General features: G+C 45.4%; 1 protein-coding gene and 1 pseudogene across 2 annotated transcripts; one reads left to right on the forward strand and one right to left on the reverse strand.

The window, feature by feature from the left end:
* Nucleotides 1-20957: 20957 nt before the first annotated feature.
* On the forward strand, nt 20958-45697 carry LOC140594298 (small G protein signaling modulator 1-like). Of its 2 annotated transcripts, XM_072725235.1 has the most exons (5): nt 20958-21061; nt 21166-21209; nt 42415-42490; nt 43073-43132; nt 45531-45697. In XM_072725235.1, the coding sequence occupies exons 1-5, from the start codon at nt 21043-21045 to the stop codon at nt 45695-45697; spliced, it is 366 nt and encodes a 121-aa protein (XP_072581336.1). In that variant the 5' UTR covers nt 20958-21042. The 2 variants fall into 2 exon arrangements, 1 of the variants encoding a protein (XP_072581336.1); XR_011995039.1 differs by lacking the exons at nt 20958-21061; nt 42415-42490; nt 43073-43132 and having other exon boundaries at nt 21068-21209.
* A 10099-nt stretch (nt 45698-55796) lies between these two features.
* LOC140594291 (phosphoglycerate kinase 1-like) lies at nt 55797-57482 on the reverse strand (annotated as a pseudogene).
* Between the last annotated feature and the right edge of the window lie 14607 nt (nt 57483-72089).

A 72089-nucleotide genomic window follows, 5' to 3' on the forward strand; every position in this document is an offset into this window, starting at 1 on the left:
GAACATGGAATCGGGTGGCTGTCCAGAAGAGAACAGCAGGTTGCTGCATCTGCCGTACTATTTAGATTTTTTTTTTTCTGCAAGAGAGTGGTTCAAGAATACATACCACTTTCGCTGGTTTCTGAGACGTCTGCACTTACACAAAAGAGTAAACCATGAGGGTCAGGTCATGTGTGTCCTTTGTCATTGGTTCTCCTAGTGAGTATTCAACACCACATGAGCAACAGTAGTAAAACGATAGGCCTCCAAAGGAAGCACAGGTTGCACCCATGAAAAAGCAGGAGCTATTCCTGGGGGATGGATCTCTCGTTTACTGAAGGAGCCACACGAAATTCTTGAGGAAAAACTGCATGTGAGAGAAAGGTCCCTTACTACACTGTTTAAAACATCCCCTCCAAAACCCACAAAAATGGTCCTTACTCCTAAAAAATACACTGTTCCTTGTCATATCTGAATTCGCTCCAAAAAGAGGAAAAAAGGACCATTTCTAATTCAGGAAAATGGGTGAGCATTCCATAGAAGTTGGAAACTCATTCACTGACTTTTTTGTGGAAAAACTCCTGCACCACACACTTGGCAAGATTTAGGAGGACACAAAATAACTGTCAATGCATTCATTGGATGTGGTGCTCAGGAATTACTGAGCGATCACTGTTTATATGGGTACAGGGCAAGACTATTGTAGAGAGTGATTAATAAGTATCATATGAGGGTCTGGGGTCCATCCTCCTTGGTGGATGAGGAAAACCTTCAGCTCAGGCCAAGGCCCCAGTGTCCTGCAATCCATCCCCTCCTTGGGGCCTTGTTCAGCCCAGAATGTGCTTCTCCCTTTCCCTCTGCCTTTCTCCCTTGCTTATGCTCGCACTCTCTCTCTCTCTCTGAAATAAATAAAATCTTCCCCAAAAAGTCAATGGCAACTTCAAGTAGCCTGACATAATCAGTGCACAAATAGAACTGATCTGCACATCGATTCCAATGATGACTTCCCATCACTCATGCAGCTTGTTGTGAAACCCAACTAAAAACTCCCACCTTCTGGACATCTGGCAAAATCATTTCTGTCTCTGTAGGTCCACATATGCTGTCCTCTCTTTTGTAAGTTTTTCAACCTGATTTTACCCCTTTTCTTGGTAGGTTTGATTCAATGCTAGACAGTTATTCTCTTTTGTTCTATTTAGTCTAGTGCTCTATTGTATTTATTCACTCACAGGTTTTTTTTTTTTAAAGGTTTATGTATTCATGAGAGATACCGAGGCAGAGACATAGGCAGAGGGTGAATCAGGCTCCATGTGGGGAACCCGATGCAGAACTCGATCCCAGGCCCACGGGACCATAACCTGAGCCAAAGGCAGACGCTCAACCACTGAGCCACCCAGGTGTACCAGTAATCAGTTTGGTGAAAATATTCCATCCGGGAGAGGTTTAAATACTCAAAGTATACCATTTACCAATAGCCATAGCTGTGAAGCAGAGTAGGAGGGACAGGCTTCCCGTTATGCATTAAAAAAGATCACGGAGATCAAACGTACAGCATAGGGAATATGATCAGTGGAATTGTAATAGTGCTCTATGGGGACACATGGTATCTACACTTGTGAGCACAGTATTACCCTATACAAGTATCGAATCCATATGTGGTACACCTGAGACTAATGTAACCTTGTGTACCATCTTGATTTCAATTAAAAAAAAAACAGTAGTAATGTGGGCACCAGGCTCATTCCTTTAGTTGGGCATCTACTTTGGGCTCATATCATGATCCCAGGGTCCTTGGATACATAATATTATGTATTTGTCAAAACAGTCAGATGCATAACACAGAGCAGTCCTTAATATATGTGGTCAACTTCAATGATAATAATATCTCTACACTGGTTTGTTCTTTGTGATAAAAATTCCACACTAATGCAGGCATGTATGATTGTGGAAAATATGTGCCAAGGGATAGGGCGATACGGAAATTTTTATATTATATGCTGCTTTATGACACCAGTCTAATCCTAATCTCAATAATAAGGTCTCCTTATTAAAACATAATCAGTGATTTTATGTTGTTAATACTGTACACAGACTAGTGTCCAAATGTTTGCTTCACAACCCCTACCTTTTAATTTGACCAAATTTGAGTGGTAAAAGCAGTTTTACTATTTTGACATAAACTACTGACTGACCATTTAAATTATGAATTTCACATATAAAATGTAAATAATATAGGTTTGTATTTTTGTCTTTAGTGTGGTGTCCTGAGCACAGTAAAAGAATGATTCTTTTTTTTTTTTTTTAAAGAGAGCAAAAGAGAAAGTGTAAGGGGGAGAGCAGTAGAGGAAAAGGGAGAGAGAATACTAAGCAGGCTCCATCCTAAGCATGGAGTCCAACCTAGGATAATCTGATGACCTGAGGTCATGAACTCAGATGAAACCAGGAGGCAGTCACATACCTGAATGAACCAAACCTGTGCCCCTGGAATAAGTTTTCTTGAATCAACTAAAGGAATGAATTTCCTGGTTGCTTTCAATCGACTCCTTTGCTGGTTGTATTTTGATTTTTCCTCAAGCGTGAAGTAGTTTGGTCCAGTTTTGTATCCACAGAGATCCATAAACATTTTTCACCTAAGGTTTTTGATTGTAGACACTGGGAAACTCATAACCATAGAAAGAGCTGTGGACATCTTGCTCTCAGAAGACCAAGTGGAAATTTTAAAACTTGACACGCACTATCCAGGATGAAAATTCACTGGATAGGCTCAGCAATCCGATGAAGAAACAAAGCAGACAGTGGATGTGTAAACAGAACAAGAGAAAAAAAAAAACAGAACAAGAGAAATCGTACTATCATGAGAGGAGTGCGAAAAGACTGAACAAAAATTGATAGGAACTTAAACATGCATGCCTAGGATACATCAAAAGTGCTAAGTTCCACAGCATGGAGTTTCTGTAGGAAAGCAGCTGGTGTAGAAGGTATGGGGACAAAATGGCTAAAAATTTCACAAATCTGTGACTCAGATCTACAAAGCTCTGAAAACCCTCCTCCGGACACATTGTAACCAATCTGCTGGCAAAGAGGAAGAAAAACCTTGAAAGCAGAGGAAAAGGACACATTCAACCTAACAGAATACAAATTCCAAGGCCCGTGACTTCTCAGAAAACAGGTCAGAAGACACTGCAATGGTGACACAAGTATAGAAGGAAAACACCTCTGAGCCTAGGACGTTATGTTCAGGAAAGATAGCTTTAAAGAATGAAGGCAAAAGGTGAATGAAAGTGAAAACAAGACAAAGTCGGCAGACAAGCAGGTGGTAAACAACTGGAAGAATCAGTCATTGAGCCAATATTTATTTATTTTCATTAAAAAAATTTTATTGCAGTTCATGTTTATTATTTTTAATATAGTTTTTGATTGAGGGAAGGCCAATTTGGATATGAATGGGCTGGGGGAGAGGGAGGCAGAGAATCCTAGGAAGGTTTCATGACCAGTGAGGAATCCCAAGAGGGGCCGGATCTCAGGCTCCTGAGAGAATGTGCTGAGCTGAAATCAAGAGTCAGATGCTTCCCTGAATGAGCCACCCAGTTCCCCTCAGTAGGTAACTTGGACATTAAATGATGAGCAAGAACCTTCTACCAAATGGAGTGAAATGACACAGGGAGATGCTTGGAACCTCAGGAACATAAGAACCTCAAAAGGGGTGTTTTCCTGGGTAAATGAGGTCTCCTGTTTTTCTGTCCTTCCAAATTCTGTATGGCTTTTGAGGGCAACAAGGAGACCACAGTCTCAGAGCCTGGGGCTCCCCTCCTTAATCAGTTGATCAAAGAGCCAATCCAGGCAATGCTGGAGTAGGTGCAATGGGCCTGGGGGCCTACGGGTTGGGGTTGCATGTGGCCCTGAGAGTGATATCCCACTGGGCTTATAATGTGACTGCTTTGTGCGTGGGGTGATCTTAGGTACTTGAGACAAACTTAACCTTTATTCTTTTTAAAAAATTTTTATTTATGTTTAGGTAAATTCAGTTTGCCAACATATAGTTTAACACCCAGTGCTCATGCCATCAAGTGCTCTCCTCCTGGAATATAAGAAATAGGAACAAGATAATGAGGGAAAGGAGGGGATTGAGTGGGAAAAATTAGAGAGGGAGACAAACCATGAGACTCCTAAATCTGGGACACACTGAATCTCTGGAACAGCCCATACATGTCGTAGCCCATAGAGGAGATGAATGTGATGCTAGAGGTAAACGATGTTGCCCAGTTTCCCTTAGTTTAAAAGTGGGCTGATGGGGTTTGTACAGCAGGTGAGGCCTCCTCAATACCAGCTCGAGCCAGCATCTGCCCTGATCCCTGGAAGGACTGGGCCATGGGCTCCAGGCAGGCATGAGGGAATGTCCTAGACTGGGCCAACCCTTGACGTGGGGAGCAGGCCCAGCACTGTGTGGCTATAGCAGTGAGATCAGACAGGAGCAGAAATCCTGGCCTCCCTGCCTAGGGCCTGTGTCCTGGGCCTGGTCAGACCAGGAGACTAGTTCTGCAGGACCTTGAGCGCAAGCGTGTGCCGCCAGCCCAGCAGCTTTCACAGATTCCTCTAGATTCCCTGCACCCAGTGAAGGCCTCGATGGCCTTGGCTGGCTGCACTCGATCCCTTCTCACACAGAGGCAAGTGCAGATTTTATTCTTGTCCCAGGACTGAGGATTGTGCAAGGAGGAGAGGAGGGAACTGTGCTCCCGGCACCCCTCCCACCTCACTTCTGCTGGATCCGGGAGGAGGTGCTGAGAGGGACCATTTCAGGGATGCCCATCCCTAGAGTGCACTTCCACCCTTTGGGCAGAACTGGGGGTAGCCCAGCATTGCTACTGTGTGACCTGTAGGTGCAGAGGGAGTGGGGCCCCGGCTGTACCAGCACCTGGCTCCCACGGAAGCAGTCTGTGTGCAAGTTCAGATGGGCGTGGCACAGCTGTGTATCAAGAGATTGGCTCCATCCAAGACCAAAGGCAATAACCCGAACCAAAAGGTCTCCTGCTCTATTCCCAAGAGATGCCAACCAAACATCAACAAGGGCTTTGATGCTTGCCAGTGACAAAGGGAGTCAGAGCTGGTCTGCAGAGAATGACCATCAAATAAAAAGAAGAATATGACCAACTGCACAATCCGATCCCAGGGCAGAATTCTTATTTTATCCAAATACCCTACTGTTTATGATGGAATAGACCAGAGAAGAGCACCTTCGTGGCTCAGTAGGTTAAGTGTCTGACTGCAGCTTGGATCATTACCCAGGACCCTGGGATCAGGCCTGTATCAGGCTCCCTGTTCGGTGCAGGGTCTGAATATCCCTCTCCCTCTGCCCTTCCCATTCTCCTCTCTCAAATAAGTAAACAAATGAAAAACAAAACAATTGCATTCCTATACATCATCTTCTTTATTTCATCCCGCCCACTCTCAGTCTACAAAGTAGCAGGTATACTCCAACTGCACCAGGGACTCCCTCCTGTTGATTCCCGCCTCATTGTGCTTCCGGACCTGAGGTTTCTTCCTCTTCAGGAATTTCATCCTCAATATTTTCCACCGCCCAATCTTTAGAGATACAAACACGAGGATGAGGTGATTAGACAGTGAGGCCCCGTGTTCCTGCTACTCCAACTGAGGCCACTTTGGAACACCTGTCGACACCTGCTCTTCCTTGGGATCCTCAGACCTTCCCTGGGCTCTTGGGAGTTAGAGCCCTTCACCAAGACATTGACCACACTGGCAAACCTTCCTTGAGAGAGAGAGAGAGGATGCCCCTTCACCTGGCATTTCCCCATTTCCACAAGATCATGATAGCTCTCACGTGGACATGGATCCACCTGGATCCACCTGTGATGGGTGGTGGACACCTGCTAGGTTAGATGGGGTCCATGTGCAGCCACTATGCCAGACTCAGAGCAGCTGCCCAGGAGAGCCATTCATGATGATGGAAATGATCCGTGTTTTCAACATGCTCTACTGGGCTCTGGCACTGTGGTTGGTATGATGAGGGATGAAATGTGTAACTTCATTGACTGTAAGGAATTTCCACATATGCAGGCATGTCTGGCTATCGGCTGCCTCCTTGGATAGCTCAGGTCTAGGATCCAAAAATGAGGAAGCTGTGACCTCCCTGCCCTAGGCCTAGGGGTTCCTGCAGTGGAATTTGCTGGCCTGACCTGACTTCATTTCTGTTGGTCTCTGGGCTCCTATCCATGAGGCAGGCACTACAGGAGGTCCTGGCATCACTCAGACAGGAAGGTCTGCACTCAGGTCCTAGAGGAATCCTAGCAGGGGCTGCTTCTAAGCAGAGGAGAGGACCCCATACACATGGGCTGGTAATGAGGCAGAGGGGGCACACCTCATCCTCTTCAGAAGCTCACACTTTTCCTTCCTGATGCAGGCTAGAGCCTAGGTAGGTACTGGTTTAGTGTGGGGCCCCACACCCCAGACATGCTGAGCAGGGACCTTGCCAACCCAGAAGTGGATCCCAGTTTTTGAGTTGCTGAACTCACTGAGCCCTGGCGTCCACGTATCTCTACTTCCCGCTATCTCTATGGACACAAACTCCTTACCTGAATTCTACCCCTTTGCTTGTGAAAACATGTCCATGGGTCTCCACCTGGAAGACCCGTTTTCTGGTTTTGGTTTTTGTTTATTTCACTACACCTGTGATTTTCATTCCAGTGAGGACCCAGAATCAGATTGGCGCTCCTGACTAAAGACAGGAAGAGACTGCTTCAGGGTACGTACCGCTGTCACTAGTTCTGAGGCCACCTGCAGGTACAGAAGAGAGAACACCATGAGGCTCAGCTCCCTCTTACTCTGCACTGATTTTACTGCTCTCAAAAACTTAAGGAAGCCAGATGGGAGGGACATCATGTTTGACACACTGGTGCCCAAATAAATGACAGGACACCTGGAGGAAGCTGCTTTTCCTGAAGGATGTGTCTCTCCAGCTCATTCAGATGCTGACTACAGGATCACTCAACCAAGCAGGAGAAACCACTGCTGAGGGAATGTACCCCATCTCGCTGTTTATTTCCAGCTTTGGTGTTGCCAATGGTAAACATCCTCTGAAATAAGGTAACGGTTGGCAAGGGGCAACCACTCAGCCCTTTTCTCAAGAGGAAGATTATGTATTTCACCTCAGAGAGCCACTGTCTGATTTTCATCATCACAATTTGTGTGGAAAGAAACCAAGAAAGCAACATTCATTCCTCCGTTAATGATACTGAAGCTCACCTTGACGATACTGATTTGTTCTTCCTCACTGATGTTTTCCATGAATTTTGTTATGAGGAATGAATCCAAGGATGAAACTAGAAGGACACAGAGAATCCATCAGTACATTCGTCATGCTGCTCAAGAATACCTCAGGTAGAGATTCCTGAGTTGCTCGGTCATTTAGGAGTCTGCCTTCAGCTCAGGTCAGGCTGTCTAGGACCTGGAATTGAGGCTAGTTTGGGGCTCCCTTCTCAGCAAATGGTCTGTTTCTCTCACCCTCCCTCTGCCCCTCTCACCTCTTCTGCTCCCTTTCTCTCAAATAAATAAGTAAAAGCACAGAAGAAAATAAGAGAGTAATTTTGGGACTGTTGCTCATTACGAATGGAGGGCTAGAGAACATGGAGGCACTAGGTTAGCAAGCATGGGCCGATCTGCACTGTTGGGCCACCCACGGTCTGAGGACTCTAAGATGTACTGTGTGAGGAGGTTCTGTTTTTTGTTATTTTTTAAGAATGTCGACTGAGTCCATCTTGTGGTGTCGGTGGGACATATCTGCTGGGGAGTCTACCTCACTCATTCTCCTCCTCACTTTCTCTGTATTTCTCTGTGTCACTGTCTCTATCCTCTCTCTCTCACTATCGGTCTGTCTCTCTCTCACACACTGCATAGAGTCAACAAGTCACCTCCCCCAAGCCTGTTGCACTCACAGCCACTCCACGCACAGAGAATACATTGGCTTCCTAGGAATGTAGAAACACGGACCTCTTTTCTCACCTGGGAAAGCTGCCTATCTCACACACTCCCAAGCCTTAGGAACATGGAATCTGGGTGCCTGGACAGCAAGGGTGTCTGGGTGTGAGGACAGCAAGGTTGCCCCATCTGCCTTACTATTTAGAGTTTTTCCTAAGCAAGAGACTGATGATTCCAGAATACACACCAGTTTCGCTGCTTTCTGAGGTGACCTGCAGTTACACAAAAGAGGAGAAGATGGGGGTCAGTTCATGTGTATACTTTGTCATTGATTCTCTGGTGAGTACTGAACACCAAATGAACAAGTGTCGTAAAGTCAAAGGCCCCCAAAGGAAGCACAGATTGCACCCACGGAGAAAGCATGAGCTTTTCCTGGGAGATAGATCTCCCAGGTTGACTGAAGCAGCAATTCCAAATTCAGAATTCAAGGCGGAAAAGTGCTTCTGAGCAAATGTCCCCTACTGCACAGTTTACATCCTCCCCTCCCAACACCCCACCAAGATGGTACTTACACCAAAAAAATACACTGTTCCTTACCATATGTGCATTCCCTTCAAAAAGAGGAAAACCAAGAGAGCAACATTTCTAATACAGGTAAAATGGGGCAGGCTTCCCATAGAAGTGGGTGGAGAGTCTTTCAAGGATTCTTCAAACTCAGACGCCACAGCCTTGGCAAGATCTAGGAGGACACAGAGTATCAGTGCATTGGTTGTGGTGCTCAGGGATTAGTGAGATCAGTGTTTACATCCATACAGGGGAAGCCTGCATGGTAACGAGGCTACTGCTAGGCCGTCATTGGTGGATGAGGAAAAACCTTCAGCTCAGGCCAAGGTCCCAGGGTCTGGGATCCATCTCCTCTTTGGGCACCCTGCTCAGCGGGGTTGTGCTTCTCCCCTTCCCTCTGCCCTTCTCCCTTGCATATGCTCTCTCCTGCTGTCTCTCTGTCTCTCTCAAATAAAAACTTTAAAAAAGGCAATGGCAACTTTAAGTATCATGAAATAATCAGTGTAAAAGAGAACTGATGGGCATATCGATTCCAATGATGGGTTCCCTTCTCTCATAGAGCTCGTTGTGAAACCCAGCCCCATGTTCCTACCTTCTTGACCTCTTCCAAAACCATTTCTGCCTCTGTAGATCCACATATGCTGTCATGTCTCTTGAATGGTTTTGCACTTGATTTCAACCGTCAAAAGACGGTGGGCTTGTGCAATGTTGGGCAATCCTTCATCTGTTCTTTTTTAGTCTATTACTCTGTTGTTTTTATTCATTAATCTGTCGTTATCAAAATCAACCATTATGGGAGAGATTTAAATACCGAATGTGTACCATTTACAAATAACCATAGTTGTGAAAAAGAGCGGAGAGGGCAGGCTTCCACATGTACATCAAAGCAGTCACAGGGTGAAAGGTCCAGCATAGGGAATATGATCAATGGAATGGTATTAGTGCTCTATGGGGACCCAAAGAATCTATGCTTGGGGTGAGTGCAGTTTCAATGAACGTAAGTGCCAATCATAGGTGGTACACCTGAAACAGATGTAACCTTGTGGGTCATCTTCACCCGAATTTAAAAGCCGTAATAATGTGGTCAGCGGGGTGGTTCCTTCGGTTGAGCATCTCTCTTTGGCTCGTGTCATGATCCCAGGGTCCTGGGTTACAAAATATTATGCATATGTCAAAACACACCCAAATGCAGCGCAGTTCTTAATAGAAGTGGTCGACGTCAATGATAATAATATCGCTACGCCGTTTTCTTGTAATAAATGTTCCACACTGATGTTGGTGAGAATAACTGTGGACGTTTTGTGCCAAACGATAGGGTGACGGGTTTTTATAGTATATGCTGCATTATGATATCAACCTAACCTTAACGTCAAGAATATGCTCTATTTCTTAAAACACAATAAGAGTTTTATTTGCTAATATTAAACACGGACAAATATGTCCAAATGTTAACTTACAACACTTCCCATTAAATCTGACCAAATTAGAGTTCTCAATGCGATTTCACTATTTTGGACACAAACTAATGACTGACCTTTTAAATTAAGATGTGGACACATGAAACATAAACAATACGGCTTAGGAGGTCTGTCTTTACTACGGCACCCTGAGCAAAACTGAGTAAGGATTCCTTTGTGTGTGTGTGTGGAGAGAGCAAAAGAGCAAGTGTAAGGAGGAGAGGGGCAGAGGGAAGGGAAGAGAGAATACGAAGCAGGCTTCATGCTGAATATGGGTGAATCTGATGACCCTGAGGTCACGAACAGAGCTGAAAACCAGGAGGCAGAAACTTAGCTGACAGAAACACTCAGGTGCCCCCTGGATAAGATTTCTTGAGGCTATTTAACGAATGAATTTTCATGTCACCTTCTAATGATGCCACGGACGGTTCCAACTTCTGTGTGTGCCACAGGGGATGTTAAATTAAGTATTTTCACCCACGTTCCAGGGCGGGTGTCCCCAGGTTGTCTACACGGTTCTCGTTCTGGCGTTTCCACAGTAGATCCTGGGAAATAAGTGGATATAGAAAGAGCTGTTGACAGGTTGCTGTTAGAAGAGCCTCGAAAATTAAGGAGTCAATCCCATTTACAATTGCACCCAAAAGCATAAGATACCTAGGAAGAAACCTAACCAAAGAGGTGAAGGATCTATACCCTAAACACTACAGAACGCTCCTGAAGGAAATGGAGGAAGGCACAAAGAGACGTAAAAATACTCCGTGCTCATGAGGGCTGGAAGAACGAATATTGTGAAAATGTCCACGCGACCCAGGGCAATTTACACATGTCATGCAATCCCTATCAAGATACCATGGACTTTCCTCAGGGAGTTGGAACAAACCATCTTAAGATTTGTGTGGAACCGGAAAAGACCCCGAATAGCAGGGGACTGACTATTCAAAACGAAGACCACAGCTGGGGGCATCACAATGCCAGATTTCAGGTTGTACTGCAAAGCCGTGGCCATCCAGACAGTGTAGTAGTGGCACAAAAACAGACCCATAGATCAATGGAACCGAATAGCGATACCAGAAGTGGACCCTCAAGTTTACGGTCAACTGATATGCGACAAAGGAGGAAAGACTACGCACTGGAGAAAAGACTGTCTCTTCAATAAATGGTGCTGGGGAAATTGGACATCCACATGCAGAAGAAGGAAACTGGACCATTCTCTGACACCACAAACAAAGATAAACTCAAAATGGATGAAAGATCTAAATGTGAGACAAGAATCCATCCCAGTCCTCAAGGAGAACACGAGTAACACCCATTGTCAACTTGGCCAGAGCAACGTCTCACAAGATACATCCGCATGGGCAAGAGAAACAAAAGCAACAATGAAGTATTGGGACTTCACCCAGATTGAAAGCTCCTGCACAGGAAAAGAAACAGTCCACAAAAGTAAAAGACAACCTACAGAACAGGAGAAGATACTTGCAAAGGACCTCTCAGACAAAGGGCTGGTGTCCAAGATCTATAAGGAACGCATTCAACTCAAGAGCAAAGAAACAAACAATCCAATCGTGAAACGGGCAAAAGACACAAACAGAAATCTCACAGAGGAAGACATGGACACGGCCAACAAGCACAGGAGAACATGCCCCGCATCGCTGGCCATCAGGGAACTACCAATCCAAACCCAAATGATGAGATACCACCTCACACCAGTGGGAATGGGGAAAAGTCACAAGACAGGAAACCACAAATTTGGAGAGGATGCGGACAAAGGGGAACCCTCTTGCACTGTAGGTGGGAATGTGTACAGCCACTCTAGAAAACTGTGTGGATGGAGGTTCCTCAAAGAGTTAAAAATAGATCTTCCCTACAGCCCAACAATTGCACTGCTGGGGATTTACCCCAAAGGTGCAGATGTGGTGGAATGCGGGGATACCTACACCCCACTGTTTATGGCAGCAATGTCCACAGTAGGCAAACTGTGGGAGGAGCCTCGGGGTCCATCAAGAGATGAATGGATAAAGAATATGTGGTCCACGGCTACAATGGAATTGTTACCGAGCCACAAGAGATGACAAATACCCCCCGTTTGCTCCGACGTGGACGGACCTGCAGGGACTTATGCTGAGTGAAGTAAGTCCATCGGAAGAGGTCACACTTGATATGGTCTCATTCATTTAGGGAGTATAAAACCTAGGGAAAGGGAATAAAGGGAATGGAGAAAATGAGTGAAAGTATTAGTGAGGGTGACAAAACAGAAGACAGACCGAACTCTGGGAACTGAACAAGGGGTAGTGGAAGGGGAGGTGTGTGGGCAGTTGGGGCGACCAGGTGATGGGCAGTGATGCAGCGGAGGGGCGGGGCGGGGGGGCGGGGTCACATGGTGGGATGAGCACTGGGTGTGATGCTATAAGCGTTCAATTTGCCGGCAAATTGAACTGCAGTGAAAATGTTTAAAGAAAGAAAACATTTTGCTAATATTTAACACAAACTAGTATGTCCAAATGTTGTCAGCCTCACAAGCCCTCCCACTAAATCTGACCAAATTAGAGTTCTCAATGCGATTTTACTATTTTGGCCAAAGACTAATGACTGACCTTTTAAATTAATATTTGGACACGTGAAACAAAGAATACGGCTGAGGAGGTCTGTCTTTACTACGACACCCTGAGCAAAACTGAGTAAGGATTCCTTTGTGTGTGTGTGTGTGTGTGTGGAGAGAGCAAAAGAGCAAGTGTAAGGAGGAGAGGGGCAGAGGCAAAGGAAGAGAGAGTACGAAGCAGCCTCCATGCTGAATATGGGTGAATCTGACAACCTTGAGGTCATGACCAGAGCTGAAACCCAGGAGGCAGAGACTTAGCTGACAGAAACACCCAGGTGCCCCTAGGACAAGATTTCTTGAGGCTATTATTTAATGAATCAATTTTCATGTTACCCTCTGGGCTTTCATCCGTTGGCTGAACTTTTCTGTTGTGGAAGATGGCAAATAGCTTTGGCCGTGCTCCTGGGCAGGTGTACCCAGGTTGTCTGCTAGATTCTGGTTGGGTTGTATTCACAGCAGCTCCTGGGAAATAAATGGACATAGAAAGAGCTGTTGACTGACAGGTTGTTGTTAGAAGAGGCTCGAAAATTAAGGAGTCAATCCCATTTACAATTGCACCCAAAAGCATAAGCTACCCAGGAATAAACCTAACCAAAGAGGTAAAGGATCTGTACCCTAAACACCACAGAACGTTCCTGAAAGAAATCGAGGAAGGCATCAAGAGAAGGAAAAATGTTCCATGCTCATGGAGAGGAAGAATTAATATTGTGAAAATGTCCATACTACCCAGGGCAATTTACACATTTCACGCAATCCCTATCAAAATACCGGGGACTTTCTTCAGAGAGTTGGAACAGACCATCTTAAGATTCTAGTGTGGAACCGGAAAAGACCCCAAAGAGCCAGGGGACTATTCAAAACGAAGGCCACAGCTGGGGGCATCACAAGGCCCGATTTCAGGTTGTACTACAAAGCCGTGGCCATCAAGACAGTGTGGTAGTGGCACAAAAACAGACCCATAGCTCAATGGAACCGAATAGCGAATCCAGAAGTGGACCCTCAACTTTATGGTCAACTAATATTCGAGAAAGCAGGAAAGACTATCCCTGGAAAAAGACAGTCTCTTCAAAAAAGGGTGCTGGGAACATTGGACATCCACATGCAGAAGAAGGAAGCTAGACCATTCTCTGACACCACACACAAAGAAAAACTCAAAAAGGATGAAAGATCTAAATGTGAGACAAGAATCCATCCAAATCCGAGAGGCGAACAGAGGCAACACCGTTTTTCAACTTGGCCACAGCAACATCTCGCAAGATACGTCCGCCAAGGCAAGAGAAACAAAAGCAACAAGGAATTATTGGGACTTCAGCCAGATCGAAAGCTCCTGCGCAGCAAAAGAAACAGTCCACAAAAGTAAAAGACAACCTACAGAACGGGAGAAGATACTTGCAAACGACCGCTCAGTCAAAGGGCTAGTGTCCAAGATCTATAAAGAACATACTCAACTCAAGAGCAGAGAAACAAACAATCCGATCGTGAAACGGGCAAAAGACCCGAACAGAAATCTCACAGGGGAAGAGAGAGACACGGCCAACAAGCACATGAGAACATGCCCCACATCGCTGGCCATCAGGAAACTACAGATCCAAACCCCCAGGAGATACCACCTCACACCGGTGGGAATGGGGAAAAGTCACAAGACAGGAAACAACAAATGTTGGAGAGGACGCGGACAAAGGGGAACCCTCTTGCACTGTAGGTGGGAATGTGAACTGGTGCAGCCACTCCGGAAAACTGTGTGGAGGTTCCTCAAAGAGTTAAGAACAGATCTTTCCTCCGGCCCAGCAATGGCACTGCTGGGGATATACCCCAAAGCTGCAGATGCGGTGAAATGCGGGGACACCTGCCTCCCGATGTTTATGGCAGCAATGTCCACAATAGCCAAACTGTGGAAGGAGCCTCGGGGTCCATCGAGAGATGAATGGATAAAGAAGATGTGGTCCACGGCTACAAGGGAATATTACTCAGCCATGAGAAACCACAAACACCTACCATTTGCTCTGACGTGGACGCACCTGGAGGGATTATGCTGAGTGAAGTAAGTCCATCGGAAAAGGACAAACTTGATATGGTCTCATTCATTTGGGTGATATAAAAACTAGTGAAAGGGAATAAAGGGAATGGAGACAATGAGGGAAAATATCAGTGAGGGTGACAAAACAGGAGACATACCCAACTCCGGTAACTGAACAAGAGGTAGTGGAAGGGGAAGTTGGGCTGGAGGTTAGGGCGACCCAGTGATGGGTACTGATGTGGCCCGGGGGGGGGGGGTGGTGTGCGGGGGCGCGTGGCGCACTTGGCGGGATGAGCACTGGGTGTTATGCTATAGCGTTCAATTTGCCGGCAAATTGAACTGCAGTAAAAATGTTTAAAAAGAGTACATTTTGGGGGATCCCTGGGAGGCGCAGCGGTTTGGCACCTGCCTTTGGCCCAGGGCGCGATCCTGGAGACCCGGGATTGAGTCCCACATCGGGCTCCCGGTGCATGGAGCCTGCTTCTCGTCTGCCTGTGTCTCTGCCTCTCTCTCCCTCTCTCTGTGACTATCATAAAAAAAAAAAAAGAAAAAAAAAAAAGAAAAAAAAAAAAAAGAAAAAAGAGTACATTTTGCAAATATTTAACACGGACTTGTATGTCCAAATGTTAGCCCCACAAGCCCTCTCACTAAATCTGACCAATTTAGAGTTCTCAATGCGATTTTACTACTTTGGCCACAGACTAATGACTGACCTTTTAAATTAAGATGTGGACACATGAAACATAAACAATACGGCTTAGGAGGTCTGTCTTAACAATGGCCCCCAAGCAAAACTGAATAATGATTCTGTTTTGTGTGTGTGGAGAGAGCAAAAGAGCAAGTGTAAGGAGGAGAGGGGCAGAGGCAAAGGAAGAGGGAATACGAAGCAGGCTCCATGCTGAATATGGGTGAATCTGATGACCCTGAGGTCACGAACAGAGCTAAAAACCAGGAGGCAGAGACTTAGCTGACAGAAACACTCAGGTGCCCCCTGGACAAGATTTCTTGAGGCTATTTAACGAATGAATTTCCATGTCACCTTCTAATGATGCCACGGACCGTTCCAACTTCTGTGTGTGCCACAGGGGATGTTAAATTAAGCATTTTCACCCACATTCCAGGGCGGGTGTCCCCAGGTTGTCTACACGGTTCTCATTCCGGCGTTTCCACAGTAGAACCTGGGAAATAAGTGGACATAGAAAGAGCTGTTGACAGGTTGCTGTTAGAAGACCCTCGAATACTAAGGAGTCAATCAATCCCTTTTACAATTGCACCCAAAAGCGTAAGATACCTAAGGAAGAAACCTAACCAAAGAGGTGAAGGATCTATACCCTAAACACTACAGAACGCTCCTGAAGGAAATGGAGGAAGGCACAAAGAGATGGAAAAATACTCCGTGCTCATGAGGGCTGGAGGAACGAATACTGTGAAAATGTCCCTGCGACCCAGGGCAATTTACACATTTCATGCAATCCCTATCAAGATACCATGGACTTCCCTCAGGGAGTTGGAACAAACCATCTTAAGATTAGTGTGGAACCGGAAAAGACCCCAAATAGCCAGGGGACTATTCAAAACCAAGACCACAGCTGGGGGCATCACAATGCCAGATTTCAGGTTGTACTACAAAGCCGTGGCCGTCCAGACAGTGTGGTACTGGCACAAATGTGATCCTGGGAAATAAGTGGAAATACAGATCATGACTTCTAGAATTGTCCTGTTGTATGTAACCTCATTCCTTCAAAAACCCAGGAACCCAGAGAGGATGTACATTTCCAAAGTAAAGTTTTTAAAGGATTATTTTGAGTGCACTCAGCTGTGCACCCAAATACTCTAGGGATAGTGTCCTGAAGAGGCAGAAAATCAATTATGTAAAACCAACAACTTTTTAACAGCAGCTTACTTAAGAAAAACATTTGGTGCCATTACAGAGCAATTACTTTTTATCATATCTGATATAAAGTGATTTAAATTGGCAGAAGTAATGATTACAGAAATGTCTCTAAAATATTCTTGGCCCTAAAGGGAGGGAAAAACAAAACAAGACAAAACCAGAGAGGGAGACAAACCAGAAGAGAGTCTCAACTTAGGAAGTAAACTGAGGGTTGCTGCAGGGGAAGTGGGCTGGGGGATGGGGTGACTGGGTGGTGGGCACTAAGGAGGGCACATGATGTACTACTGAGTCCTTGTTATAGACAACTGAGTCCGTAAACTCTGCCTCTCAAGCAAGTAATACGCTACATGTGTATTGGATTTTAATTAAAAATAAGTAAAATACACTTGGCCCTAGATGCCCTAAAATTTACATCCAAATATCCTAGTCTAACACCTGAAAATCACGTCCTCTAGGTATTCTAAGACATCGGCAAGCGTAACTGTTTTGTAGTTTAAGTGACACGTTTGCTTAATTAAAAGAAGATGTCTACCTAAGAGAGAAAGGGGATTTTTAAAATCCTGGATGGAGGTTTCATTAAATAGCCTAAGTACTTGTCACTTAACATTCAGATGACTAATCCTTACAGATTCCTTAGAAGGCTGAGAAATTATTAACCATCCCTGTTAATACAACATTTTTCATGGCTCTTAGGTCATTAATAGGAGTTTTAAGTTCTTGGGGTACCTGGGTGACTCAGTCTGGCTAAGCCTCTGCTTCAGCTGGGGTGACCTCGGGGTCCAGGGGTCAAGCCCCTTCCAGCAGGCGGCGCGCAGGGCAGGGGGTGGAGGCTGCCCCGTCGGAGACTGCGGGGGCTGCGGGGGCTGCCGGGGCCGGGGCTGCCGGGCCGGGGCTGCGGGGCCGAGGGGCGGGGCCTCGGAGGGGCGGGTCCCGTGGGCGGGGCCTCGGAGGGGCGGGGCCGCGGGAGGAGCCCGGAGCAGCGGGTGGCCCAGCCCAGGCAGCCTCCCAGGAGCGCTGAGTCAAGGCAGGAGGTCGCCCCACCGGGCCAGTGCGGACGAGGAGCGGGAAGAGCGAGGCGCTGGCGACCCCACCACGGGAGTCGCTCCCTTCCACGCACGGGGCCCGCTTCTGAGATGAGCTCTGCGTGTTATGCCGTATGTTGGCAAATTGAGCTCCAATAAAAGTAAAAGAAATTAGATTCTTTGTACCTGAACCTAGAATATAATATTTCAACCTGTAGCTTCTTTGTTTATTCTTCTTTCCAATCTTCTAGAATTCTCATAAAAAGAACATGGGTCTAGAACACAATGAAGAAAAATGAAACTCGTGTGTGTGTGTGTGTGTGGAGGGGGTTAATAATTCTGGGGAGTTCTTAAAGTAAGGTAATATTACTCATTTAATATATGTTGATAGCATCAGTCTACACCCTGGTCACTGGTGGACATGTTCCTTAACAAGTGTTGAAATTCCCAAAATGTTTTAACTAGAGTAACCAGTTATTACGTAGCACTTTATAAGTTTTTTTTTTTTACTTTATAAGTATTAATACAAATGAATCATTGAGTTTTAGGGAAAATCAGTAATACCTGAAAATCATCTATATTTACTTTGAATTTCTTTAAAGAAATAGAGTGTGGACTCTACATACTGATTTATTGAAGATGACACTAGTAGGTAAGGAACTAAAAAACATCAGTGGCCAGCACCCTTGAGTTTATTGTTGCTTTGCATTTCTGTGTCAGAGGTAATGCAATCACAGTTGGACTAGGGACTTCAGGGACTCCTGGCTTTCTGAGAGCGATGATCCCATGGTAGTCTCCGGCTTCACTCAAAAGGCAGCCAAAATTAACTAAAGAAAATCTCTTTAGAAAGAAATGTGAAACAGTGTATGTTTTAATCAGTATCTGTTCTAGGGACATTTCAGTGGAGATTTTCTTCCATGTGACTGGAATTTCCAAAGAACAAGACCAATCAAAGCCTCTAGCTCTAGTAACACAGTATATTTTAATGACCTAGAATTTCTAACATATTTATCTAATTCAGCATCTTTACTGATCCAAATTTTCTATTTTTCTTTTTTCTTTCTTTCTTCTTCTTTTTTTTTCCTCCCAGCTAAATATCTTTTCCATTCCCCTTCTTCTTCTGCATTTTGATCAGGTCCTAAGAATTACATCCACAAAATATGGAAATCCTTCCATATAAAACAGATAACTTAGTAACTGGATAACCAATTGATTGAGAACTAAGAAGGAAGATCTTATTGAAAACTTTGGAACTTTTGTTTTGATTCCAGAGATGCTGGCATGAGTACAGAAAGGGAGTCATCTCAGATAAAAATGATTTATAGATTTTTCTTAACAGAAGTTTTTTGAGGTCCTTTCATATGCAAATTTATTCAAATAGCACTTACATTTAGCCATCTACCTCTCTATATTTGACCATTTAATTCTCAGAGAGCATCTATTTTCTTTTCTTTTTTAAGATTTTATTTATTTATTCCTGAGAATACCCAGAGAGGAGAGGGAGAGAGAGAGAGAGAGAGAGAGAGAGAGAGGCAGAGACAAAGGCAGAGGGAGAAGCAGGCTCCGTGCAGGGATCCTGACGTCCTCCGGGATCACGCCCTGGGCTGTAGGCGGCGCTAAACCGCTGAGCCACCGGGGCTGCGCGAGAGCATCTATCTTCTGTGAAAGGACCCGGGTGTTGGAACGCAGGAACAGAAGACTAAGTGAGCTATCATTCCAATATTGTGATTATACGATTTGTTAGAAAATAAGAATTTATTTATTTATTAAAGATGTATTTATTTATTTATGATAGACAGAGAGAGAGAGAGAGAGGCAGAGACACAGGAGGAGGGAGAAGCAGGCTCCATGCTGGGAGCCCGACGTGGGACTCAATCCCGGGACTCCAGGATGGGGCCCTGGGCCAAAGGCAGGCGCTAAATCCCTGAGCCACCCAGGGATCCCCAAGAAGAATAATTTAAATATGTAGTATTGCCTTCTCTGTATATCTGTACTAAGCATGTGGTAGGAGTAAGCCTATGCAGCTATCTCTGCATTTACTTGTAGAACCAATTATAGAAATAATTATGAAAGCGAATGCAAATAGGTATTCACTTGGCATAGAAAATTATTTTAGCAATGAAATTCTTGAGTTTCCATAATACCACTGAAATATATACGCGCATATATAATACATACATACCATGTATGTATATGGTATGTATATGGTATGTATACCAAGCACACACACACACACACACACATATACATATATACAAATATATGTTTAAGTGGTCAGAGGGATTCTCCTCTTTTCTAATTTTATCAGCTTTCTTTCTTTTGGCATTTCCTTTTCTTTATTCAAAAACTCCAGCTTTCATTTCAGTCATGAGCAAGTCTAGGAGTTGAGCTAAAGTGGCAGGAGATGAGTGATAGTAATAGGGAGAGAAATCAAGAATGAAAGGGAATTGGTATGACTAAGCCTCACCCATAAACGGCCCCTGCACCAAAGTCCAGAATAGTCTCGTGAGTGTGTGTATGTGTAAAGAAAGAAAGAAAGGATAAACATTAGGTCCAACATTATTAGTACAAACGTGAGATAAACATAAATCAGAGAAATACATTAAGCAAATCTTCAGTGGCCAAAATGAGGGGAAAAAGTGGAGTCACTCATCTTTTGGGTACTCTGGGACACGTAAGAATCTCTGCCAAAAGACTCGGTATTTCAAGGACAAGAGATTGAAGAGCCTAACGTGAAAATCTCTTACGTAGGTCTGGGGGTTGAAGTTAAACTATTGATAAGAACAGAGAAATTCCACAGAAAGAATTTAACCAAACAACCGATTTCTGGTTTCGTACCTTCACATTCAGGGTCCAGAGTTCTCTAGAAAGGCACACCCCCAACAAAAGATTTAGAGAGTCTGAATATAAAGCCTTGCTAAGCAGTTATTCAAATCATACTTATCAAACAAATGAATAAATCTCGAGTGAGAGTCAACAGAAAGCCAAAGAACAAGATTCTCAATAATAACAATAATACTAATGATTAATAATAATAGAGCAGCTATCTCGTAATATCGCAGGGTCACGCCCCCAGCGGAAGGCAGGTGCCAAACCGCCGAGCAACCCGGGCGTCCCATATTCTGTCCATTTTAGAGATGAGAACACTGAGGCCCAGAGAGCGTCAGGAACAGTCCCACCGGCTCCCGCGGCCGCCTCCAGCCTGGCACCGAGCGGACGTCCAGGAAGGGACGCAGCCCCGCCCCGCCCCGCCCCGCCCCGCCCCGCCCCGCCCCGCAGGGGGTGGGACTGCGGCGCCGCGCGTGGTGGGCGGGGCTGCCCGCGGGGGCGGGGCGGGGCCGGGCGAGGCCTGGGGCGTGCGCGCGGCCCGGAGGACCCTCCCGCTGGGCGCCCGGCCGCGCGGCGGCGGCTCGGGAGGGGCGGGGCGGGGCGGGGCGGGGCGGGGCGGGGCGGCCGCGCGGGGGGCCCTGACGTCACCGGGCCCTCGGCCCCGCCCCGCCGCGGCTGCTGCAGCCGAGCCCGCGAGCGAGCACCGCCGCCGCCGCCGCCGCCGCCGCCCGGTCGGGAACGCAGCGCGCGCGGCCATGGCCTCGGGCCCCGCGGGTAAGCGGGTGAGCGGGCGCGGGGCGCGGGGGCGGCGGGAGGGCGGCCCGTGCCCCCGCCCCCAGCGCTCGGCTGACCCGCCGTCCCCCCGTCTCGTCCCACAGAGGCGGACACGCGGCAGAGGCTGCTGCGCACTGTCAAGAAGGAGGTAGGTGCCGGGGGTGGGGTGGCCGGGGGCGCGACCCTGCGGAGGGAGCCGCCGGAGCTCCCCCGGGGGAAGGGTCTCCAAAGGGGTGGGGGCCCGTGGCAGCGGGGCGGCCACCTGAGCTGTGGGGCTCACCTGGTAGGACTGGAGGCGGGTGAGTTGGGGGTGGGGGCCTCAGGTACGGGGTCGATGCTTGGCTGCTGTGTGTAGGGGCGGACGCAGCGGGAGGGCCGCCCCCGATGGGGCACACCCGGGCGTGTCTGGGTAGGACCCCCTCTTGTGGAGGAGCAGGTGGGTGGGTCTCATTAAGGGGAGGCAAGCACCTGGGGGCTGACTGGACTTACTGGGAGGTGAGGGGCTGGGTAGGGCTGCAGAAGGAGGACCAGACTTCGGGAAAAGGGAACGGTTCACTTTGGGTAACACCCCCCATCTCCCCTTCCCCACAAGTCTCAGTCCTTAGAGCCGCCCCCAGGAGCTTGGGGACTCCCTCCCCGAAAGTCCCTGGTCATTGGGTTGCACCATCTGTGGGCCTGTGCCAGGGCGTCTTGGCAGGCGAGTTCCCCTCGCCCACCCCTGCCCACCCCTGCCCACCCCCCCACCCCCGACACGCAGTAGGGTGCGAATCAGGCAGGGTTCACCTGCCCCTCCGCCCCCTTCACTCTCCTTGGGGCCAGCTGGGAGCCCAGTCTAGCCTTTAGCGAATAGCCCTCGACTTCCCGGAGAGGGGCGAACCTGCAGTGGTGGGTTCCTGGGGAGCATGTAGATGCCCGGACTGTGTGTGGAGCACGCTCACTCCTGTGTGGGCGCCGACATGTGCTGTGAGTGTGTGTCTGAGGCTGTCTGTGCATCTGCCTGGAGGTAACCAAGTGTGTCTCCGTATTGCGTGTACATGTGTCTGTGTGTGGATCTGTTTTTGTGAGTATGGTGTGTGACCGTGTGATGCGTAAGTCTCTGCGTGCGTGAGTGAGGCTGCGACCAGGTATGTGTGACTGTATGTGTGTGTGCTGCCCTCCTTATGCTGCCTCACATCCCTCACCTGGGACCCGATCGCTGTTGAGCGGCATCACCTCTGTACCTTGAGTCCTCAGCCCGAGATCACAGATGGCTGTAGACCTTGGGGCTGGCCTGATTGCGTGTGTGTGTGTGTGTGTGTGTGTACGCATGCGTGTGCACACACGAGGAGGGTGTCAGCCTGGTGTCAGCACTGAGCACCCAGAAGCCCCTCCCTGCATGGTGGCAGTCAGCCATCAAAGACAGCCTGGAAGAGGGGACCTGTGGCTGCCCCTCCCTCCTCAGAAAGCATGGGCGCATGTTGTGCGTTGGTCTCTGTGTGGCATGTCTCGTGTTGTTCAAAGAATCAGCTCTAGAGCTAGTTGTATATTCTGGCATTTCTGAATAAGGATCCGTAATGAGGGATGTGGAGTTCCTCAGAAAGGCCCAGAACTTTTCAGTTTGGCCCTCTTAGAGGCATTGTGGGACCTGAAGAAAGCTCTATCTAGATAGACCATCTTTCCAACAAAACCTGCACACCTGCAATTTTCTGATGACTGAGTTGGTGGAGGGTGTCTTATAGAAACTCTCTCAAAAGCCTTCAGGTTAAAAGCCTGTAGTCTCTTTGTTCATTGTTTAAACCTAGATGTAATTTGTACTCCCCGGAGATTGTCACATGGAATGGCTGTGTTTTCTTTTCTTTTGAAGCGTTTAGTTATTATTCATGAGAGACACACAGAGAGAAGCAGAGGCACAGGCAGAGGGAGAAGCAGGCTCCCTGTGCAGAGCCTGACGCAGGACTCGATCCCAGGACCCCGGGATCAAGCCCTGAGCCAAAGGCAGACACTCAGCCACTGAGCCACCCAGGCATCCCTGGAATGGCTGTTTCTCAGGAAATGGCTTGCTGGTTCAATGGAAGGGGTCTACAGGTAGAAGAGCCTGGGAGCAAGGCGTCAGGGAGGGCAGTGCCTCTCGGTATCTGCTTCTGGGCAGGGCTTCAGCTGGGCCTCTGGCCTGGTTCTGCCAGGAGCTCCCTTGGTGCCCTGGACAAGTCCTTTCCTCTCTCAAGGACTCAGTTTCCACAGCTGGAGAAAGAGGCATTGGTGCAATGCTCCTGGAGGTCCTACCCATGTCAGTCTAGTTTGGAATATCGGCAAGCTGTGGAGGACACGTTGCCTCCAGTGACCAGAGTTGTCAGCTTGCATCCTCTGTCCTGGGAGCAGCCGAGTTTGGGGCTTAGAATGAGCTTTCTGCCTGGCCTAAGGCTGAGGCCATCACTTGATCAGAGGGACCCCTTGGCATCCTGCTTGGTGCCTGAAGGGGTCAGGGACAGAACCTCGCAAGTTTGGGCAAAGGTCCTTGACCCTGGATCTGCAGTCAGAAGGCAGGTTTATAGCCACAAGTTGGTGGCTGATTCTAAATTCTGCATTTCTCAGGGCACATCATTTCAGTAATCAGAGTTTCCATAGAGTGGGTACTATTCTGTGCCATATCCTGTGTACACGGTGACTTTATGAGGTGACTGAGGCTGCCCCCATTTCATGGACAAGGAAACCAAGCCTGGAGACGAGGTGTGGATTGCTCAAGAGAACACAGCCAAGAAGGTGCAAAGCCGGGGACTTAACCCCCCAGATCTGTCTGACATCAGAGCCAGGCTCTTACCTCTATATCCTAAACGTGCTCATCCGTGTCTCCACGGCACCACAGTCTCAGCTGTGGATGGAATGATTTCCATCTTACAGAGGTGAAAAATGGCCCAGACGGGATAAGTGATTTCTCAAGGGCACAGAAGCAGTCAAGGGAAGACAAGTTCAAGTCTTCTATGAACCCCTTGTTCAGCATGGGTGCCCCTAAGGGCGTGGCGATGAGTCCATGCCCCACCAAAGCAGACCTCCTCTCTCCTTGCCTTCCTCTGCCCACCTCTTGGGAGAGCATCTTGTCCCAGTATCAGAGAGCCAGTCTTCAATGGAATGGTGGAGGCAAACTCTTTGCCTAGAAATCTGGGAGTCAAGTCTGCTCTTCCTTCTCTTCATCTTTTGGGTTCAGAGAAGTCACATCCCTGCCTGTCACAGCCTCATCCAAAGGTACCTCCCGTCATTCTTCCTGGAAAGGGTGGCTTAACAGTCAGTTTCTTTCGACAAGGTTTGCAAGCTTGGGCTGAGCCACAGAAGCCAGAAAAGCCAGCAGCGGCTATGGGGCTGGAAGCTCTGTCCTGTGCTGACTCTGGGAGCCAGTAGGACTCAGAACCATGAAGCAGGTCAAGAAGGAGCATTGGGCTCACCCAGAGCTGGGTTCAAATTCTGACATGTTTATTTACTGAAGGGTGTCTGTGTGCCAGACACAGGACTGGGCTCTGCGGATGCAGCAGTGAATAAGAGAAGTCCTGCCCTCATAGGGCTGACATTCCCATTTTGGTACACAGATCCTGATAGACATTCTGAGTGTAATTCAGAGGATTATGATAGCCTTTGCACCAAGGTATGAAGGAGAGGTACTCGGCACCACAAGAACATACAACAAGGTTAAGGTGGCCCAGGAAGGCGCCCTGGAGGAAGTGATGTTAAGAAGATACGTGAAGGATGAGCACACCTTTAAGATGAAGGCAGGAGGTGGGAAGACAGAGGGGAACCATTCCTGGCAGAGGGAACTGCATATACAAAGACTTTGTGGCTGGAGGGAGCACGGTGAACTTGAGTGATGAGAGGACTCTGAAGTGGCTGGAGGACAGAGAGGAAGGAGCATGGTGCCAAATGCAGAGGGGCAGAGCAGGAGGTCCTATCCTAAAAGCACAGGGAAAAAGGATGGGGAGGACAGGAGCTAGGTGGAGGAAGAGGGCGGAGCTAAACTTGATGGCTTGTAATTGCACAGCCTTAGTGGGGCATGTGTCTGTATCTTCACAAGGGTTTGAGTTTCAGTTTATTCCCAGTGAGGATGAAGATCACTTGTCAGGATAAGCGATGTGAAAACACCCACCACATTAGCCTGAGCTGCCTCTGGGCAGGCATCTTATTTTTTCTGTCTCCCCAGTGTCGCCCAGGAGATAGGGTGGCCTGGGTGAGATTTCCTGCAGTTAAACCCAATCAGCTCTATTCTGGCTCCACCCTGGCTCGCTTTGCCCTCCCCTCCTTTCTCCTCCCAGCCTCCAACCCTTAATTTTGTTTTGGTTCCCAGAGTGGCAGCTGCGGGGACTGGCTTCTTGTTGCCATGACGACTGCCATTAAAGGAGCCAGCCACTTGAGCCAGGTTGATAACGGAAGCCAAGTGACTAACTGCCTTGTTTTCTTGCCTTGGGCTAGGCCTGGGAGGCCTCTTAATTGGAAGAGACAAAAGCAGGTGCTTGAGGGCAGGAGGACAGACCCCCGGGGGAAGGAGGCAGGGGGATGAGGCCAGTGCTGGAGAGGAGGCTCTTGTGGACCTCTGCAAACTGGAGCTGGTATGAGAGCTGCCATGGGGAGCCCTTGCCACAGCGGCTGAGCTGGGCGCGTTTGGGGAGCTGTGCCTTCCAGCCTTGGGACAGGGTAGGGGTGTGACGGGATGGTGGAGGAGGGTTTCACATCCTAAGAAGATTGGAGGAAGTGAGAGAATCAACTGATGTTTCTACTGAGAGCCCTGTGGTGCTTCCACTTGGATCTACTTCTTCTCAATAAAAGAGGGGCAACAGTTTTGCCCCCCAGGTGAGGTTGCTGGACAACGTATAGGTCATCGAGTTAAATTCGAATTCCAGATAAACAGAAGTAAAGTGCCTAGTGCTAAATCTGGCAGCCCTAGCCCAGGGGACATTTGGTAATGTCTGGAGCCATTTCTCGTCAAAAACGAGGGTGTGACTGACATCTAGTGGGTAGAGTCCAGAGATGCTGCTCAACCTCCTGCGATGCAGAGGACAGCCCCCCTCCCCACCCCCACCCCCACCAAGAAGTGTCAGCCCAGACTGGCACTGTGGTTGAGACGGAGAAACCTCTGTGCTGGAAAACTCCTTCACTTCTTCATGACGGCCCAAGGAGGGAGGGTACTTGTCTCCTTCGCTCCATAAAGGAGGAGCTGGAGGCACAGAGGGGTTAAGCAGCTCACTTTAAGGTCACACAGCCAGTCTGTGGAGAAGCCAGGATTCAAATCCTGCTTTGTCAGCTCTGAAGGGTGGCCTCACAGAGGTCCAGCAGAGTCCCTGGAGACATGGCTTGAGGTCAGGTGTATGTAGGGGAAGAGATGGGGCAGCAAAGGCCCGCAAGATGCACCCTGCTCGGGGCTTTGCTCCATTAGACAGCAGGGAGCTGTAGAAAATTTATGAGCAAGGAGGGTCTTGTTTGGACTTGGACTTCAGAAAGTATCAGCTGGTAACAGGGTCCAAGATGGAGCTTTTTGCCACTTCTTAGAAGAAAGCTTCCTCCTTTCTTTCCTGCCTCCTTCCTTCCTTTCCTTCCTTTCTTCTTTCCTTCCTCTCTATCCCACCTCCTCTCCCTCCTTCCATTCCTGACGTTTTTTGCTGCCTCCTTTCTTCCAGGAATATTTATTGAACATCAACTATGTACCAGGTGCAGCTCTAGGAACTGTAGAAAAGGTGCAAAGCGGCATCCCTGCTCACATGCTCTCATGAAGCATAGGATCTAGTTGGGGGACAGATAGATAAACAATAAATATATGCAGGCACCCCTTGGAGATATCGTGGGTTCAGTTCCAAGCCACCAGAAGAAAGCAAATATTGTGATAAGTCAAGTCAAAGGAATTTTTTGGTTTCCCAGTGCATGTAAAAGTTGTGTTTACACTATAATGTAGTCTATTAAGTATGCGAAAGAATTATGTCTAAAGAAAATAATATAATTATTATTATATCTTTAATAATATAATCATCTTAATCTAGAAATGCTGTGTTATGTCACATATTACAATTATATTAATTTTATCTTTATTTTATTGTACATATTGTATACATGTTTTAAGGGGAGTGGGAGGTGAAGGCTTCCAAAAAAAACCATTTTACTGCTAAAAAAAATGCTGACCATCATGAGTTTTCATAATCACTGATCACAGATCACTATGACAAACATAATAATAATGAGAAGTTTTGAAATATTGTTAGAATTACCAAAGTGTGACACAGAATCAGGAAGTGAGCAAATGCTATTGGGAAAATGGTGCTAATACAGACTTGCTTGATGCAAGATGGCCACAAACCTTCAATTTGTAAAAAGAAAAAAAGAAAAGAAAAACAAAAGTAGTGTCTGAAAGTACAAGAAAGCAAAGTATGCCTGTATTAGAAGTCACAAATGCTGTGAGGAAAATAAAGCTAGAAAGTGGGTGGAGAGTATCTGGGTAGCTCAGTGTTTGAGCATCTGCCTTTGGCTCAGATCGTGATTGCGGGTTCTGGGATCAAGTCCTGTATCAGGCTTCCCGCAGGGAGCCTGCTTCTCCCCCTGCCTATGTCTCTGCCTCTCTCTGTGTGTCTCTCCTGAATAAATAAATAGAAATCTTAAAAGAAAAGAACGAAAAGAAAAAGAAAGTGAGTGGAGCGGAATGGGCAGTGCTTTCCAGAGGAGGTGGTCAGGCATGGCCTCTGATACTATGACATTTGAGCAGAGACCTAAAGGGAAGGAGGGAACCCTGCTGACCTCTGCAGGAAAGGTGTTCCTGCCAGAGGGAACAGCATAGACAAAGGCCCTGAGTCAGGAACGATGAATAGCAAAGAGGTCAAGGAGCCTGGAGTGGAGTGAACAGAAGGGAGGAGGAGACAGGTCAGAGAGGGAGCAGGAGGCCATTCCTGCAGGGTCTTGTGGCCCCCCCGGAAATGAGACGGGACCCGTGGGAGAATTTTGAACAAGGGGAGAAGCATGAATTCATCCACGTTGCGGACTGCTCTGGCCACAGCCGAGCAATAAATGCAGGGCACAAATCGGGGGCACAGAGTCTTTAGGCAAGAGAAGAAACTTCGCTGTTCTCTTCTGAGCTTTCAATTCTTAGGCTAGAAACCACAGCGCCTTACTCTGCCCCACTCCCCCACTGGCCAAATAGGGGTTCCAGAAATACTTGCCAGTCAAGTAGATGCAGGAATACTGGGTGTGGATATTTTGGGGTTCTCTGATGCTTATAGGGTTGACTCAGATCAGTTCACGTGTGTCGTGTTTTCAGGCTTAAGCTGGCAGAAATTCTCCTCGTGAATAATGCAGCCACATCCGTGCGGTGTGTTTTGATGCTTTTTTCAGGTCTCTGGCAATGCGGCTTCCGGGAGCTTCTGCTAGCGCAGGGCCTGGGCTTCAGCATCCTGGTTTGATGTGAGGAGGGTGGCAGGTGGGGCCTAGCTTTCCGGCTGGGTTATGTCTCCTGTGCGGTCTGGCTGGGTCTTCCCTGCAGTAACCTCATGAAGGGCTCCGGGAAATGGTAGTGTAGCATTTGTTGCTGTTCGGCAGGTAGGAAAGGGCATTTGTGCACCCCAGTGGGACACCCCACTTGCTGGCTGCAGACCCCAGGATGGGAAGTGAGGACACCAAAGTCCTTGTCCCAGCGCTGCCCCTAACCACCTGTGGCCGCCTGCAGTTTCCTTCTGCCTATGCCATTCTGCTTTCCAAGTGGATGCAGTTGGACAGCTCCAGGATTCTAAGAACCTCAAACCATCAGATTTGGCCAGCATCCCTCCCCGAGAGCCAGGTCTCTCGCATTTTCTCAACAAGGAATTTGCCAAGTCTGTATTTAAGACCTATTAAAACTCGGTCACTGATAAGACCATCTGGGAATCTTCGTTCTGGTCAGGAAAAGCAAAGGCTCAACTAAAGGCATTCTAACAGGGTAAAGATTTTTTTATTTCTTAAACAGTATTTACTGAGCATCTTATGGTGATGGCCTCATTTAATTGTTATGAAGCCACACAAAGTGGATAAAACACTGTCCCTTAAAGGTAAGGATAGCGACACACGGGAATGGGAAATAAGTCACCAAAGGTCACCGACAGTGTCAGTGGTACAGCTTGGATTCTGGCTCTGGAACCGGGCTCCGCATCACTCCGGAGCTGAAACCAATGACCTATCACATATGGTGATGAGCTCCTCTGAGCACGTGGAGTTGGCAAAAGGTCCAGGCTTTGGAATCGGACAGCCTTGTGTTCCAAGTTTGAGTCCTGCCATTTAGTGGATGCTTGGACCTTTCCAGCTTTGGTGTCCTCGTGCATCAGGTGGCGAGGGTATCCTGTACCGCGCAGCACTGCTGCGATGCTATCACTGCCAGGTATTCACCAGTATTTATGAAGGGACCAGGCAGAGTGCTTGGCTTACCCATTTAAGAGCAAGATAGAAATCAGTCGCAGAAGGACATTGTGCTGCCCTGTCTGGTCAGTCACATGAACTTGTAGATGTTCTCAGTGTAGGATCTTGCTCTCTTTGGGTAAGCCCCAGGCTGGGGGTGCTGCTGCCACAGGAGCAGTGCCGCAGACTGGGAAGAGGGTATTTGTTGGGGTCCAAAGGAACGAGCCCTTGAGAGGGGGTGGGGAAGGCTGAGTCTTGCCTGGCTGCCTCAACATCCTGAGGTGGGCAGTTGGATCTTCCCTCTGGGTCTGCTTATTCATTGGCCTCGTGGCAATAATCCCTCAGCTGAAGAAATTCTGACGCCCTAGTGAGCTTGCGGGTCTTGTCACTTAGCCACCGCGAGGCCCTGGATGAGCAGCTAAGTGCTGAAGGCCAGGGGGAGGCAGTGTACTTTTCCTTGAGTAGTAGAGGAAGACAAGAAATAAATAGATTTTTGTGCTTTTTCATTGGACAAACTTGAAAGAACTCAGTTTTGTAAAGGACAATAACCGTTCCTTTGGCAGTGAGTCTCCTACTTAAAAATCAGAGGATGGAAGCCTCAAGACTTGAGACTTGATGATACCTGGGACCTTGACTAGATTCTCCTTTAATTTTTATTATTTAGTAAATTACGTCTAATTAGTTAGAATTATAGCAACTATCATGCATTTCTTTCCTTCTTTTTGAGAACTAGACATCTTTACAACCACCATTTATTAAATGCTGCTCTAATTTGCTTTGTTTGATCTCATTTAGTGCACAAAGTGAGCTTCCTATAGAGCAGGTACAAATAGCAACTCTTCTTTACTGATGAGAGAAACTGAAGCTCAGGGAGGTTAAGAAACTGGACCAAGGTCACACAACTGAGAAGTAACACGGCACGGTATTTTAGCCGGCTCCACCCATTTCAATTTGGACGATAACTTGCTAACAAAGCCAGCTCGAACAACGAATAAATATATGAAGATCAAGCCAAGAGGGAAAGAGAGCCTTAAGAAATCGACGTTGTGGTTTCAGGGGTTTGGGAAGTTTGGAGTGAGGCCAGCTTCAGGTACAGCTCTATCCAGGGGTTCCAATGATGTCATCAGGACCCTCTGTGTTTTCTGGTCTCTGCACTGATTTTCTCTGTGCTAGCTTTCTGCTTTGCTGGTCTCTGTGGGGAGGGAGAATGTTGCCCAGCTCTCAGGTTACAACCTGCCAGCTTGGCATCAGCAGACAGAGAGCTTCGCCTTCCCCCCCAACCCCCCTGCTGTGGTTCTCCTGGAAGATTCAGGATTAGGTTTCATTGGACCTCCGCCCCAGTCACATATGGCTTTTGCGCCAATCACTCTGGGACTCATTGCTTAGATCTGTCAAGCTGGAGGGATGCTGTGGGGTCAGCCCAGTGAGAGGGAGGGAGGGGACCCAGAGGAAGTCCAGGTGACATGACCAGGCAGGGACATGGGAACGAACTAGGCAGACAAGACACAGATGCCTGCCTGGGCAGGGTGAGGGCCCCAGCATCTGGAGCTCAGCCCCGCGGTGCGGAAGTGACCTCCTGGGTGCTAGGTGTCTGTGGGATCTAGGGGCCTGGGCAACCCTGAAGTTATGCAGACACTTTGTACTTGTTGTAGGGAGAGAGTATCCTCAGTACGTCTCTGAGGTCCACAACCCCAAAACCCAAATGCGGTTCAGAACCGCTCAGCAAGATGCTGGAATTTGAAGATGAATACAGTTTCCCCGATCTCGGCTTGCTCAGAAATGAAATGCTCCCTAGTTTGTAACCCAGTGAGCCCTCCAAAAACAACCACCCCTAACAACAATCATAATTAGCATTTACCGGGCACCTACTGTGTTCCAGACCTGCACCATCCAATTGGAGCCACTAGTGTTACATGTTTATATTTAAAGGAAGTAAAACTCAAATAAAAAAATCCTGTTGCTCAGTTGTCCCAAGTTTCAAGTAGCCGCATGTGGCTAGGGATCCCGTTTTGGACATTTTAGGCACAGAGCATTTTCCAGAAAGTTCTGTTGTGTCCTAGACATTGTGCTAAGTGCTCTACATCCATGAACATATTTCAGTCTTAAAACAGCTCAGAGGGGTAGGTCCTATTTATTATCCCTTTTTATAGAGGGGAGTAAATTGAAGCACGAAGGAAGTGAAGTGACTTACCCAAGGCCACACAGCTGGTGAGGGAGCAGAGCCAGGGTACTCACCCAGCCCTTGGATGTGATGCTTGGCTGCTTTTCCTCCCAGTGTAGGCTAGAGGTGGCTAATGTGTTTTCTGGCTCACCCTGTGCTGTTTGAAGCAACCATCTGGAATTCGTGTTCTTATCTCCTGTAGCTGCCCAGACCCCCAGAGAGAATTGAGGCCGCTCCAGCGTCTGTGCGTGCCTTCCTGATCCACAAGGCCCGTGGGTCTGAGGAAGTGGGGCGTGTTGCCAGGGGAGCCGCCTCACACAGCAGCAGAGCACCCAGGAGAGGGCTGGCCGGTCTCCAGGGCGTGGGCTGGGAATGTGAGACACGCAGGCTGTTTTCTCCGGGAATGGAGGGGCGGGGGATTGACTGTCTTCACAGTTCCATCATCTCCCTGAGTGGCTGTGTGCGGGAGGTGTAGCTGGGGGGACCTTTTTGCCAAAATGCCCCCAGGTGAATGCCCCAGAACCAGGCCCTTGCGTGACCTTCTCGTCAGGGGGTGTCTGAGCACCTGTGCAGGGCACCTGTGTGAGGGAAACCCAATCTCAGCGCCCAGAACGCCCTGCTTCCAGGTCAGGGCAGGTTGGCCAGTCCCTATACTCTGAGGGAACGATGCGTGGTGCCTATTTATAGCATCCCAGAAAAGGGTTAACTGGGGCTGTCCTAGCAGCAGCCCACTGAGAAACAGGCTTTTGCTTCCCTTGTAAGGCCCACAGCCATGTTTAGGGCAGGTGCTAAGAGGGAAGACTTTGCTAGCACTAGGACTCTGAAGATCCAGGTGCCATGGCTTCATCACCTATGTCCCCGCCCCCCCGCTCTCTCCCACAGGCACAGATGGGGCTGCAGAAGGACCGTCCTGTGTCTCTGCTTTCATTATCCATCTGTGTGGATGTGGAGGGCAGGGTGGAAGTGTGTGGGTGGGAGGGTGGGGCAGGGCTGTTCTGGAACCGTGTATGAGAGAGAGCAAGAGTCCAGGAGAGGAAGCTTTGATCCGTTCACCAGCGGCTACTGGGCTCTCGCTGTGTGCCAGACGCCTTCAGACCCCTTCTCTGAGAAGGCCCCAGCCCTGTGCAGGCTGCGATGGGCTGAGGGCAGGGAGGAACCCATCTGGAAGGAGGCCCTTTGCCTATGTGCCGGAGCGTTGGGATCCCTGCTGACATCCTACAGTAGCAGCAGAGCACAGACAAGATATTTCCTTTTTTACTTTCTTCTTTTTTAATAATAGACTTTATTTTTTATAGCACGTTTAGGTTCACAATGAAACTGAACAGAAAGTACTGAGATTTCCTATACATCTCTTTATCTGCCCTAAAAATCCTCTGCGCTCTGCTGTTCATCCCTTTCTGCCCCCAACCCCTGGCAACCACTGATCTTTTTGCCGTCTCCATGGTGTTGCTCTTTCCAGAATGTCCTGCAGCTGCATTTGGACAGCATGTAGCCTTTTCAGATTCTTTGGTTTCAGTAATACGTGTTTCAGGTTGAAGGTTTCCCTCTTGCTACCATGATTCTCCATTGGAGACCTATGTGCAGAGGGGAGAGGGAGCTGGGTGGTACTGGGCACACCTGGGGAGGTCAGTGGTGAAAAGGTTTGGCAGGGCAGAGGTGGACCTGGCTGGTGCTGCAGGGCCAGGACTTCAGGAGCAGGGAGTTGGCCACCTGGGACTCCGAAGCTGGAGATGATTCAGATCCCAGCCTCTTCACGGACCAGATGGTCTCCATCCCTCCTAGCTCAGCTGCCTCATTGGGAAAATAGAGTAGTAGCAATGGCACCCACATGGCATGCTTGTTATGAATCTTTGGGGCTCATGGATGTGAAGCACCCACGTAGCTTGTGGGATGCACCAGTACGTATTGAATGAATAAATGAACCTACTGTGTGCCAGGCTCAGTGCAGGGCAGATGGTCGTGGGTTCGAGTCCCCACTCTGCCACTCAAAAGCCATGTGCACGGGTAGCCCCGGTGGCGCAGCGGTTTAGCGCCGCCTGCAGCCCAGGGCATGATCCTGGAGACCCGGGATCGAGTCCCACATCAGGCTCTCTGTGTGGTGCCTGCTTCTCCCTCTGCCTGTGTCTCTGCCTCACTCTCTCTCTCTCTCTCTGTCTCTATGAATAAATAAAATAAAATCTTTAAAAAATAAAATAAAAAAATAAACTTAAAAAAAAAAAGCCATGTGCAAAAAAAAAAAAAACAAAACAAACAAAAAAAGCCATGTGCTCTTGGGCAAGTATTTGACCTCACCAAGACTCAGTTTCCTCATCTGTAAAAATATGCACCCACACCCATCTCACCTAATTACCCTGAGGATTCAATAAAATAATGCCCCAAGCATGGTGCCAGGCTCAGCGAACACCTCATAAATAAGTGTGTAAAGCACTTACTGTGCGGCTACCACTGTGTTAAATGCTTTTGATGTATTATCTTATGCCTGTGAGGCAAATACAGATACCCATTTTACTGATGGGAAAGATTTGCCCAAGATTCTGTGCAAGAGCTGGGGTTTGAATTCTGGAAGTTTGACTCTAGAGCCCAGTGCTCATAGCTGACCATTGGAGCTTGGAAGTGGAGGAGGTCCCATCAACTTTGCCTAGGGGGTGGGGGGTGGGGGTGGCTCGGGAAGGAGGGCAGAGGACACCTTAGTGAGTCCCAGAAGATGCAGTGGTTTTGCCAGAGCTGGAGATGGAGGTCGGAGTGGGTGAGGATATCAGGTGCAGGGGACTGCACAAAGCACAAAGCAAAGGCAGGGGTGGGAATCCTACAGAAGGAATGGCACAAGTGACCGAGCTGGGCGTGGGAAGGGGCGGGGAGGGGACAGGATGTGGCAGGAAAGGAAGGTAGGGCCCCATGGTAGAAGCAGTCACAGCTCGCAGCCCTGTTCCAGGCCTTCCCAACTCACCTCCTGTGCGCCCCCTCCCCCATAAGAAATTAAAAAATAAAAAGCCGCCAGCTATTTCCATGTCGTGCCTTTCCCTGCCACATTGTCCTTCCATCTGTTCCTTCCTTTGAGCTCTAGGGTGGCTGGGGGGGGCGGGGGCAATTGCAGGGGCAGCATTTTCCTCCTCTGGTTTAGAGTTGGAGAAACCAGAGAGTTCAGTTCTGTTTGTACCTTAGATCTTGAGCATCACCTCCTCCAGGAAGCCCTCCCTGACCGCTAGACCTACCTCATCAGCTCAAGTTCCTTTGTTATTCTCCAAGAACTAAATTCTTTTGCTGCAGGGAACTGGCCTACTTTTTTGTTGTCATGTACCCATTTGTTGTACTTGGTTAGTATCTGTCTCTGTAGACTGCCATGTCCACAAGGGCAGGGATTCTATCTGCTCGTCATCTTGTACCAAACTCCTAGGAGGTGCTCCATAAATGTTAAGTGAATGAGGGACAGCTGTGGTTCTTGTGAAGGGAAGTGCTGGGAAGGCAGGTGTTGGCAGAACATGGAAGAGGTACATTTATCCCTGCTTGGGTATGGAGAGTCCAGGAAGGCTCCCAGAAGGAGGTGACACCTGGGCTGAAGCCTGAGTTGCACTTAGCTAGCTGCAGCATGTCGGGAGGGACCCTTGGCAGAAGGCATATGTGGGCAAAGGCACACCCACGGCTGGGTCTGAGGGCCCGCGGTCCGAGGCGGGGCTGGACATGCTGGCCTGCTAGGGCATGTGCATCTCGCCCTCAGCATCCAGGAGGCCCACCCGGGAGGCAGAGCTGACCTCTGCTCATTCCCCTCTCCTCCTCACTTTGCCCAGATGCTGCGAGCTATTTTTAAAAGTCACCCTGAAGGCGGTCCAGACACCCTAAATGAACCGGCCTTTCCACTGTGAGTTTCTCGCGGCCGGGAGAGGCAGGGGGCCTCCATCTCATTAGCTCCTGCTGGCTCAGCATTACTCACCCAGCTGCACTGCCGGGCGCCAACCACCCGGGACCCCAGCTGGGGTGAGCTGTGCTCTGAGCCAGCACCAAGGCAGCAGGACTTGGAGGAGCAGGTGGCAGCTCGGCTGGTTTTTATTTTGGCCTAATGTGAGCCACAGGCACAGTGCTGGGTGCTTTATGCCAGGGGTCCCTGTGGCCAAATCCAGCCTGTGTGTGCACTGCCCTTAAGCCAAGAATGGTTTTTACATCCTAAAAAGGGGTGTGAAAACGAGAAAGGATGGGACATAGACGGTATGTGGCCTGAAAATAGGTTTGACAGATTTAGCAAATAAAAATTCAGATCGCCTGCTGAAATTTGAATTTCAGAAAAACCAGAGAATCTTTTAGTATAAGCCTGCACAGTATCTGGTACATACTTAGACTAAAAGAAATTCCATATGTATTTGAAGTTTAGATTTCACTGGGCAGCCTGTGTTTTTATCTGGCGGTCCTGCTGTAAAACCTGAAGTGTTTGCTCTCTGACCCTTCACAGAAAACGTTTGCCCACCCTGGCCTTGAACACAGAGCAAATGAGATCAGGTGCCAGAGGGCCTTAAAGACACTGGAACCAAACCTGATGAGCATGAGCTGCTGGCGTGTGTTACTAATATAATCAGAGTGATCGATCACCCAACATAGATTGAGCACCTCCTGTTTGCCCAGCGCTGTCCTAGAGATGGACAGTACACACATAAGCGTGCAGGTGTATAGTGAAAGTCAGGCCGTGATAAATTCTAAGCAAAAGTATACAGCAGCAGAAGGGGGTAGAGAGTGACATGCATGAAGCTTTTACACTGTGTGGTTCTGAGCTCCTGCTCCCATTCTGAGCGCTGTGCATGCTTTTTTCATGAAATCTGCACATAGCAGCCCTGACAGGTGGTATATCATCTCCATTTCACAGATAAGGAAACTGAGGCCTGAGGTCATCCAGCCAATGGCAGAATTGGAATTTGACCTGAGCCTGGTGACTCCTGATCTCCTATTCTTACTGGCTTTACTAAGGTGCCTCCCTTTATAGGATGCCAGCTGTATTATGCTGGGTCCTGTTAGAGGCCCTCTGCTGATACTTTCCATAATCCTTATGGGAGCCTTGCACGCTGGGCTGTATTATTCCGATCCAGGCATAAAAGCGGTGAGCACGGCACTGTGTGGAGAGGCAGCCGGGAGTAGTGAGTTGATCTGGAACCTAGCAGGGTTCCAGGTGGGCCGCGTGAGGCTATCTGGGTATCAGTGGGCAGGTGGCAGGAATGGGGTGGGGAGAAGGCACGGCAGGCCGGGGAGCCCCCACGAGTCCCGTCTTCCTGCTTTTCGGATTGGCCTCGGTTTCCCTGCCTGCCTTCCTCCTGAGATTGATTACTTCTCCTGTGTGCTATTGAAATATTTGCAGGTGGAGGGTGGGAGGGCGGGGCTGGTTCCTGAATTTGCAGGGTGGGGCTGACAGGGGTTGATGGTCTGAGATCCCACGAGCAGGGGTGGGGCCAGGCCACTGCCCCAGAGGCCAGTGAGGTCCTAAATAGCCCCTGGATGGGAAGCTGGGGTAAGTGCATCGAGCTGAAGGGCCCCATAGCTCACACTCATGAATATCTACTGTGGGCCGGCCCTGAACTAGGCAGTCCCTATCCTCTAAGACTGGCTCCTGTTTGTAGAATTCCTACCATGTGCCAGGCACTGTCTCCACAGGGCTCTTGCAAGGCTCCCGTTACCCAATGAGGCAGGGACACTATGATCATCCACCCTATTTGACAAGTGAGGAAGCTTGTCCAGCATCATGAGTGGTCAAGGATTCGATGTCAGGTCAGTGACTCCACATTCTGGCTCCTAGCCTCTCCACTGCCTCCTAACATCCTGTCGTTAGAGCTAACAAGCTGGTTCTGAAGGAAGTGAGCTCCCCATCACTGGGGGAATGCAAGCAGATGTTGGAGGACTCCTTAGAATGGGTGCTAGACAGGGATGAAAGCTTCCTGACCACTGTGACCTTTGAGGTCTCCCTGCCCTGAAGAGGCCCCCACAGGACATGGGTGGCAGAGTCCGGTCCGGGTGACTCAGGACTCCTGACTTGCAGTTAGTGCTTCTTTGGTCTCCATGTTGGGCGAGACCTAGGAATCCCTTTCTCATAGGTTTCTCAGCACTTTGGGATTTTAGAGGGCCTGACCCCTTTCTGGGCAGGGCTGGAGGCATTGCTGACTGTGAGACCTAAGTTCAAGAGGTCCTGACCATGCCCTTTCCTGGTTTTGTAACCTTAGGGCAAATTGCATAAACTCTTGTGAACCTCAGTTTATGCAGCTTTAAAATGGGGATGATGATGTTCCTGTGAGGATTAAACAAGGTATTCTGTACAGAGACGCCGGCACATAGTAGGTGCTCAGTAAACATACTCTCTCACTCTAAGCTGGGCAATAACAAAAGCATTTTGTTCAAAATGGCCTCCAACTTCTGCTATGAGACAAAGTATTTGTTAGAATAAAGGCCCTGGGTCTGATCGTGCCTCCTCTGCATGACCTGGGGTGGTTATCGAACAGCTCCCTGCCTCAGTTTCCCCATCTGGGAAAAGGGAATAATTCAGTAATCCACTTCATTTGGGTTGTCACGCTATATACAGTTCCAGGAACACAGTGAGTGCTCAAAAAATAAAAAATGGCAGCAAGCTTTAGCATCATGAAACTTCTACTATGTCCTAGCCAGGCCTGCCCTTTTGCAAACAGCAGCCCATTTAACCGTCGCCCTGGACACGAGGGGTTGAGCCGGGATGCAGATGGAGGTCTGTGGGCCTCGAGTCCCAGCGACCACAGCCACTGCCTCTGTGCTGCCTGAATCACACATGATCCCAGGGCTGAAGATTAGAGAAATCACAGAGGCTGGGGAGGGGCCGGGAGGCCACCTGCCACTGCCACCATGCCCAGACCACCCCGAGGTCCCTCACATCTGTCAGCTTTCACAGCCGACTGAGTCCAAGCTCATGCCTGGCGCCTGAGAAGGGAAAGGTGGTTGAACTGAATTTCAGAGGCCTTCTGTGGCCCTCTCCCTCACCCCCACAGGTCTGGCCAGTTCCCTGGGGATGGGGCCCGCCCTCGAGGGTGTGGGTCACAGCCTCTTCCTGCAGCCCTTGCTCTCTCCTGGGAGGCTCTCAGGGTCCTTCCCAGGGAGACTTCCGCCCCACCCCGCTGCCTTTTTAATTTCCTCTTCTGGCCTCAGGCTGGCAGCCTGTTACTAACTTCTGGAGACGGGTTCTAGCCCACAGCTGGGAGCCAGCAGAAGTGGGGGGCACCTCACTTGTCAGGGCCCCTCCCCAGGCTGAGCACTACCCACTACCCACGGGTGCTGCATTTGCACCTCCACCACCCACCCCACCCCAGATCCATCCCCAGGACAAGAGTCCTGGAGCCAGCCTTCCCTGGGGATTGCCCTTCCTGAGTTTCAGAGTCCACAGCGATAAACGGACAACCTTCTCCACTCTGCAGAGTTTGGACTTGAGACAGCGCGTGTGTCCAGTCTGGGTAACGATAGGAAACAGAGGATTCCCCCAAAGGGAGTACAGTAAGGTGAATTTAATAAAGGCACTACTGACCAAGGCAGGGTGGGGTGCGCCAAGGATGCAGCACCCTGTGGTGGTAATAGTGAGGAAGCCGCAACTGTTACCTCCCCTGGTCTGACATGGGGCCCAGGAGAGGTGGCCAGAAGGGGCTGGCTGTGTGGGGAAGGTCCCAGACAGGAGCCGTGACTGCTGAATCTCTTCCTAAGGATTTTGGGACAGCTTCCTGTTTTCTATCCTCTCGCACCTCCTGCTGCCATCTGAGCTTGCGTGCGATTTCCTTGGAGAGCTTGATAAACATCCTGGAGTTGCTGATTCCATGGGTCGGAGGCCAAGCATTTGTGTCTCTACCAGGTCCCACCTGGTGCTGGTGCTGCTGGCCCTGCTGGGCAATGTCACATTTGCCCTGTGCCTGTCTTAGCTTGTCCTACCTTTTGGCTCATTGGAGTGAAAGGTCGTCCTGGGCAGGACTGTTTGACTCCATCCCTGCTGCTCTGTGCCCTCAGTGCGAGGGCCTCCTGCCGAACTGCATTCATGAGCATTTGAACTGTTTACGACGACGTCTCCCTGTTGACTGTTGCTCACATGTGTGCATGCTTTGGCTTGGCGGTACCTGAGTGGAGGCCATTGTGGAGATGGAGGTCAGCATGCAGGCTTATTTGGGTATGCCTTTGGGATTGACACCCGGGGAGCAGAGTGAAGCAAGCAGGAGAGGGCCAAAGGAGAAGATGGGCCACGGGGCTTTCATGGAAGCGCCACGGCGAGTTCCCAGGGAGCTTTGTGGCCCTTCAAAGCTGTCCCAAGCTGGGGCGAGGATGCCAAATCTTCAGGGCCCGCCTGCTCCAGTCTCTGGGTGAGGGCCACCCTGGGAAGCAGTGAGACCTTGGGGCAGGCTCTCCCTGTGGCTGAAGTAGTCCCCTGTCCTCTAAGGGACTGGCAACCCCTCTAAGGGTTCTCCAGCACCCCCCTAAGCAGCCTCCAGTCCTGAAGGGTTCTGTGGGGCACACTGTGATACCTACCATGTGATCAGCTCTTGTCCAAGGGGCCAAGGAGGGGCCAGTAGCCTTCCCTGGACTCCGTGCCCCAACCTGGAAAGCCCTTTTGCTCTCCCTCAAGCACACAGGAACCCCCCCTCCCAAGAACTCTGCCCATGGTTTTTGCCAACAGCGGACTTCTGAATCTTAGTTTTGCTGGGCCAGGCCATCATGTAGCAGAGAGAGGCCGAAGCCCCCAGACTCCACCCCGGCTTAGGCTGAGCTGGGAAATAAGAGCACCAGTGTTGCTATGAACCACAGACAGTGGTTAGGGGGTCCTCCCGGCCTTCTGGAGAGAGGGAGAGTAAGAGGAAGGGGTTGTTTCCTCTGTTGTGTCACGGAGGGCGGTGACCCCAGTAAGTGCATCTGACCCCTGTTTCTGGAGTGGAGTGGAGTGGGCAGAGGCTCCCCTTGGAGTCAGATTGCCCAGCGTAGAAACCTCAGCAGGATGACCTTGGATGTTCTGACCTTGGCTAGGTAGTAACCGATACCTCTGCATTTCATAATTTTCTTGTGAATGAAGTGGGTGGTAGGGGCCACCTGGGAACCATGCTGTGGGGATTATGTGGGGCTTGCCGCGTGCCTCTGCTCAGACTGGCGTAGCAGAACACCACAGATAGAGTGGCCTAAACAGACCTTTATTTCTTGCAGTTTGCCAGCTGAGAAGTCCGAGGTCAAGGTGCTAGCAGATTCAGCTCCTGGTCAGGGTTCTCTTCCTGGCTTGCAGGCAACCACCGTCTCACTTTGCTCTGATTTCTTCCTCTTCTTTTAAGGACACTAGGCCCATCCTGAGGCCCTTGCCTTCAGGACTTTGTGTAACCCTGATTACCCCCCCCCCCCCCCCCCGAGGCCCCACCTCCAAATACCATCACACCAGGAGGGGGAGAATAGGGCTTCAGCATGTGACTCCATAATACCATGTGTGCTTACCACAGTGCTGTGCAAGTGTGTGTAAGCTAGAGCAGCATTATTATTTTCAGAGACAAGCCATTGGCTGAAACTTCTAGAGTAGCATCAAGAGCCTGGGTTTCTGCTCCTGCCTCCTGTACACTGTGTGACCTTGGGCTGGCTGCTTAGGCTCTCTGATCTTCATTCTCATAAAAATAGGCCCACCCCGCACAGGGCTGAGGAGAGGGTACAGTGAGTTAATACAGGTAAGCCTAGGGATCCCTGGGTGGCGCAGCGGTTTGGCGCCTGCCTTTGGCCCAGGGCGCGATCCTGGAGACCCCGGATCGAATCCCACGTCGGGCTGCCGGTGCATGGAGCCCGCTTCTCCCTCTGCCTGTGTCTCTGCCTCTCTCTCTCTCTCTCTCTGTGACTATCATAAATAAATAAAAAAAAAAAAATTAAAAAAAAAAAATACAGGTAAGCCTAGAACTCATTCACTCGTTCACTTATTCCTCCTCTGGCAGAGAAGTGCTCCGCTGGGGGGATGAGGACGTGGAGCGTGATGGTGAGGATGCTGACGGTGGGTGTGTCCGTCTGCCCCGGCTGCCATGACAAGCTACCACACCCGGGGGGACCTGAATGCCAGATATTTACGTTCTCACACTTCTGGAGGCTGGAAGTCCAGTATCATGGTGTTGGCAGAATTGACTCCTTCCGACGTCTGTGAGGGAAAGCTCTGTTCTGGGTGTTCTCGTACATGGCCCTCTTCTCCCAGGATGGCGGACTCTTCCCTCTGTAGTGCTCTGTGCTCAGACTTCCTTTTATAAGGACACCAGTCGTACCAGGTGAGCGCCCACCCTAATGACCTCATTTTAACATAATTAGCTCTTGAAGACCTTGTGGACAAATAGATGACATCCTAAGGTACTCGGGGTTAAGGTTTCAGCGTATGAGTGGGGGGCAGGGATACAGTTCAGCCCCTAACATCAGGGAGGCCACAGTTTGCAGGCTCTGAGGCAGATGAGGCCCTGCCCTCAGAGCATTTATATCCCAGAGGAGGGAGACGGTACGCAAAGAAACAGGACAGGAATAGTGTAAGTACCCTGAAGGAACTGTAACGAGGAATGGATGGAGTCACGGGGAGGGCTGTCTCAGATAATGGGGTCAAGGAGGGAGATGACATTTCGTGTGACATCTGAAAAGTGCAGAGCAAGCACCCGAAAAAATGCTTCAGGAGAATGTGAAGTGTGGAGCTCTTCTAGGCCACAGGCCTCAGACTTAACAGAAGACGGGGTGAGGAGGGTATGAAAGGAAAGCAGTTATCAAAACACTGTGGACGGCCTGAGAAGCCCAGGAGGAGCGACACAGCCCTTTGGGGTGACCACACCCGGGTCGCATTTGGGTCTCCCGTCCAGCTGCCTCTGCCTTCCAGGTGAAGCAGATCATGGAGGAGGCCGTCACACGGAAGTTTGTCCACGAGGACAGCAGCCACATCATCTCCTTCTGTGGTGAGTCCGTGGCCTGTGGCCTTGAAAGTGGCTTCTTTCTCTATGGGCTGACCTGGGGGAGTGGCATCTTTGTGCAAGCAAGGGTTCTTAACTGCTTTTTTGCTTTGTAACTCCAACGTTATTTTCAGATTTCCAAGGGGCCCCATTAGGGAATTTGGAAATACAACAATGTCTCCAGAAGACATTAAGAATGGCCCCCGTGCAACCTACGAAGGGTTAATCACTGTTGATGCCGGAGGGCCTGCTTTCCCCTCTCAGTTCACAGCCACCAACCCACACCCCTAGTGATGTGGGTCTCGCTTCTGAGGAATGGCTCCATCTGAGGAATGGCTCCGTGCCCCTTCCCCCGCCCTGCCTATGGCTGTTGCTAAATAATGGGAGGGGATGGATGGGCTTTAAAAATTCAGGGAGTGAGGAACCATCACACCGTCCTGAGGGATCATGTCCAGCTGGCTCAGCGCAGGAGGCAGGCCCAGGGCTCAGAGCATGACTCAGACGTCTCTCCTTGAATCAGCTTTGCTTGCAAGGCTCCAGAAATAACCATGCTGCCAGGTTCTTACTATACTTCCACCTCGGTTACAGGCTACAGACGCAGGTTTTGCGTGTCCCCGGAGTCAGGATTCTGTTTCTACGTATCAGTGTGTACGTATAAGTGGGGGAGTTTCTTTCTCCCTAAAAACCTTTATTATTTCATGACTGGCATGTGTTGGGGTGAAGGACGTGCTGTAATCCCCCTCTCGTGGCCTTGGTCTCATAGAGAGGCCCGAGCGAGGAGACCTGACTGGGCCCTCGGCTTCATCCAGATGGCTGGGCGTACCACCTGTGGGAACACACGTCATGACCTGGGAGCCTGCTGACGTCAGTTTGGGCCCTTTGCAGCCAGGCCGACCTGGGTTCACATCCCTTCTCTGCCACTTGTGTGTTGGGTGACCTTGGCAAAATTTTATGTTTTTTGAAGTGAGATCTGTTTAAGCTACATATATATGTATATTTATATACTTGCATATTTATGTATATATAGAGGAGTCTGTATGCACATAATTACATGAACGTGTATGTATATGAAAGGACACATACACACAAATGTAAATATGGGAATGTATTTACCTATATTTTTTTCTCCCGGACATCTTTATTTGCAAAGAAAATAATCGGCATGCCCATTTCAAAATGTGCTACGATACCTACCCATTAAAGACTTAGAGGAATAGAAAGTGATAAAAATCACAATAATCCTCTAACTCCAGCCACAGTTTGGGATGAGGGAAGAAATGTGATGGCACTGAGTAAGGCCTACAGGGTCTCCCTGAGGGGTCTCTGATCCACCGTTCCTTAGGATTCATTGTCAGAAAGAGTCAACCAAGCTGCCAATACCTGGATAGTTACTTAACTTCTTGAAGTATAAATGGATGAAAAGTGTTGTGTGTGTAAGCAAAAATGAAGGTGTTTAATAGATGCTTATCCAGACTATTTTAAGCCCATAAGCAAATTAGGCAATAAGTGGACATTCATTCAAAGCCAAGCAATTACTGGGGCACCTGGCTGGCACAGTTGGTAGAGCCCACAACTCTTGATCTCAGGGTTATGAGCTCAAGCTCCATGGTGGATGTGGAGCCTATTTTAAAAAATTAATTAAAAAAATAAAAGCCAAGTAATTGCTAACAACAACAACAACAACCCAAGACAAGAAATTAAACCAGAACTTCTCAGTATTTGTCCTTGCACACAACATGACCTTGGCCGGGCTCTTAACCCTTGGACTGTTGGCGTTCTCCTTCTTTGGAGTGACGGCGACTAGCACACTCACTTCGTGGGCTTTTTCCACCAGGATTGAGTAAGCTAAAACTACACACTGGTCTCACTGTGTGAGATAGAAGGTAGGAAAACACTAATAGAGGCCTGCTGAAAGTACCAGAAATAAGATTGGGGTCATCAGAGTGGCCTCCACAGGGACTGTCTCCCAGCAGGGAACACTAAGTCCCAGAAATGGAAAGTGATTTGCTTGAGGTCACACAGCAAGTTAGAGGTAGAGCCCAGACTACCACCCAGGGCAGACATAGACACGGGAAATGATGAGTGAAGCCTCTCTTCAAATCCTTCATGGAGACACAGGTGTTGTGAGCACACCATGGGCTCAGGTCTGGTTTTTTTTTTTTTAAAGATTTATTTTTATTTGTTTATGATAGACATAGAGAGAGAGAGAGAGGCAGAGACACAGGCAGAGGGAGAAGCAGGCTCTATGCCGGGAGCCCGATGCGGGACTTGACCCCAGGACTCCAGGATCGTGCCCTGGGCCAAAGGCAGGCGCGAAACCACTGAGCCACCCAGGGATCCCCCTCAGGCCCAGTTTTGAATCCCAACTTGGTCACTTTTTTCCAGGTGGCCCTGGGCAATTCGGTTTGCTTCTTAGAGCCTCAGTTTTCACATCTGAAAAATGGGGATGGTTGTCCTTTCTTCCTTGGCTGTGGCAGAGGGAGAATGAGATCTGTAACGCTAGCTGTTACTAGAATCACAGTAGTGACGTTTATGTCACTTTTATCTTGAGCCCAGACAAAGCTCAACAGTCCTGTGGTCTGGTCCCTCCTCTCTCCCTGGCAGGAGCAATAGCTAATGTTCCTAAAGCACTTACTGTGTACTGGGCTCTGTGTGAAGTGCTTTCCATGCATTTTTTCCACCTCATTCTAACAGCAACCTTTTAAGATGCACATTCATGCTCTCCCCACTTCTCAGATGAAGAAACTGAGACACAAGGAGGGGAAGTAGTTGCTGGAGGTCACACGACTGCTTAGTGTCTGGGAAAGGATGTGGGCAGATAGTCTGACCTTGGGCAGCGAGCATAGGTTAACTCCTCAGCTGTCTTGCTCCCTTTCGAGGGAGTGGAAGGGAGAGAGGCATATGCGGTTTTCCCATGTGAGGCTCTCATGAATTCTGAGATGCTGGGCCCGCAGCTCTCCAAGGCGCCTCTGTGTGACTGAAGTCCTGGGCTGGGTGCGTGGGAGTGTGGGCAGGGCAGGGCCTACTGACTGTCATGTCCCTACAGCGGCTGTGGAGGCCTGCGTCCTGCATGGGCTGCGGCGGCGGGCGGCTGGCTTTCTGTGCTACAACGAGATTGCAGCTCTCTTCATGAAAGTGGGCAAGAACTTCCCGCCGGCCGAGGAGCTGAGCCACAAGGTGCAGGACCTGGAGCAGCTGATTGAGAGCACGTGAGTATGGAGCATGGGGTATGGGCAGGGCACGCCCTGCAGAGGACAGTCCCCCTGACTCCACGTTCCTCCCTGAGCTCTGCAAGAACCCATGCCTCCTGCCAGTTCCTCTCTCCGGTTTCCTTTCTGCTCCCCAAACCTGCCAGATTGTTTCCTACCCCAGGGCCTTTGCACATGTTCTACCCACCACCCGGTTCCCATACTTCATTTTCTGTGGCTAGTTTCTTGTCATCTCAGGCTTTGCCCCAGTTAAGGATAAATTCCAACCCTCACCCAATTTTTCTTTTAGATCACTCTATTTACTTACTTCCCTGTGGTTATCACCACCTCTAATTACTCTTTCATTTGTTTCCTTGATTCTTGTCTATCTTCCCCGCTTAACTCTGAACTCCTGGGAACAGGCAACTAACATCTGTTACTCCCCATCCCAGTGCCTGGACAGTGCCTAGAAATGTTCAAGACACGATTGTTGAATGCATAAAGTGGCTTTTGGGAGCCAGACCCCATTCTGAATGCAGGAAGACCAAAGTTTAATCAAAGCAGTATGGTCTCTGTCTGCATGGACCAGGTGTCACATTGAGGCCACCATTGAAGGGGAGCCTTGACTTCACTCACATGTCTTAAGAGCTGATTATGTTTGCTGGGGGAGGCTCATGGCCTGAGTATGTGTACCTGAGCACCTTCCACCAGAGCCTCGCCAGAGTCCTAATTGTTCAGCCAAAGCCTTGATCTGGAGCCTGGTCAGGGATGCCAAATAGGTTTCAGCTCCAGTTGTTGCTAGAGGCTGCCCAAAGGACCTTGTTGTGAAAGATTCTAGAGCTACTCTTGGGTTTCACAGGAAAGAATGCTCAGATTGATTAGATGGCACGAGACAGGAGAAAGAAGCACGCATGCCATGTTTGCCTTCTCTGCCATGGGTGTTCCTTCCACTTCACTGGATGGGCAATGGCCCTTGCCTTGCCTTTCAGGCCATACCAGCCCAGAGCTGCTGGCCAGAACTGTGTGATGGGCAGGGCTGTGGATTTTACATTGCCAACTCCCATTAGGAATCCCAAGTGACTCCTCAGCCACTTGGTTTTCAGGTGTCTTCCAGTCCATCTGCTAAATTTCCAGGTGTTTGCTGAGAACTTCTTAAAGGGGTGGATGTCCATCGGCCTTCCATGATATTGGGAGTGACTTTCTAATGGAGGAATTAGAGATACCCATGCCAGTTGGTAAGGGAGAGCCATTCCTTCATTCATGCAACCACTTATCCATGACAGGGAGAGGGGAGAGAGGGGGAGGGAAGAGAGAGAGAGAGAGAGAGAGAGAGAGAAGAGAAGAGAGAGAAGAGAAGAGAAGAGAAGAGAAGAGAAGAGAAGAGAGAGAGAAGGGAAGGGAAGGGAGGGGGAGGGGAAGGGAAGGGAGGGGGAAGGGAAGGGAAGGGAGGGGGATGGAAGGATAGGGTAGGGTAGGGTAGGGTAGGGTAGGGAAGGGTTTTCCCATGTGAGGCTCTCATGAATTTTGAGATGCTGGGCCCACAGCTCTCCAAGGTGCCTCTGTGTGACTGAAGTCCTGGGCTGGGAAGGGAAGGGAAGGGAAAGGGAAAGGAAGGGAAGGGAAGGGAATCACTATGAGAATCCGGCTTACCCATCAACAGTGTATGAAAGTGTATTTCCCTGCATCTTCATGCTTGTTGGGTATTATGATTCCTCCAACTCTTTGCCCACTTGCCAGGAGCAATAAGGGCTCTTTTGTTGTTTTGGTTGCCATTCCCTTCATTTCCTTGAGAGGTTGCTGTTTGCATATTGGTCCTGTTGGATTTCCTCTTTTGTGAATATTCATCCTTCTTCTTTACTGGTCTTGAAGGTGAAATCAGATCCAGGGCCTCCAGGAGAATGTGCGGAAGCTGCCGAAGCTGCCCAACCTGTCCCCACTAGCCATCAAGCACCTGTGGATCCGCACTGCCTTGTTTGAGAAGGTGCTGGACAAAATTGTGCATTACCTGGTGGAAAACAGCAGGTGAGCCAGAAAGACCAGACGCCTGGGTGTGCTCTGCCGCCACCTGCTGGCCTTCTTGGAAATTGCGCCCTGTTGCACAAAGCACCTTTTGTTTCTCCCCCTTGATATGCACTTGACTTGGAAGAAATTACATGAAGGCCATCTGGATGTTCGTCTCCGAATTAGCCTAGTTTAGGACCTTGGGACAATTCAGGTGCTTACTGGCAACGCCGGATCTCCAGATTAGGAGTGGGGTGTAGGATCCTGCAATCTTAGGCATCTTTCTTCTCCCATGAATTAAGCCTACTGTCTTCTTACTAACCATGGCCCTAGAGGAGTCATTTAGCTTCTCTGTGTCTCTCCTCTCATTTGGTAAGTGGGACAGGGATCGCTGCCATTCTGGAGAAGAGGTGAGAAGGGAAGATAGTGAGTCCACAGCATTTTGGAAATTTATAATGATACTTTCTTACATTTTTTTTTTCTAGCTCAGATCAACTTGGTGTAAATGTTTTGTAGTATGAGCCCTCTTGGCAAGCATTTATCCATCCATTCATTCTTCCAACAAATATTTAATGAGCACCTAGCAAGTGCCAGGCACTAACCTTAGATGTTGGGGATACATTGGTCTTTTTTTTTTTTTTTAATTTTTATTTATTTATGATAGTCACACACAGAGAGAGAGAGAGAGAGAGAGAGAGAGAGAGAGGCAGAGACAGAGGCAGAGGGAGAAGCAGGCTCCATGCACCGGGAGCCCGACGTGGGATTCGATCCCGGGTCTCCAGGATCGCGCCCTGGGCTAAAGGCAGGCGCCAAACTGCTGCGCCACCCAGGGATCCCGATACATTGGTCTTAACTGTCATGTTCAAAGCTTGGATGTTATGCTAAGGGATAGGGAAGCTGGGGAAGAATGTAAAATCTGAGACTCTTCACGACCAGTACTCCTTTCCAGCCAGAAGGAGAGGGAGAGAGAGAATATCAAGGAAATACATGAGAATCTCCTCATCTCTTGGTATATGAAAGTGCCTATTTAACCACATCCTCACATAAAATGGGTATTATGATTATCTTTCATTCTTTGCCTGTTTGCCTGGAAAACATATCTGAAAGTATAGAACAAATCCTTCTCTTCATGAACCTCACATCGTAGCAGGGAAAACAGGTAACTAGTAATTGGGATAATATATGATGAATATTCCAAACTAGGTGGGTGGTGTTTAATTTACTCTGGGTGGTCAGAGAAAGTGTCCTGGAATACATGGCAGTTAAGCTTCCATTTGAAGTGCCTGTAGGCATTAACTGGGTAAAGATGTAGGGGAAAGAGTGTTTCTAGCAGAGGGAAGCAGGTGCAAAGGCCAGGAGACAGGAGAGGAACTGGAAGAAATCCAGGCTCTGGAGTCCAATTACACCTTCTCGTGAATTATGACAAGTCTCTGCTCTGTGCCCTAACGTGGGTTCAGGGCCTCTGTAGTTACTGCCTTTGGTCTATGACCTTGTGTTTTCCGCTGAATAAATCAGTCAAAAGGAATTAGTGATTTATTTCAGCAATAACGCCAACCTCTTTATTTATTAAACTTCTTATTTTTTTTTTTACATTCACACAGAAGTTGTAACATTAGTACAGAGTCTCCCCTACCCTTAGTGATAACATCCTCCATAACCTGCACTGTACCTTCATAACCTATGAAGGTATGTTCTGTGTTATATGGAAGAGGTTTTGGTTCAAGAAAAATTCAGGTCTCTAGGGACACTAGAAACAACACAAGTGTTTCTTTTTCAATTTAAACGTTTTTATTCCAGAGCAGAGGTTGATAAACTATAGCTCGTAGACCTAATCTAGCTTTCTTCACGTTTGGCAAACAAAATCCTATTGGACCCTAGCCTTACTGATTCATTTGCCAGTCATTTATGGCTGCTTTTGTGCTACAGTGACAAACTGAGTACTTGTGACAAAATCTTACGCTCTTCAAAACTGAAAATATTGTCTAGCCCTTTACAGAAAAAGGTTCTTGACCCGTGGTTTAGAGAAAAATCTCTTCATCACTGTCCATCACAGTCCTGGCTCTCTAATCAAGCCAGCAACATGATATACTTGACTCTGTTCTAACTACAATTAACTGTTCTTTGCTCTGATCTTTCTTCAAATAGAACCTATCCTGCCATTGCCTTTGAAGAAACTTCCCCAGATGGCCTTGTGAGTTCTTTGCCTCTCTTAGTTATTGTGGCCCATGCCAGGCATACAAAACTAAGACATTTCTTGTGGTCATGTGGAATGGTGACTACCTCAGACTTTGAACTCTAACCAGTTTAACATTTCTCTTGATTTGAAAACAGGTTTTCTTTTAAAAGAGTATTTGGTCAGAAAATCTCTCTACTAACTCAGAGATTAATATTGTAATGGAGACTAACCAGGGAGCCAGAGCTGCTAAGGTAAAAAAATTGGCTGAAGGTCTGACAGCCATTCCTGCTGCAGTGCCACCGCCTACTTCTGGCCAGTCTGACAGGCTCCTTCAGGCTTCAGAGAATCCTGTGCGTTCACATTTCAGCAGAACCTGGACACTGGCCAGCCGGTGCCACTTGTTCTTGTTCTGCCTGAGATCTATTAACTACAGCATGTGCTCCTTCTTCCCTGTCCACTTCCATATTCTTGGCAATTACCCCCGTCCTGTTTATAAACCACTGTAATTCATCTACAAGCTTAGGAAATGTTTGAGAGTGGAAAGTATACTGACGAGAATTGAGTAAATGCAAGTCAAGACACACTGCACTCTATTAGCTGGGTGACTTCAAATAATTTGATTTACTTTTCTAGGCCTAAACATCACCACCCTGCATTTAATAGTCATTTAACAATAACGGTTATATCTTGGCTCCATTAATCAGCAGGAAATAGGCAAGTGTTTATTTTTCTTCCTTGCAATGATTCTTTAATACTGCATGACTAAATTTTAGAGAAAAGCAAAGAATAAGTAAATAAGGCCACTCTGCTAATTACCAACAGAGCTGGGATAAATATCCACTCCTCCCAGCTTTAAAATCCCTACTCCACCACCACCACCCCGATCCATCCAGTTTATCTGTAGCAACTGACCCTAAAACAACATGATCAGAGTTCTGATATCTGAGACTGCAGGAAGGCCCCAAGTGTAGCCCTGACTCAGTCTCACTGAGACAGCAGGGAGAGAGCAAGCAAACTGGGCTCTTTACCTCTGGATTAGGTCTTTGTAAACTGAACTCTGTGTCACAAAACAGTTATAATAATTAAACGAGTTGCAAGAATATCAAGTAATAGAAATGGGAAAGGAAAATAATACATCATTTTTAAGCATGAATGTAAGTAAGCCAGTGGCAGTCTATAATTTAATTGACTGGGACTTGGTTTTTCCACTACTGGGAATACATATTTTCATATTCTACATAACCATGGCTAAATGAGGACAAAAATTGTTCCTTGATTTATGACTCCAGGTCATTTGTAGATTCCTGTCTGATTTTCTCTAATGATTAATGCTTTTCACAAGGATGGGTTCCCAGAAAGACTGTTTTTTTATGAAGTCCTAGACCCAAAAAACTAGTTCACCATTTACCTTGGTTTAGAATTTTCATTTACATGTTGTTCTTAGTTTTCCATTTGTCCTGAATTTTAGTCTTACCCAATCTATAACTAAGAGAAATTGCATAGAGAAAATACTGTAGAAAGATTAAAAGAAAGGATGTTTTTTTAATATGATTTTTTTAAAAATCCATCGACCTGTTTTTGCAAGATTGTCAACTTATTGTGCAATGCTTTTCTGACTTCAGTATCCATGAGATTCTAATTCAGTAAGTCTGGGATTGGGCCCAGGAATTTGAGTTTTTAACAAGCATCCAGATGGCAGCAGGCAGATCATTGGACCACACTGTGGAATAACCTTTAATTGATTACTGTATCGTTAATATCCTACAGGGTGGCACGGTGCTAGGTACTTAGTAATAAATTAATTGAATGGATAATCAAAAGGGCTAAGGAGAAATGAAACAATGTGAGGTGTTCCTTTATTCACTCAGTGATTCATTTTTCAGCCCTCAATGAGTGGCTATCATGTACTGAACTTTATAGTATTGTTTGTGTGTGTGCATAGATACAATACATGTATGGACACTATAACTAGAAAAGGCACTTTATGCATACTCTATGCTTCCAAAGAGCATGAGATCTAGTGAAGGTTTTGAGAAACAAAAAATGTCATCTCAAGGTAATATTTAGGTGTTATTAAGGTGATGAGTGTGCAGAGAAGTTACAACAATAAAAATAGAAAAAAATAATGTCTTACCTTTTATATAACTGTTATATTAAATGAGCTATGTGAAAATAAGCTGGTAAGTTGTGAAAGGCCATATATATGGAAATAATAAGATTTATAAATCTCTACCCCCTTTATAGAGATGGCAAGGTCTCCCCATCCCCATTGAGTGTGTTGACCAGATGCCTCAGCTTATCTTCCTTACTCCGCAGGGTAGCGAATTAGATATCTCTGTCTGAATTTCCATCAAACGAAGTATATGTTGCCTGTTTCTGAGGCTTGAAATCTGCAGGACTGAGGCTCTGTGCTAATGATGTGCAACCTGAACTTTAAAATGTTTTACAAACTATAGTAGCTATTAAATAATTACTTGAACTTCTGGAAGTAATAAAAACCCCTGTCTTGAGATTCCTGAACAGAGTTTATCTCTTTACTAAGTATGTAAAATAATACTGTGGTAGGATAATCCTTAAAAATTGCTTCACTGTATCCTTGTTATTTGAGCACTATACATATATTTTTACCAATATTCAGAAAAGAGTGTATGAACTTTTTTCCTAGATTCCTGCAAGATCCAAACTTTACATGACAGTGGACTTCAATAATATTCATGAACTTGCATGAGGTTCATGGAAAGCAGCACATTGAAAATTCTGTGATGAATTACTAGGAGTTTTGGTTGACAAATACTTTCGTACATTTTTCCCTTTGAGATGTAGTATTATTTGGTTTGTGCGATATGTGATTCAAAATAATGAGAAGTGAAAGAAAAAAGGTGAATCCTCTATGTATTAATCAAGGGGTCATCTAGACTATATATCCAACATGACGTTTCCCACACAGTGTGTCTAGTTCTTCAATTGCTACTTGATTTCTTGGTGAGTGTGTCTTCATGTGAGAAAATACAAAAAGCAGAAAAAAAAACTATTTATCTTGGCAGCAAGTACCGTGAACTATGAATTCAGTGAGTCCTAAATATATAGAATCAGAATTGAATACAGCCAACCTAATGGTCTGTTTTGAGAAACATCAGTCCTTTTGTCCCTTATCCTATACGTAAGGCACACTAAATTATTCGGCGTCTCCAAATACTTTCCATGTAGAGTCTGTATTTTGAGACACTTGATGGCTAGGAGATTTTAGGAGCCTTTAACAGGAATATGATGTAAAAATAAAACAAATTCAAGTTAGGAAAATGTTGGGAGTCTGCTCAGAACACCATCAGCATCGCATCCTGTCCTGGCAGTCCGCGTGGAGCTGCAGCTGAGTCCACTGCATGGAAAAGCTCCTCAGTCCAGGCATGCTCCACTTCCAACTTAAACTAAATGTATTAGAACAATATAATGCCTCTAAAAGCAGATTGCACCTTACAGTCTTCGTTCTCAAGGAGTTTAAACATGTCTTAAGAAAGGGTGATGCCTCTTTGGGATTTATGATTATTACTCGTGGGCTTTATTGCTCATTCTGGTTTCCCACTGAACACCCGCATCACATCCACCGCTGAGCATCCAGAGGCAGGCTCGTCGCTTCAAGTTGCTTTGACAATCATTAATCCTAGAGTCTGACTCCATTGTTCTGCATGTATTACATAGAACTTCTATGGAACATCAAACATATTTATTGATAGGAGAAAATTGTGTCTTTATGAGCGTTTCTGTAATGAAACAGGATGAGGGATGTGGAAAGTCACTGGCAGTTTCAGTCCAAGAGGCTCTCTTCAGGAAGAGAAAAATGGAAATGTTTTTATGAACGTGAAATAAAACTCTAAAAATGATGAGATGCTCTTCTAATACCCACTATTCAATAATAGATAGTCATAGTGTCCTTTGTGAATGAAGAGGGCACTACAGATTCTTTCTGGTTGCCGCAAGTGTTAAGTGTTCACAGTTAGAAGCAATGAACATTACACACCTCTCCCCGTGTTTCCTCACAGCCTGGACAGTGACTACTCTCACAGATGTTAAGACCCTTTCTGTGGTTGTTAGAAGGATACTGATTACTGATTTAGGGAGAAGTTCTTAATCTCTTCCTGCATCCCGGTCCCTTCCCTTGACAGACATCAGTGCAAGTGAAACAGGGTCTTAAGTTTAATACCATTGACAAGATAACCCTCCCTCTCTGGAGCAGTGGCTCACCATAAGGCTATTACCTTGTTGGCCATGTACCATATCTCTTTGCTGCCTGCTAATGCTTTGCTCCTTTCTTTTCTTTTCTCTTTTAATTTGCATTTAGAAGAGCTAGCAACCTCACTTGGCAAAGCTAACTGCTGATGTAGCTAACGATAAAGCACTATGGCATCACTTGAATGTCAAAAATTAGAAGAAAATAAAGAGCTAACATGTATTACCGTATTACTTATTTTTCCAAAAGCCAGAGCCTACTTTAATTTTGCCAAAATTGTGTTGGAGAGTTACCTCAGTGTGGGCTAGGTCCTAGCATTTGAATTATATGGAAAGGTCAAATTAGAAAACTACAGGGGGTCCGAAGGAGTTGATTGAGAATAAAGACTGTCAATGCGAAATATAGGGACACTTGGAATACACCACAGCAAGAGAGGGCTTAATATTTTACTTTGCTTAGTTTAAAATCGGAAGAAATCAGTTTAGATAGACACAGCTTTTCTATAAAGGATGTTACGGAAGCCAAACCTCCCAATATACTAGGTAAGGATGAGTATGGTTATGTAAGTATCCTAATTATGTACCTGCCCAAAGTGAAAGATTAGGTTAGTTAATGGACAACAGAGTGATTTCACATAGTTCTTCCCTTTAAGGGACTTATAGTCTACTTCAATCCTTTTGTGTTCTGAAATATGTACATCCTTCTTTCTCTGCAGTAGGCCTTGCTAGTCTAAACATGTCTATGAATTCAGCAGCTTCTTCTCCCTAGAGGACTGGAGAATATGACACAGAGTAGGAATCTGAAATTCCAAAGATGACTTTATAGCTCCCAGACAAATGGAGCTTTCTACTAGAACTTTAAAATTAAGGAAAACCGGGATCCCTGGGTGGCGCAGCGGTTTGGTGCCTGCCTTTGGCCCAGGGCGCGATCCTGGAGACCCGGGATCGAGTCCCACGTTGGGCTCCCGGTGCATGGAGCCTGCTTCTCCCTCTGCCTGTGTCTCTGCCTCTCTCTCTCTGACTATCATAAATAAATAAATAAATAAAATTTTAAAAAAATAAAATAAAATAAAATTAAGGAAAACCATGCAAGGCTGATGATGCTAACTCTATTTGTTGAAAACAAGCTATCTCTTCTCCTCCCCATCCCCCCTTTCTCTATGTGTATGATTCAGGTAAGATTAGTGTCAAAATCAGTGAATGTCAACGTTGATGTAAAAATCTTTAAAACTAAGAATTATTTTAATTCACCCACCTTATATGCTCTCTATACTTCCTGCCTCCTTGAGGATTTTATCATTCATTTCCCTTCTATATCTTAAACATTAAGTTCTCAGAATGTTGCAACTTCAACATTTTCAAGTCTCTCTCATCTTATGGGAAATAACCCAAAATACCACCTTGGCCCTACATATCTTCACAGAAGTCCTCTTCTTTCCATTGTCAAGTATCTTAAAGAGTTGTTTTACTCAAAGTTTATACTTCTTTACCTTTTGTGCATTCATCTCAGTATAATATGGAATTTAGGCCCACCAATTTCACTCTTCCAACCATTGACCTCTATGTTGCTAAAGCCAAAACACACATTTTTCATCGTCCTTCTTGTTTTCTTTGTGATGTTTCGTTTCTGAAAATCTCTTAGCTTCCAGTACACTATACTTTCTTGCTTTTTTTCTACTGTTTCTTTTCCTCTGTTCTTTATTTTTTTCTCTGTTTCAGTGGATACTTTTATTGATTTAATAGATCACCAACTTTGTCTCCCTACCTGCCTACAATTGGAATTTCATCTTATTTCCATGCTGAGTAGTGAAACAATGACACAGCTGTAGTCAGAATAAGCTACTTCAAAAAGAGAAGCCAACACAGCTCATTTTCTTCTAGCAAGCAAAATATAAATATATGCACTCTAGAATGCACAATGGTTTAGTCACTAAGAAATTCAAATGGGATCCTGAAGAATGTAGGCAAATCCAGGGTGCAGTAAAGAGGAGCTGAGATGCTGTGCGCCTCTTTAAGGGTTCCTGGTACTGCATCTCTTGGCCACTAGCTGAATTTTGACATGAGGGAAGATTTTAGCTAATGCCAAGGAGAGATGCAGCAAGTGCTAGGTTGACTTAGGGGCTGTGCACAGGAACCAAAAGGCAGGAAAGTACTAAACACTGCTAAGAGCATCCACCCCAGGAAGGACTGGACCTTCCAAAAGCTCTAAACTCGCACCACCCCCAGTGCTCACATGGCTGACTTTATCCTCTGTGTTCCATTTGGCACAGCAAGTGGCAGTGTCTCCACCACCTATGATGGTGATGCAGCCCCTGGCGGTGGCTTTCACCACCTCATCCATGAGGGCTTTGGTTCCTCGGGCAAAAGCTTCCCATTCAAATATGCCCACAGGTCCATTCCCCATGGTCTGCTTAGCCTGAGCAACTGCCTCAGCATATTTCTTGCTGCTCTCAGGACCATGGTCCAAGCCCATCCAGCCAGCAGGTATGCCAGAGGCCACAGTGGCTTGGCCAGTGTTGGCATGCTCATCAAACTTTTCAGCAGTGACGAAGTCAACTGGCAAGGTAATTTTCACACCATTCTTCTCAGCTTTGGACATCAGGTCTTTGACGATCTTGGCTCCCTCTTCATCAAACAGAGGAGTCCCAATCTCCATGTTGTTGAGCACCTTCAGGAAGGTAAAAGCCATTCCACCACCAATAATCATCTCATTGACTTTGTCCAGCATATTACTGATCAGCTGGATCTTGTCTGCAACTTTAGCTCCACCCAGGATGGCCAGGATGGGTCGCTCTGGGCATTCCAAGGCCTATTTCAGCTCCTTCTTCATCAAGAAACCTCCGGCCTTCTGTGGCAGACTGACTCCCACCATGGAGCTGGGGGCTCAGTGAGCAGTGCCAAAAGCATCATTGACATAGACATCTCCTAGCTTGGAAAGTGAAGCTTGGAAGGCTTCTATTTTGACTGACTCAGCTTTAATCTTATTCCCAGAAGCATCTTTTCCCTTCCCTTCTTCCTCCACATGAAAGCAAAGGTTCTCCAGCAGGATGACAGACCCAGCAGCTGGGTCAGCACAAGCTTTCTCCACTTCTTGGCCCACACAGTCCTTTAAGAATAAAACATCCTTGCCCAGCACAGACTTAAGTTCTATAGCAGCTGGCCCCAAAGAATACTTGTCTGGCATGGGGACACCATCAGGCCGGCCCAGATGGCTCATAAGAACTGACTTGGCTCCATTGTCCAAGCAGAATTTGATACTTGGGATGGCAGCCTTGATTCTCTGGTTGGTTGTTATCTGGTTGTTCTTCATAGGAACATAGGCTCTTCATAGGTTGAAGTCCACTCTCATGACGACCCACTTGCCCTTCACGTCGAGCTTGTTCAGAGTCAGCCTGTTAGAAAGTGACATCCTGGCAATAGAAGGGCTGCGAGGCTGAGAGCTTAAACAGCGGAGAAGAAAGCAGCCTGCGTGTGCTCCAACCTCGTGCGGAATGCCGAGAGCTCCTCTGTTCTTTATTTTTTTTTTTTTAACATTTTATTTTTTTATTTTTTTTTTAATTTTTATTTATTTATGATAGTCACAGAGAGAGAGAGAGAGGCAGAGACACAGGCAGAGAGAGAAGCAGGCTCCATGCACCGGGAGCCCGACGTGGGACTCGATCCCGCGTCTCCAGGATCGCGCCCTGGGCCAAAGGCAGGCGCCAAACCACTGCGCCACCCAGGGATCCCTCCTCTGTTCTTTAAATGTCAGTGTTTTCCCAGGTCTTCTCCAAGCCTGTTAACTTTTTTTTTTCTTTTTTTTTTCTCCATTCTCCTTGGGTGATTCTATTTATATTCATGGCTTCAAGCATAACCTGGAAAGCTATGATATCCAAATATGTATTTTACGTTCTATCTGGATAATAAACCCATAAGATCCTATGTTATCAATCATTCAGAAAAAAATAAGATATTCGTGGACATTTTAGTTGACTTTTATGGTGTTTAGGAGTTAAGATAGTAGTGATAAGCACAATGATAGTATTGAGAGAGGACTCGTTTTAAGTCTTGAGTCAGTCATGACCTTGAGTAAATTGCTTTAATTATAAGCCTTGTATATACTTCATTTGTTTGTTTTTTTAATTTTTATTTATTTATGATAGTCACAGAGAGAGAGAGAGAGGCAGAGACATAGGCAGAGGGAGAAGCAGGCTCCATGCACTGGGAGCCTGATGTGGGATTCGATCCCGGGTCTCCAGGATCGCGCCCTGGGCCAAATGCAGGCACCAAACCACTGTGCCACCCAGGGATCCCTATATACTTCATTTGTAGAATGAAGTACGCACTTCATAAGATTTCCATGAGGATGAAGTGAGATCATAATTGTGAAGAGCCTGGCACATAGATAGTTCACAGTAAGTAGTAGCCCTTATTGTAATAAAATGATCTCTTGAACAAGTTTCACTTCTAATTGTAGAAAGCCAAAGTAGCACTCTGAGCCCAATCAGGAGACAAAAACAAAACAAAACAAACAAACAAAAAAAAACATGTAGTAGGTTAAAGCAGAACAGTTTAATACAAAGAATTACTGACTCTGACAAACATAACTATAAGATATAAAGAAATTCTGTGTGGTAAAGCAGAGAAAGAGTACCTAAGAAAGGGTAAACTTGAAAAGGGTATTAACAGATACAGAGATAATCCATAAATCACAACACTGTAAAAATGTGTTCAAATACTGGAGAAAATGTAGTTTGGCTCCTAGAGAGCAGAGCTGACCACTGGAATGGCCAGGCCAGAACTGCTGTGCAAACAACAGCCACCTCCAGAGGTATAGACAAAGATAAGAAAATGACATGTGACAAGAAAATGGTTGCTGGATCTGCAGTGGGAATCCAGGTGCCAGTAGGGGTGAAAGGTTGTTAGAACTTACTCTTTGAAGGACTGACTTGGTGTGTGACCTTCTGGACACAAGTAGCTTTATGCAGGCTGTACTAGGCTTGTCAGAGGAGTCCAGGCTGTCTGTAGAAATATCATTGCCAGGATGAGGCTGAAAGGTCAAAGGACCTTCATCCTAGGCTTGTGACTGCTAAGTAGTAGTTCCTTACCAGATGTCCTTATACCCACACTGCCTATCCTCCTGGATAGTGCTGTGAATTGGAGGAAGTCTCTACCTCCTGCAAAATCTCCCCTGCTGCCCTCTACTGAGAAACTTAACAGTGTGCATTTAAAAAGAGAAATGCTTAAGCCAATTCTGTTGTTTACCATATTGGAGGTACATTTGGAAATGAAAGGCAATGAATTGATAACTGACACAACAGATAGGCTTAACAAATACAGAGATAATCTAGAAATCACAACACCATAAAAATGTGTTCAAATACTGTGTTTTGCTCTATAGTTCTTTCAGTTCCAAGCTTTTTGATATGAAAAATTGGTGTATATATGTATAACTTTCGTTCATGATTTAAATATGAATACCCATTAGCATCATGATAGCTATGCATGTGCTAGAAGATAATTTAATGAATTACAATATAGCACATCGAAGAGTTGCTATGGTCTATTGAATCAAAAATCCAGTTCTTGAAAACTGCCTAAACATAATTTACCTATCCAATGTCAGTTTAAAATTTGCATAATAAGCCACAGTGAGTTTTAAAAATCTCATACAAATAGTGATCCATTTAATATGTTCCACAAAGAAATATATTTTAAACATCTTTTATACATATATACATATTTTAAACAGTCTTTTATATATCTTTTATATATTCTAAGAGAGGGCTCATTTTCCCCCCATTACCTAAAAATGTTTCTCAGAAAAAATAATATAAAAAATTACTATGTTGATCATAATTCCAGGAGAAAACTAAGAATCCTTGAAAATATAAGCTTAATTGAACTGGTAAGAATTGCTGTTACAGCAAAGTGGCATGGCATTAGAATAACTCCCATCAGTTATCAGGTTATCTTTAATTCACAATTTACAACTAACCATTTTGTAACCTCAAGAGCTGTTCCTTTTCTCTAATTTATCTCTAATCATAATTTTTATTCACAATTGACCATTTATTATACCTCAGTGATGAGTACTTTTTATTTTTTTATCACACTTCATTTTTATATTTAAATTACGTTAGCTAACGTATAGTACATTATTAGTTTCAGCTGTAGTTTTCAATAATTCATCAGTTGCATATGACATTTCTTAATACAGCAACAAGGTCTTATTTTCATCATTGCATCGATGGAGAAAGAGGAGAAATGTTGCATTACCTGTTCAAGAGAATCACTTCAGAAGCAGAAGGGCTGGGATTTGAAGATTTTTTTGTTTGTCTCAAAAGCTCCTACTGATTTTAGGCATGTTTCTAACTCTAGGTCAAAGTGGAGACTTATATTTTATAATCAGAGGTGTTAGAATTGATGGCACTGCTTCTCAGACTTTCATGTACACATCGATTGCCTGAGGACTTTCATCAAATACAAGCTCTAATTTAGTAGGCCTGGAGTGAGACTTGAGATTCCAAAAAGCTCGTATTTGGTGCCTATGTTACTAGTTCATAAACCATACTTGGCATAGAAAAGGTAAACGGCAATGGGATTGGAACAGACCAAGATATTAGTGACATCTGGATAATCTGAAGATTTCAGTTCCTTGGCATTTATCTGAAGGACCTGAAAACTTATGCTCACACAAAAACCTGCACATAGATGTTTATAGCAGCTTTTGTTCATAGTTGCCAAGACTTGGAAGGAACCAAGAAGTTTTGCAATACGTGTATGTGATAAATACAAACAAATATTATTGAGCACTAAAATAAAAATGAGCCATCAAGCCATAGAAATACATGGAGGAAACTTCAATGCAAATTACTAAGTGAAAGAAGCCAAAGTGAGAAGGTCACATACTATATATAACTTTAACTATATGATGTTCCAGAAAAGAAAAAGAAACTGTGTTAACGATAAAAAGATGAATAGTTGAAGGGAATTTAGGGAGAAGATGAATCATTTTCCTTTGTTTGTGTTAGGGCACTGAAAATATGCTATGATATTATAATAGTGAATAGATGTTATTGTAAATTTGTCCAAACCCATAGAATGTAAATATCGAGTGGACCATAATATAATCTATGGACATTGGGTGATTACGATGTGTCACTGTAGGTTTATCCTTGGCAAAAACTGATAAAAATAATAATTTATATTTATAGTATAAGTATGTAAATAAAAATAAATATATTTTATATCCATATTAATTTAATAACAATTATTATTTTTAAAAATACCTCTTGGTGAATGACTTTGATGATGGGAGAGAAGCTATGCCTGTGTAGAGCATGATGTATATGGAAATCTCAATACTTACCTCTTGATTCTGTTGTGAGCCTAAGACTACTCTAAAACAAAGTCTAAAAGTCAAATAAGAAAAAATGTTGACATGGGCAGCGCAGGTGGCTCAGCGGTTTAGCACCGCCTTCGGCCCAGGGTGTGATCCTGGAGACCCAGGATCGAGTCCCACATCAGGCTCCCTGCATGGAGCCTGCTTCTCCCTCTGCCTGTGTCTCTGCCTCTCTCTCTCTGTCAATTGTGAGTAAATAAATAAAATCTTTTAAAAACATTTTTTTAAAATTCAGCATCAGTCAATAAATATGCACATGTTATCACATAAGGAATATATGAATGTGTCAGTGAATGTACAGTTAATACACGTGTATGTGCATATGTGCATGTATTTTGAAATGTTGATTAAGATACAATGAATAATTAACTATATAGCAAAGTCTATAATGTGTCTGTGTTTCTATATATGCTGATTAGAAGAGATCAAATATTATATACATTGGATTTCTGTTAAATTTTTAAACAATAATATTTCCATTTAAAGGTAATTTTATTGACATACACAAAAAATATATAGTGTTAACAGTTGTCAAGTAACTACAAATCAAAACAATTAGATACCATTTATTTTTCCTATAAAATTTTCAAAAATTATAATGATCAATATAAAGACTCAGTTCATGAGTCTGGTATACCAGATATTTATACTAACCAGTTTTATGTGGAAAAAATGCTTGCAGAAGCATTTTGGTGTTAGTGATAATTTGGAAACAACCTAAATATTCAACAATAGAAATTATGGCATATCTAGCCATTTAAAAAACTACATTGTTAGAACACTTAAAGACAAAAATGCTCACAATATGAACTCAAATGAAAAGACACAAAATAAAAAGTACAGGGCAGCCTGGGTGGTATAGCGGTTTAGCTCCTCCTTCAGCCCGGGGTGTGATCCTCAAGACCTGGGATCAAGTCCCACGTCGGACTCCCTGCAAGGAGCCTACTTCTCCCTCTGCCTGTGTGTGTGTGTGTGTGTGTGTGTGTGTGATGAATAAATAAATAAAATCTTTGTAAAAAATAAAAATAAAGCAATAGAACTCTAATTCTGAACACACATGTTCAGTCAATATCCACCAAGTGCCTACCTTTTTTTTTTGTTTTAGTAAGCACTGTGTAGGTATTTGGATATATTAGTGAGCAGAATAGAGGCTCCTGATCCATATACATCTTATGGTTTAGCAGCAAAAAGACAAGAAACAAAAGGATTGAAACTTTTATTTATTTTTTTTAAGATTTTATTTATTTATTCATGATAGACATAGAGAGAGAGAGAGAGAGGCAGAGACACAGGCAGAGGGAGAAGCAGGCTCCATGCCAGGAGCCTGACGTGGGACTTGATACCAGGACCCCAGGATCACGCCCTGGGCCAAAGGCAGGCGCCAAACCGCTGAGCCACCCAGGGATCCCCAGGATTGAAACTTTTAATAGTAAAATATTGATAGTAAGATTATAGGTGAGCTGTATTTTATTTCTTCCATTCCCCCTTTTCTAATCACCTACATGGAGAGTGAGTTACTTTTACTGGAACAAAAATGCAAATATTTAAAAATGCAAAGAATCTATCAGAAAAATTATTATACTACTTAAAATGTTGCTTAACTAGTACTTTAGTACTAGTTAGTACTTGTGCTAACTAATCCTTAGTCCTTTTCGACTATTCAACCATTCCCTCAGGACTCTAACTTTAGACAATACTCATATCCTTTTTTAAAACTTTTTCTTCTCTATTCCAAAGAAGCATACTGGTCTCTCTAATTTGTTCTTTAAAAAATCAATGAAAATGTAATTAGTTGCAATTAATATATAAATATGAATCTTTGGTCCTGGAATTGGTTTGCCTGACCCAATTTAGCTCTGTAATTCTACGTGATTATCCATCCATTTAGAGTAGTGCCTTGATAGTGCACATCTCGTTTGAATTCTCCTTGTAACATAACTCAATACTAATTTACCTACGACTATATGACCTGTGATTTTGTCATTTAACCAAATCACTTTTACATTTGCATCTGATATTTTTTAAAATATCATGGTTAATGGCTGCATAATGTTATAGTTGTTCAAGTACTAAGTAGGTAATTATTCTCATTTGCACCATGACTATTATTATATTGAAATAAGCTACATTATAAAGCCTATTGATGGATTCCTAACCTACCTTTACCGGGCTTGTCAGATTGTCAGATTTTAGCACATCATCCCTTGACATCTCTACGTCAGTGGTCCCAAGCACAAATGTATATACAAAGACTAGCCCACCAACATGAATGAATGGAGAGGGTTGGGAACAAGGGGAACAAGGTCTTTGGAGAACATGGGCCTTTAGTACAAGGGACAGCCGGTATTCAGCTTCAGCTAATTTTGCCAATCAAGAGTATTAGCCTAAATTTTCTGATTTTTTGAAATGAATTAGAAAACTACTTTTATTATTTTATTTATTTTATTTTTTATTTTTATTTTTTATGGGAGTTCAGTTTGCCAACATATAGCATAACACCCAGTGCTCATCCCACCAAGTGCCCCCCTCAGTGCCCATCACCCAGTCACCCTAACCCCCCGGCCACCTCCCCTTTCATTACCCTTCGTTCGTTTCCCAGAGTTGGTGTCTCTCATGTTTTGTCACCTTCACTGATATTTTCACTCATTTTCTCTCCTTTCCCTTTATTCCCTTTCACTAATTTTTATATTCCCCAAATGAATGAGACCATATAAGGATTGTTCTTTTCCAATTGACTTATTTCACTCAGCATAATACCAGAAAACTACTTTTAAATGTAAAATTTCCCAATTACATAAAACACCAACCAAACACAACAGTCTAGCCAACTGGATTTGGTTTTCAAATTAGAAGAGTTCAAATTTATGAAACTTGTACATTGTCACTTGTTATAACCATCCTGAGATAGACTTTTTTGTTTCTGTTTCTGATTTTTGTTTTTTAAATATAGCATAGGGAAAAACTTTAAAGAAAGACATACAATTTCCTTATAAGTATATAGAAACACCCTCACCCTGAATTGTCAGATTGTCAGATTTATTGATGTTAAATTAGATGATTCTATTTAAAGTTTATTATTTTAAGTGCATCTTGCTTTTTTAAATTGTTAGGCTTTTTAAACTTTCATTTGATAATAAATCAACATAGGTTCATAAATGCCATGGATAATCATGACAAGAATATACGGAAATTAAGTGTATGTGTACAAATCACACGTCCAGTCTCTTGCTCCTTAAGCATTGTTTACTCTTAGATCTATAATCTAATTTTTTAAAGAAAATGCAATGTATAATAAATCTTGAGTTTCGAATACTATGTGCAATCACGATGCTCTAGCATCTCAAAAGTAGACAGGGAAAATAAAGAATCAGAACAAAGGGAAACTATTTGTTTCCAAATCAAGAACAAACAATAAACCATGTCTTAGTGGCTATAAACTCAAGGCATCAAGCCATAGAACAGGGTAATTTTTACGAAATATAGAATAATCTACCATGCATCAAGCAAACTGTATTGAATCTAATAAATCTAAAACTCTTAATAAAGTGCTTGGCAGGAAATCATCGAGCAGATCCAGTGTTCTGAGCTCATGTGCCACAGCTGTCACCAGAGGACCGGGGTGAAATTCTGAGTAGCTACAAAGGCAAAAACACAGAAAGTAGAGGAAAATTTCATGTCATTAACACTGTGAAGCAGTGTTTGCTCAGCTCAACAGCCTCAATGATTACATTTTGTTTTTCTGCATATCTACATTCTATTCACGTAATACCCATATGGTTCAAGTGGTGTCCCTATTATTAGTCTTCTGACAGGAATGTCCCTTGCAAAAGACCATTGTTTGCTTTATGGGGAAAAGAGATATTTAGAGAGACGTTTGTCTTGAGGATCCACCCAGCTTTAAGAAAGGGTAATGCCCATGACTGGACAACTTTAATTCAAAAACATTAGTACTATATTTTAGGTAAATGTTTAAGGAAGAGGAAGTATTACTAAACTCAGATTGCATTCTCCAGATGCTATAAAATGGCATGTGTTACCAATTTTTGAAAATACATATAAATTATTATTTTAATAGAACAACAATAGTAGTAACTAATTGTTGGTAAGCAATATGCCAAGAAATATATTGTGTATCTCACATGACTTGATTAATTTATCCTCTGTCACTCTGTGAGGTAGCTACTATTGTTACATCTATTTTCAGATATGGAAATAGAGTAAGTGGCAGAGCTGGGATTTCAATCTGATCAGTTTGATTCAGGAGGTAGTTTTACCTCTTTGAGTGTCATTATGGTGAGATATTTGCCTGGTAGGCAGTCAAGTATGATTCTAACCCCATACTTAGTCCAAGTCTTCAAAATGGAAAGTCTATTCATTTTGCCAACCTGCCTTTGATTCAAATGAGGAATCTGCAGGATGCAGCTGATCACTACAAACCCCGAGAACTCCCTCATTCACTTCAAGACTGGCAGGGTTTATATACCCTTATTTAATCAAATTGTAACTGAACCGAGTGAGAGTTTGTCCCCTCAATGCACAGAGAGCCAATAAAAACTGACACTGAGCTTTTGCAGTGAAGAAAGATAAGCTGTTAATGGTGTGGTCTCACCCATGAGAACAGTACCTAATGCTCAAAAGTCCTGTACCCCCTCATGGTTTGCAAGTGAGGATTTTTAAGGTCAAAATTTGGAGCAGGGGGCTCCTGAGAAGGTGGACGCTGTTGATTGGAGGCCCATGATGTCATGCTAGCAGATGCTCCGATGCCATTTCATTAAGTCCCACAGCGGTCTTCTCCGTCTCAAGAGATTTGGAATCTGAAAGACATCTCGATTCCTTATGTTAAAAATTTCACTAAGTACATCTGGTGATCATATCTATTTGTAAGCTAGTGGGGTTGCATTCTTACAGGTTTCTTGGCTAGTTCAGTTATGCCTGGGGATGATATGAGCTCTATTGATCATTCTTTCATCTGAACTGATACGATGGAGGCCAGCTTCAAATATGATTGGATTACTTGTGATTTGTTTAATTTATGCTGTAAATCTAAAATCATATTGCTAATTCTTCTTTTTAAAAAAATATTTATTTATTTGTTTGAAAGAGGGAGAGAGTGAAAGAGAGAAAGTGGAAGAGAAGGGAAGAGGGGGAGGGAGAGAGAGCCTGACAAGAGGCTCGGTCTCACGACCTGGAGACCATGACCCTGAGATCATGACCTGAGCCAAAACCAAGAGTCGAGTGCTTAACCAACTGCAGCACCCAGGTGCCCCATATTGCTACTCTTCTAATGTTTGCTTTAGTAGGGAGGGATTTTTTTTTTTCTTAACTTACTGGATGCTTTTGGCTGGTCTACTAATTAAATTGGTTAACATCTAATTTTGTACTTATGAGAGCCCCACAAAGACATGAAAAGCTTCAAGACAGGCAATTGAGGCTTAATATGCCATTCTGAGTTAAGGAGTTAGGGGTAGGGATCTGGGGCTTCAAAAGGAAGGAACACAATTAACAGAAAGATGATAAGAGCAAATAATTGGAAAACAAATGTTTGTCATGACCTGCAGAGACAGTGGGACACAGAGGAAACTGAACAAACGTATCTTGCTGAGTTCCCCTTAGCTTGGCACACCTAGCCTGTACTTTTTGTAGATATTTCTGGTGGTACCTCTCTTCCAGGACCAGACCTCCTCTGAATTCTCAGAGACAAATAAGGGGGAGGGGAAAGTTTTTGAATCCGTTGGATCTTGATTGCCTTCAGCTCAAAACAGTCCACATGACAAAGTGACACATTTTGTGGCAGCCTATTCTGATTCCCTTTAATTTCAAAGGGATTTAATATGCATAAGTGAATAAACCATTACGTTCAGTCTGTATAAAGGGTGTTATCAGTCATCTGCTTTGCATTGGGGAAGTTTTCCTCTGAGGGTAAATTCCTCTGAATTATGCTGCCCTATGAAAGGCAGCTATGCTTAGCACAACATCACTAGTGCTGCACTCTGCTGCACTATGATATGGCAGAAACACATCCTTTATAGCAGTGCCGAGGAATCAGATCTCCCCACCAAAATGAGCTTTCCAGATAGTTCTGTGTGCCTTAAACATTGAAGAACAGCATTCAAAAGATTTTATTTTAATTTTAATTTTTTTGAAGATTTTATGTACTTATTTGAGAGAGAGCAAGAATGTGTGCGTGAGTGGGGGAGGGGTAGAGAGAGAGGGAAAGAGTGAATCTTAAGCAGACTCAGAGCTGAGAGCAGAGCCTGATTTGGGGCTAATCTCAAGACTCTGAGATTATAACTAAGCTGAAACCACGAGTTGGATGCTAAACCTACTGAGCCACCCTGATCAGAAACTCTTTCGCTTAACATACAAGTTCATAGCTTTTTTTTTTTTCTAAAATTGCCAGATATTATCAGGAGCATAGCCTCCCAAATAATGGAGGAACTTCATCCTAGCCTCATGATGTACCAATTTAGTAATGGAGAATATAGAAGCAGGCAGGGATAGAGGGAGGAAATAATTGAAAGCTATTTGGGCAGCCCTGGTGGCACAGCGGTTTAGCACCGCCTGCAGCCCAGGTCGTGATCCTGGAGACCCCAGATCGAGTCCTGAGTCGGGCTTCCTGCATAGAGCCTGCTTCTCCCTCTGCCTGTGTCTCTGCCTCTCTCTCTCTCTCTCTCTGAATGAATAAATAAATCTTAAAAAAAAAAGTAAAAAATTGAAAGCTATTTGTAGTTTTAAAAAATTCCCAGATTTCACTCTATCATACAATAAGCTTTAAAGAAATTGCTGTTGTATTGAGACCAAACCTATTATAATGAGACAGGTCCAGATAATGATAATGTGCTGTGATTTTAAAATGAAATTCAGGACATAGCTCCAGGGTCTGTTTTTAATGACACCTCCATTGATAAAGGATGTAAAATTTTCCAAGTCTGTTAGCTAGTCATTCAGTAGTAAATTTGACCAAGTGTAATGGCACCCACATTTTCTTATTAGAGTGCTTATGGTTATCTACGTAGCAAATGGCAAATTGGAGATTTATATGCCATTTAAACTAGGTTACATCTAGGAAAATTCATTCTGGGTCATTATGGGAAGACTGCTCTTAAAACAGTCTAGTGGAACAGTTTTAGATGGTTTTGTGTAGTACCAAGAGTCATTAATATAACAAGAGATTCCTTTTTAGCAGAAGAGTTATTTGAATAGACAGCTGGGCATTGTAGTGCAAAACAGGCATCAGCTTAGTTTTGCACTTTGGCCTTATAACATAAAACCGTGTCATTACGACAAGCCCTATTATGGCAGGAAATCTGTCTAATGTAGCTCATTCTTGCTCTTAGTCCAGGGAGGTTTAATTACCAGAAGAATTAATCTCACCAATAATGGGGGATCCCTGCGTGGCCCAGCAGTTTGGCGCCTGCCTTTGACCCAGGGCGCGATCCTGGGGACCCGGGATCGAGTCCCATGTCGGGCCCCCTGCATGGAGCCTGCTTCTCCCTCTGCCTGTGTCTCTGCCTCTGTGTGTGTGTGTGTGTGTGTGTGTGACTATCATGAATGAATAAATAAAATCTTTTTTAAAAAATCTCACCAATAATAATAAGTAATATTTGTAAGGACTTTGAAGTTTACAAGGATTTTCACATATAGTTCCTGCCCTTGTATCATTGCCCATACTTCCTAACTGTTCTTCCTGACACCAGTTTCAACTCCTTCCAGTACATTCTCTGTATTTATGATCAAAACACAAATTTCATCACATTATTTTCCTGATTATACATTTACAGCATTTTCCTTATTGCCTACATGGTAAAGTCTAGGTCATTAGCAAATCATACAGTGTAGTAATATTGCTTGTGTGGAATCAGATTTTCCGTAACACACGCACACACACAAACACACACAAATATACCAAAATGTATTAAAAAGGTAGTGACAACATAGAGAGGAGTAGATGCTGCAGATCTTTGCTAGTCTTGTTTCCTAACATTTTCCATTGTAAAGAGTTCACAGCTTCCGGTGGCATAGATAATACAGGTCAGGGACCAGATAGATTTCAGACAAAATTTTAATAGCTCATATATATTAAACATTTTATACAACATGGCATAGTACTTAATACATAATAACCGCTCAACAATAATTTTCTAAACTTTATTTCAATGTGGCAAGTACTGCAGTATAATACATCCTCTACTATGGAATTTCCACAGACTGAGGATGTTGTTATGGTAAGGTTCCAGTGTATAAATTATGTGAAAATACTGGGCAAAAGGGAAGGAAATATTTTGCCAGCTGATAATATAATGTTGCAAAACTTCTATTCAAGGAGATTTTTAAAAATCTGAGTTTACTATTGTATATTTCACAGTTGAAAATAAGCTCTGGCCCATGAGATTTTACCTACACATTGGGGACAACATCTTGTTAAAACAAGATTGTGAAGTTTATAAGAAAGTAGTAAAGTCTGCCTTTCGATATAGACTTACATTTTTGTTCTTCCTGTTTCTTTTGGAATCTGCATTTTTCTGTGAATGATGAGTATTTCTTGGTCACCAAATCCTCTCTTAGTCTACATTCATTTGGTAGTACACTGGAAAGCTGAAGAAAAGTGATTAAAGACCAGGAATGTCAATGTTTTTGGCATGGAAATGGATCATATTTGACTTTTTCAAATATATGCTCTTGAAAATTGGCCATTCGTATGTACAGACGTTTAAATTTCTAAATATAATAAGCTGTGTAAAAGGAGATATGATTTGAGGAAATGAGTATAGTAATGGTCATTACGGGAAGCACCAGTGCAAAATTACCAGTTCAAGAACACTTTATGGAACATAATGAATTGTCATAGTTGTTTTTAGAGTTAGAAAGATTCTTTGACTAAATGTTAGAACATCTTTGTTTAACAGCATTCATTCTAAGAAAGACATACAAATACACTGATATAGTGTCACTGATCTCTCTTATTTACAAATCATTTAAATTACAAAGAACAAACATTCCCTTCAAAAAATCTGAATATACCCTTCCTTAGCTTGAACTTTAATTGAACTTGATAAAAGTAATTTGATTTTCAGGGTTGTTCCTATCATATCTTAATGAATTAAAGAAATATAGCAAAGATTCCTTGTGTGTATGTTTTTTGTAATAATGAAAAAAATCACAGTTACACATTACCTATAAAGAAAAAGAAGGAATATGATGTAGGTTGAATTGACTTATATACTACATCATTTAATTCCTACAAGTCTTTTGTTTTGTTTTATTTAAAAATTTTTTAAAATTCCTACAACAGTCTTTTGAAAGAGGAATTACAATCTTCACTTTAGATGTAAAGTACCAGTGCAATACTATCTTATATAGAATAAAGTTACAGTTGTTTATAATGAATTGAAGATTATTGTTTCACTGTGTTTAACATTTTCTGGATGATGCTGTTTTTAAAGAAAAGTAGTGTAAATGTAAAAATTCAATGTATTGGTGGGATCAATAATTGTGATCACATTCAACATTTATAAATTCATTTTCTCTCTAAATTGAAAAGAACTGGAATTTTTTTTAAAGAGTGATTTATTGGGCAGCCCGGGTGGCTCAGCGGTTTAGCGCCGCCTTCAGCCCAGGTCGTGATCCTGGAGACCCGGGATCAAGTCCCACGTAGGGCGCCCTGCATGGAGCCTGCTTCTCCCTCTGCCTGTGTCTCTGCCTCTCTCTCTCTCAATCCTCTCTGTGTGTTCTCATGAATAAATAAATAAAATCTTTTAAAAAAAGAGCTACTTATTGATTTATTTATTCATGATGGACATAGAGAGAGAGAGAGAGAGGCAGAGACACAGGCAGAGGGAGAAGCAGGCTCCATGCCGGAAGCCCGACGGGGGACTCGATCCCGGGACTCCAGGATCACACCCTGGGCCAAAAGCAGGCGCTAAACCGCTGAGCCACCCAGGGATCCCCAAAAGGACTGCAATTAAAGAAGAGACCAGAATTATTTATATCATTAACTTTATTTTTTCAGTGTTCAGAATAAAAGTCAATATCAACATGTGTAATAACAACAGTCTTTTCCAAAAAGTCTATCTCTCACAATTATTTTTAATAAACGCAAAGATAATAGGAAAGAAGTGTTATCTAGTTATCTAATTATAGATATCTATGTTATCTAGTTTTGTGAAAACACATAATACTGAGAATGTCAGAATTTTTTGTTTAGGAACATGATCTCTTTAAGAGTGTGATGAAAATAATAGATCATCTTCTCAGAAGAAGAACTACATATGCATACACACTAATCCTCCAATCCTCAAATCAATTAAAATCCCTTTTATGTATGCAGTAGTATGAAATATAGAACCCACAGATTTATGATGACCCAAGATCCTACAATTATTTACTCCCTGCAATCTTCATGCTTACCCCCAAGGATTTCAAACCCCAATTACCCTCCACTGTTTGTTTTCCCTAGCATTTTCACCATCTGACGACACATGATGTAATTTACTCATGCATTGAGTGTCCATTGCCTGTTCCACTTTCCAGAATGCAGCTTCCACCAGGGCAATGACCTTTGTCTATTATGGTCAACAGTTCACCTAGAACAGTTTCTGACACAAAACAGTCCCTCATTATTTCCTGAACCAA

The sequence above is a fragment of the Vulpes vulpes genome, chromosome 10 (genome assembly GCF_048418805.1).
Source record: "Vulpes vulpes isolate BD-2025 chromosome 10, VulVul3, whole genome shotgun sequence".
NCBI lineage: Eukaryota > Metazoa > Chordata > Mammalia > Carnivora > Canidae > Vulpes > Vulpes vulpes.

Bases quoted from the DNA above. Each gene is read 5' to 3' on its own strand.
- LOC140594298 (XM_072725235.1), top strand. The intron at 21,210-42,414 runs GTAGGTGCCGGG...TCTGCCTTCCAG, and splicing joins TGCGCACTGTCAAGAAGGAG to GTGAAGCAGATCATGGAGGA. The intron at 43,133-45,530 runs GTACGTATAAGT...ATGTCCCTACAG, and splicing joins CTGTTTCTACGTATCAGTGT to CGGCTGTGGAGGCCTGCGTC.